We start from the raw sequence: 72089 nt of genomic DNA, 5'->3' as shown, positions 1-72089 counted from the left end.
CCTTCTCTGCACGACAATGGTCGTGTTCGTTTCCCTATCATTGATCCGGAGTCTGATAGTGTTACTAGCCACCTTTCTCGTTATATCACTCCTAGCTACCTTATGATCCATGAGCTGGGTCGAGAGCTGACTCGTGCCCGTACTGCTTTAGCCTCTACTAGATCTGTCACTGTTCCGGCATCTATGGGATTTACTCCATATATTCCTGCCGGCTCTAGTTCCCCTGTTTCATCGGTTACTCCTCCGAGTAGCTCGGGCACTGTGACTGTGAGTCCTCTCAGATCTCCTGTTGAGTGGGTTTCACTTCTCGCTACTCCTGTAGCCCCGATGCTTCACCCTACACCTGCCCTGGAGGGAGAGCCCTTGAGGCAGCATCGTCGTGTTACCTTTAACCATGTCAGTTCAGGATCCGAGTCCGCTTCAGGAGAGGACCCCACAACACCAGCATAGCAGTAGAGCTTCTGAGTATTCACAGTCGTCAGGATGGTGTACGAGTGTAGTCGTACGAGTCATGAGGTTTGGTTTCATGTATGAGAGTAGTTCAACCTGGCATGTTGTTTATCTTTCATGTACGAGTCTATGTATAATTATGTTGGAACTCTATTTTATTCGCCGTATTTCCTTCGTCTTTTCGGCCTTTCTCGGGCATTTGTTGCTGGCTTTCCCCAATATATTTTGAATCTTTCTCATCTCGGTTGCGTTGTATTGGGAAAAATCACAATAGGATGACGCGGGGAGGCAGCAGTAGCAATGTTTGCGAGGGTTCTCCTATTCGTCGTTCCGCATAACAGGCAGGACACTCCCCCGAGCCGTACATTCCACCACCGCCTCCACCGCCAAATCCGCTCACCACCGAGCAAATTCTGCATATGTTTGAGGAAATACGGAATAATGATCTGATTGAAATATTAAGAAGTGTTCAAGCTGTGGTTGGACAGAATGGAAATCAGAACGGTCATCATTCTAAGCTGTCAGATTTTCAAAGGACCAAGCCTCCCAGTTTCAGTCAGGTTGTTGACCCCTTGGATGCAGACGATTGGTTGCGAACTATTGAGAAGAAGCTTGAGATTGCTCGTACTTAAGAAGGAGATAAGGTTCCATTTGCAACTCATTATCTTGAAAGCGCTGCTGCCATATGGTGGGAAAATGAAAAATTCATGTGGCCTGCTAATGAAGAAATCACCTGGTCAACATTCAAGGAACGATTCCGGAAATATCATATCCCTACTAGAATTATGAAGACTAAGCAGCGTGAATTTCTCGCGCTCCTCCAAGGAAATCAGTCTGTGGGTGAATATTTGCAAAAATTCAATCATCTGTCACAATACTCCCTTGATGACGTGGCCACTGAAGAAAGAAAGATTGACAAATTTCTTGGTAGATTAAACCCGCAACTCCGGTGTACTCTCAGTATGTTTGATTTCCCAGATTTCCAAACTCTGGTGAACAAGGCTTTCATTGCTGAAGGGAGCACAAGCATGTATCAGATAATAGGGCTGCTAACAACAATCACAAACGCAAGTTTGAGCCAAGGAAGGAAGCACAACCAATGCAGAAGGCTCATACCTGGCAGTAGACTTAGGTGGAATACAAGCCCAATTGGCAACAGAATGTTAACAAGACCACCACTCAAGTCAAGAATGTCGTGACCAACCCAATGCAAGAGGAGCGTCAGCGCAACAATTCTTGCTTCAGTTGTGGGAAAACCGGACATTATGCCCGACAGTGTCCCAGGAACAGCAAGGCGAATGTTATATTCAGGCCACAAGTCAATTTTATGGAATCATGACCGAACCAGCAAAACATCACTGGGCACGTTCATCACCTCTCCGCCGATGATGCCCAAGAGAATCCCGAAGTCGTCATTGGTATGTTTTGTGTTAATAACATACTTGAAGTGATTTTCTTTGACTCTGGGGCTTCCCACTCTTTTATTTCTTGGAGTTTTGTTGCCCAAAACAAATTTCCTTGTTCGCTTTTGGGCAAGAATATGCTAGTACAAACCCCGGGATCCTTAATCTGGAGCAATCTGGTCTGCCGTTATCTGTAAGTCAATATCAACGGAGTCTGTTTTCGAACTTCTTTGATAATTATTGAGTCTGCTAAGTTGGATGTTATCTCGGGTATGAATTGGCTGACTCAGTATCAAGTATGCATAAATTGTGCGAACCGAGAGTCACTCTGACCAGTCAGGAAGGGCAGACTACAAAATTCTATGCTCGCAGAAGCATACCCAAGCAAGAAATGGTCTTCAGTGCTGTGGCTGAATTGGAATTAATTCCCGTGGTCAGTGAGTTTCTGGATGTATTTCCAGAAGAATTGCCAGGCATGCCACCCAATCGAGAGCTTGAGTTTGCAATAGATCTTGTGCCCGGAACCACACCGTTACACAAGAAGTATTACCGGATGCCCTCATCAAAATTAGTGGAGCTAAAGAAACAGTTGACGAAATGCTCCAGAAAGGATATATCCGTCCCAGCTCTTCACCATGGGGATCACCTGCTATCTCTGAGCGTGGACTCTTTGATGTTGGGGTCGTCACACCCATTGGGTTGGCGCTGCGTCACTCGGTTCCTGATGGCGCCAGTGGCGACCGCGTCGTGCCCTCGTTGCCGTGAGCCAGCCGCTTGGATTGCGTGGCCACGCAGCAGAGGTTCTTGAGGGCGGGTGGCTCCATTGGCATAGTAGCTCAGCTGGCTTGTTGTGGAGGCGGCGCGTGCCTCGCGGTCGTACCCATGGCGGGGACGACCGAAGGGTTGTGATTTGCCTCAGAACGAGTGCCACCACTGTGGTTGTGCCCTTCAGCGAGGAGAGGGGGTGCAGCTAAAGTAATTCCCCCACCCGTACCTTGAGGAGCGTGGCCATTGGGATCTTGTTGATGTTGTCATTAATTTCTTCTATGTGCTTTTATAAAGTTTAAAAACAAATATCATAAAAATAATGTGCCAAGGTTTGCCTTTAGGATGTAGTGCGCGATTTTACATTTTTTACTCGAACATCTAACGGTTCTGAAACTTTTTGCACTATCTTTCTATACAAATTGTCCATTTTTTCTAATTGTTGGAGTACCAGAAATATGGTGAATGTTCATATTACTACAGACTGCCTTGTTTAAGACAGATTTTGTTTTTGATGCATAATTTGCTTGTTTTGATGAAACTATCGATTTCTATCAGTGGATTAAGCCATGGAAAAGTTATATTACAGTAGCTACAATGCAAAAACAAAATATGAATTGGTTTGCAATAGTACTTAAAGTAGTGATTTTCTTTATTATACTAACTGATCTTACCGAGCTTTCTGTTGAGTTTTGTGAGGATGAAGCGTTCGAAGATCGAGGAGGTCTCGATGCAAGAAGAAGAAGAAGAGGCAAGAGCTCAAGCTTGGGGATGCGCAAGGCACTGCAAGTAAATATTCAAGGATACTCAAGCGTCTAAGCTTGGGGATGCCCCAGAAGGCATCCCATTTCTTCAACAAGTATCGATATGTTTTCAGATTCGTTTCATTCATGCGATATGTGCAAATCTTGGAGCGTCTTTTGCATTTAATTTTCACTTTTATTTTATGCACCATGCTAGTATGAGATAGTCCATGGTTGATTTATAAATGCTCATTGCACTTCACTTAAATCTTTTGAGTATGGCTTTATAGAGTGCTTCATGTGCTTCACTTTTATCATTTGAAGTTTGGATTGCCTGTTTCTCTTCACACAGAAAACCGCCATTTGTAGAATGCTCTTTTGCTTCACTTATATTTGTTAGAGCATGTGCATATCTTTTGTAAAAAGAATTATACTCTCTTGCTTCACTTATATCTATTTGGAGAGATGACATGAATTGGTCATTCACGTGGTTAGTCATAAAATCCTACATAAAACTTGTAGATCACTGAATATGATATGTTTGATTCCTTGCAATTGTTTTGCGATATAAAGGTGGTGATATAAGAGTCGTGCTAGTTGAGTATTTGTGAAACTGAGAAATACTTGTGTTGAGGTTTGCAAGTCCCGTAGCATGCACGTATGGTAACCGTTTTGTGACAAATTTGAAGCATGCTGTGTTTCTTTGATTGTCTTCCTTATGAGTGGCAGTCGAGGACGAGCGATGGTATTTTCCTACCAATCTATACCCCTAGGGGCATGCCTAGTAGTACTTTGCTTCGAGGGCTAATAAACTTTTGCAATAAGTACATGAGTTCTTTATGACTAATGTGAGTCCATGGATTATACGCACTCTTACCTTTTCGCAATTCGCTAGCCTCTACGGTACCGTGCATTGCTGTAGGACCTTGAAGTATGTGTAGAGGGGGGGTGATTAGACTACTTGACCAATTAAAAACTTAAGCTTTTCCCAATTTTAGACTTTGGCAGATTTTAGCTATCTTTGCACAAGTCAAGCAATCTTCACACAATTCAAGCAAGCATGCAAAGAGTATATGAGCAGCGGAAATTAAAGCATGCAACTTGCAAGAATGTAAAGGGAAGGGTTTGGAGATTTCAAACGCAATTGGAGACACGGATGTTTTTGTCATGGTTCCGATAGGTGGTGCTATCGTACATCCACATTGATGGAGACTTCAAACCACAAAGGGTAACGGTTGCGCGAGTCCACAGAGGGCTCCACCCAAGAAGGGTCCATGAAGAAGCAACCTTGTCTATCCCAGCATGGCCGTCGCCCACGAAGGACTTGCCTCACTAGCGGTAGATCTTCATGAAGTAGGCGATCTCCTTGCCTTACAAACTCCTTGGATCAACTCCACAATCTTATCGGAGGCTCCCAAGTGACGCCTAGCCAATCTAGGAGACACCACTCTCAAAGAAGTAACAAATGGCGCGTTGATGATGAACTCCTTGCTCTTGTGCTTCAAATGATAGTCTCCCCAACACTCAACTCTCTCTCATAGGATTTGGATCTGGTGGAAAGAAGATTTGAGTGGAAAGCAACTTGGGGAAGGCTAGAGATCAAGATTCATATGGTAGGAATGGAAAATCTTTGCCTCAACACATGAGTAGGTAGTTCTCTCACAGAAATGGTAAGTTGGAAGTGTAGGTTTGTTCTGATGGCTCTCTCCATGAATGAAGAGGAGGTGGAGGGGTATATATAGCCTCCACACAAAATCTAACTGTTACACACAATTTACCAATCTTGGTGGGACCGAATCAACAAACTCGGTCGGACCGATTTAGTAAACCTAGTGACTGTTAGTGATTTCGGTGGGACCGACATGCAACTCGGTGGGACAGATATGATTAGGCTTAAGGCATAACGTAATCTCGGTGAGACCGATTACACAAACTCGGTGAGACCGATTTTGGTAATTAGCTAACCAGAGAGTTGGTCAGGTAAACTCGGTGGGACCTATTCGCTCTTTTCGGTGAGACCAAAATGTTACGAAAGGGAAACAAAGAGTTTACATTGCAATCTCGGTGGGACCGATCGATCACTTCGGTTAGACCGAAATATTACGAAGGGAAACAGAGAGATTACAATCCCATCTCAGTGAGACCAAGATCCCTATCGGTGAGACCGATTTGCCTAGGGTCTGTGGCAGTGGCTATGACATCTGAACTCGGTGGCGCCAGATAGAAAGAATCGGTGGGACCTATTTTGACTTTAGGTTTAGGTCATATGTGGATATGAGAAAGTAGTTGAGGGTTTTTGGAGCATATCACTAAGCACTTGAAGCAAGAAGCTCATTAAGCAATACCTCATCCCTCCTTGATAGTATTGTCTTTTCCTATAGACTCAATATGATCTTGGATCACTAACATATAAAATGTAGAGTCTTGAGCTTTTGAGCTTGAGCCAATCCTTTTGTCCTTAATATTTTGAGGGATCCACTTTCATCACCCATGCCATGCCATTCATTGAGCTTTCCTGAAATATTTGTCTTGGAATAGTATTAGCTCAATGAGCTATATGTTGATATGAATTACCAAAACCACCTAGGGATAGTTGCACTTTCAATCTCCCCCTTTTTGGTAATTGATGACAACATATAGATCAAAGCTTCGACAAATGATAATAGGATTGAAAAACATCGTAGCTTTGAGAAGTATGTGATAAGCAAGAGCTCCCCCTAAATTTGTGCATAGTTTTAGATTTTCTTTGGACTGCAAATGCACAAGGAATTTGGCTCATGGGTTACTCTTCCATGTCACATACATCTCGGTGGAGCGCTCAAAATAATAAAGATTGAATATATGCACTCATCACCAAGCAAAGTGAATGGTCATATAAGGATAAATAAGATAATATCATCTAACAAGCATAAGTGTAGCTTATGATCAAGCACATGATCATCAATGTCTCACAGATAATAGCATAGTATCTCAAGCAAGCAAAAGCAAATAAAGTTCAACCAAGAAGACAAGAGAGAACAAAAGCAAACTCTCTCTCTCTCTCAAAGCCTATGATCTATACATTTTTCTCCCCATTTGGCAACAAGTTACCAAAAAGTTCCTAGAAAATGCATAGTACTATTTCGTCTCTCACGCTTGGTCTTCAGTTGGTGGTGTAGAGATGGCTCCTTGGACGAAGACTTCACTTGATGTGGATGGGGCTGAAGGAGTTGGTGCTGGAGCTGGTTGCACTGGAGCTGTACCTGGTGCAGATGAAGTGGCTCTGGTGTCTATCACTGGCTCTGCAGCTGATCTCTGAGCTCGAGGCACTCTGGCAAATGAAGCAGTAGTTGTCCTACCCTTCCTCTCCTGCATGTCATCCTGTAGCTGCTTCACAACTAACTGAATCTCAGTTACTTTGACATCTAAATCATAGAATTTTTGTTCCATGATTCTTTCTAGGCTCTCCTGGTTTTGAGTTTGGGTGGCCAACCCCTTCTCAATCGTCAGAGTTGATGCTATCAAGTATCCAAGTTGGTCCTGCTTGCTCTTCAAAAAGTATTCAGATGCCTCCTCTAGAGTTGGCATCTTGGCAGCCTTCTCCTTCTTAGCTTTCTCCTTCTTCTCTTGAGCTTGCACTGATGATGGTTCATTCTCATTCATGACAACTTGATTGTCCTCAAAATCTGGATAGAGAACAAAGTGTTCCTTATCCAACAGATATTTGCATGTGCCCATCTTTGAGTTGATCAGCTCCTGGATTTGTGGGGCAGACCCACAACTTCTCTTTTGGTCTGCTGCTGTCCGCTTGATAGTCTCAACTATTAGGCTGAATCTCTGTGGCACATCAAAAATGTGTAGCATATTAATTGCATGCCCTCTGATCATGTTGTGGTCACCTGACTTGGGAAACAAAGTGTGCCTAAGAATCCAGTTGGTTATTGGCAGCGCTGACAGAAGAAAGTGGACAGACCCAAACTTGAAAGTTTCAAGGGCCTTGTCTGGGATCTCCTTATACATATGGGACATGGAATTGTGATCCATCTTCTTCTTGGAGTAGACATCCAAGTCATCTTCCTTCTCCTCTAGGGCATTAATCATATTGGCCCATTCCTCAATAGTTGATTGGTACCTTGTACCTTCAGACATCTAGACAATTCTGCCATCAGGATAAAAATTAGCTGTGGGGTAGAATTGCATAACTAGCTCATCATTCCAGTTTGTGAACTTCTGTCCAACAAACTCATCAACTCCACAAGCCTTAAAGCTGTCATATACTCCTGGGTAGTGATCCTCATTTTCCTTTATGAATTTCCAGTCTACCCACCTCATGTCACAGACTATGGGCTTCTTATCCAACAACGCAGTCTCATAGAAGTCCTGCTGTTCCTTAGTGTGGAACGTGTAATCTACAACAGTTCTTCTCCTGATTGTTTATGGATTAGACAATCTCCACTGCCTGGGCCTTGCATCCTTCCTCAGCTTCATATTCTCAGCCACTGGATGAGCATCGTTGTGGTCTGGAATCTTGGGTTTGAGCTTCCTTAGGACTTGTCCTTCATCATCTTCCTCAGCAGCAACTTCAGGCACTGGGGCCTTGTTCTTCTCAGCAGCTGGTATACTCCTGGTATTCCTCTTAGGTGCAGATTTGGCCTTGGAGGCAGCTTTGGGTGCTTCTTTGGGCTTTAATGATGTAGACCCTGTCTTTATGGCATCACCCATCGGCTTCTGTGCCTTGGGTGCTGGTGCAGCAACCTCTTCTTCCTCCTCATCTTCCATCATGGAAAGGTTGTCCAACAACTCTGGCCATGGTCTTTCTGACCCTTTCCTTTCTCTTCTTTCCTTCTGCAGCTGGCTCCTTGGGATCAGGTTTCTCTGGTTCTTGTGTTGATCCTCTGACCTTCAGCATAGGTGTCCTCTTGGCAGGGACCTTCCTATTCAGTCCAGGCTTTGTGGTCTTAGCTGAGCCATACTCCTTTTTGAGCACTACTTTCTTGGAAGTAGCCTCATCTTCAGCTGCCACATAGTCCTCATCCTCTGAGTCTGAGGTTCTCTTCCTTCTTGCTCTTGTGGCTGCTTTGGGCAAATTGCTAGGAGTACTTCTGCTGCCTTCATCTGAGGAACTGGAGGGACTAGTGCCCTCACTCATGTGAATCTGCTCTTCTTCCCTGTTCTGGCTATCACTTTGGTCTGACATGTTGAGAACTCTGACTGCTGACCCTGTGAATAGTTATGGATGAGATAGAATGGATGAGCATCACAAAATGCAGAGATTTTTGCAAAAGAATGATTCAAAAACTTAGTTTTAGTTTTCCACAGAAAGCATTTCGGATCAACCGATTTTCAAACTCGGTGATACCGAAGCAGTTTTGGAACCTAAACTAGTGATCTCGGTCAGACCGAGTCACAGTTCGGTGGCACCGAGACTGCTAGGGTTTCACTGAGTCCTAAAATCGGTCACACCGATTAGCAATTCTCGGTCAGACCGAGAGTTACTAGTGCAATGGCGTTAGCCGAATCGGTGGGATCGAGTTTTTCAACTCGGTGGGTCCGAGATGGTTTCGGAGGAAACCTAACCCTAAATTTTCAAATCGCATCTATTCTACGGATTGTTTTGACTAGATAGATGTGTTTCAATCGTGGCAAGAATCATAATGTACACAATGTGCTCAGAAACAGACGAGGATAGCACTGTGATCGAGTTCATACCCTAATTCGGCGATGAACTCGCTACGGCGGCAACGGCGGGGATGAATTCCGTTGACGGCGGTGGAGACCAGCGACAGGAGGCGGCTGGCGACGAAGTCGACGATCCGGCGACCTAGAAGGCAGAGCGAGCTATGCGCGGGCGAGAGGTTTGGAGAAAGTTTTCCAAAATTTTGCCTGTGTGTATATATAGCCCGACACTGTCGGTGTGACCGAGTTGAACAACTCGGTGGCACCGAGATGCATAACTGTTGACAGTTACAGCAACTCGGTGAGACCGAAAAGTTTGAATCGGTTGCACCGAGATTGAAAACCTAGATCGACTTAGTGATCTCGGTATGACCGAAATGGAAGAATCGGTCAGACCGAAACACACAAAGAAGTTTTGGAAGTTTAAGTCTATGACGAATCGGGGACTCCGAGTGCTCCTCACACAGAGTGGTTCGAATCTGACTTGATCAAATTTTGTGATGTAGCATGAATAGAGTTTGAGACAAGAAAAGCATAGATAGCTAGAGAAGGTTCTTAGGCATTCTTGTCCATCCACTTGGCAAAAGAAAAAGAAACCAATCAATCAAAGCAACAAGTGGATGTCCTCGAATGAGTTAAATATGCAACCAACATGCTCACACAATAAGATGGCAAATGAAATATGTGGCAAAGCATGCACAACCAATTCTAGCATCTATCAAACAATTGGCGATGACTAGGTCATCTATATATGAGTATATTGACTTAGGAGTCAAATGAGAACATTTGATCATAGGTCATACTCATCGTTTAAGCTCAAGTGGGGTTACCACTTTTACATAATGCATTGATGTGTTCACATCATTAGAGTTGCTTTGACTCAATTCTTAGAGTTAAGCTCCCCCTAGATGTGAGATCCCCCCTTAGAGGGATGAACTAACCTTGGGTTTTGTCGATGATGACTTCATGTAGGTGTTGAAGATGTGGATGCTTAATGTTGATGTAGATCATTTGGAGCAATCCTTTGGAGTGAGTTGCACTTTCAATACCTACATGGGTTAGTCCCACAAGGAACAAACAAGAATATCCATAGACATAGAGTGATGCACACACAAGATGATGTCCATGAAAGCATTAGGTTACCTTGTCCCTTGCCTTACCAACATGAGGGTTTGTGACTCCTTGAACTAGTGCAAGATATGGAAGTTGATTGCACTTGTCCTTGCCATAATGATATGAGTGAAGAATGTTGGCGGAGTCACCCTCAAGAACTCTCTAGTTCTTCTTCTTCGGGATCCACATCATCTTGATGGGAATCCTTGGAGTTGCAGTTGTACTTGATGAAGTAGAACTTGACGTAGTCTTGGGAACCCACTTGACCAAGGCCTTAGGTGCTTCTTCAAATGCATCAATCTCCTCTTGAAGCTTGTCCTTGCCTTTGTTCTTGTGGTCTTGTGGTGGAAGATCATCTTGTGCTTGTGTTCCCTTGAAGGAAGTAGGATCATACTTCTCTTGTTGAGGAACAAACTTCGTCTTGGGGTATTGATCTTCTTCCCACTCAACTCCATTGGCATTGAACTTTCGTTCAAAACCAACACCTTGATTCTTCCGGTGCCTTCCTTGCTTGCGTACAATTTCCTCGAATTGCTTACTCCCGGCAAGGCTTTTGTAAACACCTTTCTCTATAATTCCCTTCAATAAGCTATTTTCTTGCTCAAGTGTAACTTGGCTAAGAGAATCATTAGTGGAATCAAGAGAACTACTAGAAGCAACAATATTGGATTTAGCATTATTATTGTTACTACTACTAGAGGAAGAATCCTTCTTGTTCTTGTTACTAGACTTGACTTGAGGCATGTAAGTAGATAAGAGTAAACGCTTGGCAATGTAAGAAGAACTTTTCTTGCGAAGATCATCATTGATTGCCTTTAAGAACTCATGCTCTTGCTCAAGATTGAGCTTTTCAAAGCGTAACTTCTCATGAGTCCTCAAAAGTTCTCGATGATCCCCTAAGATAGTTTCATGAGCTAACTTAAGAGTGTTTAGTTCTTTAGTTAAAAGCTCAATCTTCTCCTTATCATTGTCATTCGTTTTATCTTGTTTAGCATGATTAATTGACGTTTCATCATAGTATTCATCACTAGAGTTGTCAATAAGTAAATCATCATCACCTAACAAGTCATCTTCATCACTATTGAAATCAACATACTCGGGATGAGTTACCTTGGGGCCTTTAGCCATGAAGCATCTTCCAATTCCTTCATTTGGTGAATCAAATATGTCGTAGGAGTTGGTCGACACAAGTGCTAGACCGGCAACACCTTCATCTTGAGTATGTTCGGAGTCGGAGTGATAGCTTCTCTCGGAGTGATGTTCAGAGTCGGAACCGGATACCCATTCACCAACATGAGCTTGATGTCTTCGTTTTGTGTAGCTCTTTGATGACTTGTCCTTCCTTTCCGAATCCTTGCTTCTCCGGGATGTTCTTCGTTCATAACGATCATCTCTACTCCTTCTCTCTCTTGGTGGTGATTCTTCTCTTCTACTTCTTCTCTTGGGAGAATCTTCTCTTCTCTTGTAGGGTGTCGTACACTCATTGGAATAGTGTCCGGGTCTCCCACAATTGTAGCAATTGCGCTCTCGACTGGAAGATCTTTTGTCATTGTAGGACCTTGACTTAGAGCTTCTTTCTTTGCTTCTACTCTTGTAGAATTTGTTGAAATTCTTCACCATTAAGCTCAATTCTTCATTGAAGGTTTGTTTATCACTTGATGATGTAGGAGCTTCACATGAGGCTTTGTAAGCACCACTTGACTTGTTGTGAAGTTCCTCTTTATCCTTGAGTGACATCTCATGAGCAACGATTCTACCAATGACTTCCGTTGGCTTGAGATTCTTGTAATTGGGCATCATTTGAATCAATGTGCACACGGTATCATACTTTCCATCCAATGCTCTTAGGATTTTCTTGATGATGAATCTGTCGGTCATCTCTTCACTTCCTAAGCCAGCAATCTCATTTGTGATAAGAGCAAGCCTAGAGTACATTTCAGCGACACCTTCACCATCCTTCATTTTGAACTTGTCAAGCTGACTTTGGAGCACATCCAACTTGGATTCCTTGACGGAGTCGGTACCTTCATGCATATCAATCAAAGTATCCCAAATTTCCTTTGCATTCTCAAGACGGCTGATTTTGTTGAATTCTTCAGGGCATAATCCGTTGAAGAGGATATCACAAGCTTGAGCGTTGTATTGCAGCATCTTCAATTCATCCGCGCTAGCTTCACGGTTTGGTTCCCTCCCATCAAAGAATTCACCTTGCAAGCCAATACACACAATAGCCCAAACGGCGGGGTTATGTCCGAGAATATGCATTTTCATCTTATGCTTCCAACTAGCAAAATTAGTACCATCAAAGTAAGGACCTCTACGGTGATAATTTCCCTCGCTAGACGCCATACTCTCCTAGGTTGTGAAACCAAGGCTATGACCACCAAAAGCTATGGAAATCAAAGCAAATGGAGACCAAGGCTCTGATACCACTTGTAGGACCTTGAAGTATGTCTAGAGGGGGGGTGATTAGACTACTTGACCAATTAAAAACTTAACCTTTTCCCAATTTTAGACTTTGGCAGATTTTAGCTATCTTTGCACAAGTCAAGCAATCTTCACACAATTCAAGCAAGCATGCAAAGAGTATATGAGCAGCGGAAATTAAAGCATGCAACTTGCAAGAATGTAAAGGGAAGGGTTTGGAGATTCAAACGCAATTGGAGACACGGATGTTTTTGTCGTGGTTCCGATAGGTGGTGCTATCGTACATCCACGTTGATGGAGACTTCAACCCACGAAGGGTAACGGTTGCGCGAGTCCACGGAGGGCTCCACCCAAGAAGGGTCCACGAAGAAGCAACCTTGTCTATCCCACCATGGCCGTCGCCCACGAAGGACTTGCCTCACTAGCGGTAGATCTTCACGAAGTAGGCGATCTCCTTGCCCTTACAAACTCCTTGGTTCAACTCCACAATCTTGTCGGAGGCTCCCAAGTGACACCTAGCCAATCTAGGAGACACCACTCTCCAAGAAGTAACAAATGGTGCGTTGATGATGAACTCCTTGCTCTTGTGCTTCAAATGATAGTCTCCCCAACACTCAACTCTCTCTCATAGGATTTGGATCTGGTGGAAAGAAGATTTGAGTGGAAAGCAACTTGGGGAAGGCTAGAGATCAAGATTCATATGGTAGGAATGGAATATCTTGGCCTCAACACATGAGTAGGTAGTTCTCTCTCAGAAATGGTAAGTTGGAAGTGTAGGTTTGTTCTGATGGCTCTCTCCACGAATGAAGAGGAGGTGGAGGGGTATATATAGCCTCCACACAAAATCTAACCGTTACACACAATTTACCAATCTCGGTGGGACCGAATCAACAAACTCGGTCGGACCGATTCAGTAAACCTAGTGACCGTTAGTGATTTCGGTGGGACCGACATGCAACTCGGTGGGACCGATATGGTTAGGGTTAAGGCATAACATAATCTCGGTGAGACCGATTACACAAACTCGGTGAGACCGATTTTGGTAATTAGCTAACCAGAGAGTTGGTCAGGTAAACTCGGTGGGACCGATTCGCTCTTTTCGGTGAGACCGAAATGTTACGAAAGGGAAACAGAGAGTTTACATTGCAATCTCGGTGGGACCGATCGCTCACTTCGGTTAGACCAAAACATTACGAAGGGAAAAAGAGAGATTATAATCCCATCTCTGTGAGACCGAGATCCCTATTAGTGAGACCGATTTGCCTAGGGTTTGTGGCAGTGGTTATGACATCTGAACTCGGTGGCGCCGGATAGAAAGAATCGGTGGGACCGATTTTGACTTTAGGTTTAGGTCATATGTGGATATGAGAAAGTAGTTGAGGGTTTTTAGAGCATATCACTAAGCACTTGAAGCAAGAAGCTCATTAAGCAACACCTCATCCGTCCTTGATAGTATTGGCTTTTCCTATAGACTCAATGTGATCTTGGATCACTAAAATATAAAATGTAGAGTCTTGAGCTTTTGAGCTTGAGCCAATCCTTTTTTCCTTAATATTTTGAGGGATCCACTTTTCATCATCCATGCCATGCCATTCATTGAGCTTTCCTAAAATAGTTGTCTTGGAATAGTATTAGCTCAATGAGCTATATGTTGATATGAATTACCAAAACCACCTAGGGATAGTTGCATTTTCAGTTGCCCTTTCTCCCCTCGAGAGTTGGTGCAAACTTCGCCGGTGCATCCAAACCCTATGATACGAACGCTCTATCACACATAAGCCTCCTTATATCTTCCTCAAAACAGCCAACATACCTAACTATCATGGCATTTCCATAGCCATTCAAAGATATATTTCCATGCAACTTCCATCATCATCATATACATGACTTGAGCATTCATTGTCATATTTCTTTGCATGATCGTAAGATAGCGATCATGATGTTTTCCTGGCTTGCCCATTTTTTGATGTCATTGCTATGCTAGATCATTGCACATCCTGCTACACTGCCAGAGGCATTCATATAGAGTCATACTTTGTTCTAGACATCGAGTTGTAATATTGAGTTGTAAGTAAATAAAAGTGTGATGATCATCATTATTAGAACATTGTCCCATGTGAAGTTATCAAAATAAAATAGGCCAAACAAGCCCAAATAAAAAAAAGAGGCCAAAGAAGCCCACCAAAAAACAAAAAAAGGAAAAAAAGAGAAAACAAAAAAAATGAGAGAAATGAGAGAAGGGACAATGTTACTATCCTTTTACCACACTTGTGCTTCAAATTAGCACCATGTTCTTCATATAGAGAGTCTCTTGAGTTATCACTTTCATATACTAGTGGGAATTTTCATTATAGAACTTGGCATGTATATTCTGATGATGGGCTTCCTCAAATGCATGAGGTCTTCATGAGCAAGCAAGTTGGATGAACACCTACTTTCAGTTTGAGCTTTCATACACTTATAGCTCTAGTGCATCCGTTGCACGGAAATCCCTACTCCTCGCATTGACATCAATTGATGGGCATCTCCATAGCCCGTTGATTAGCCGCGTCGATGTGAGACTTTTTCCTTTTTTGTCTTCTCCACATAACCCACATCATCATATGCTATTCAACCTATAGTGCTATATCCATGGATTACGCTCATGTATTGTGTGAGGGTTGAAAAGGCTGAAGCGCGTTAAAAAGTATGAACCAATTGCTTGGCTTGTCATCGGGGTTGTGCATGATGGGAGCATTTTGTGTGACAAAAATGAAGCATGGACAAACTATATGATTTTTTAGGGATAAGCACTCTTTGGCTATGTTATTTTGATAAGACATAATTGCTTGGTTAGTATGCTTGAAGTATTATTGTTTCAATGTCAAATGATAGACTATTGCTTTGAATCACTTATCTCTTAATACTCATGCCATGATTAGATTATGTGATCAAGATTATGCTAGGTAGCATTCCACATCAAAAATTATCTTTTTTATCATTTACCTACTCGAGGACGAGCATGAATATTCTACAAATCTTACATTTTTGATTGTTCCATGCTAATATTCTACCACTCTTACATACTTTTGGCAACTATTTATACTATTTTTGGGACTAACATATTGATCCAGTGCCCAATGACAGTTCCTGTTTGTTGCCTGTTTTTTGTTTCGCAGAAAATCCATATCAAACGGAGTCCAAATGGGATAAAAACGGACGGAGAATTTTTTTTGGAATATATATGGATTTTGAGAAGTGGAATCAATGCGAGACAATGCTCGAGGGGCCGACGAGGCAGGGGGCGCGCCCCTGACCCTCGTGGACTCCCCATAAGGCGGTTGTTACCCTTATTTTGCTGCAATTAAGCTAATATCAGGAGAAAAATCGTGTTCAAAGTTTCAATCCAATCAGAGTTACGGATCTCTGGGAATATAAGAAACAGTGAAAGGGCAGAATCAGGAACACAGAAACAGAGAGAGAAGAGAGACAAATCCAATCTCGGAGGGGCTCTCGCCCCTCCCATGCCATGGAGACCATGGAACAGAGGGGAAACCCTTCTCCCATCTAGGGAGAAGGTCAAGGAAGAAGAAGAAGAAGGGGGCTCTCTCCCCCTCTCTCCCGGTGGCGCCAGAACACCGCCGGGGCCATCATCATCACCGTGATCTACACCAACACCACCATCATCTTCACCAACATCTCCATCACCTTCCCCCATCTATCTACAGCGGTCCACTCTCCCGCCGCAACCCGTTGTACCCTCTACTTGAACATGGTGCTTTATTTTTCATATTATTATCCAATGATGTGTTGCCATCCTATGATGTCTGAGTAGATTTTCGTTGTCCTATTGGTAATTGGTGAATTGCTATGATTGGTTTAATTTTCTTGTGGTTATGTTGTTGTCTTTTAGTGCCCATCATATGAGCGCGCGCGTGGATCACACCATAGGGTTAGTTGTATGTTGATAGGACTATGTATCGGAGGGCAAGACTGACAGAAGCTTCAACCTAGCATAGAAATTGATGCATACGGGATTGAAGGGGGACCAATATCTTAATCCTATGGTTGGGTTTTACCTTAATGAACATTAGTAGTTCTTGCAGTTAGGGATGACATGCTTGCAGTGGCCTCTCCCACATAAAACTTGCTATCGTTCTAGTAAAGTAGTCAATTGCTCAAGGACAATTTCGCAACTTCTACCACCAATTTTCCACACTCGCCATACTAACTTTATTGCTTCTTTATCTAAACAGCCCCTAGTTTTTATTTATGTGCTCTTTATATTCTTAGAAACCTATCCAACAACACTTACAAAGTCCTTCTAGTTTCATACTTGTTTTAGGTAAAGCGAATGTTAAGCATGCGTAGAGTTGTATCGGTGGTCGATAGAACTTGAGGGAATATTTGTTCTACATTTAGCTCCTCGTTGGGTTCGACACTCTTACTTATCGAAAGGGGCTACAATTGACCCCCTATACTTGTCGGTTATCATGGTGCGTTTGTTGGGATCCGATGAACTTTGAGTTTATGATCAGATCTATTTCTCCATGAAAGTTATTTGATTTTCTTTGATCTCTTATATGCATGATTACTTATTTCCTCGTATTTCTTGTTCAAATCTTTGGTTTAGTAAGGACGGCTAGATCGATTTTTCTTGCCATGGGAAGAGGTGTTGTGTGATGGGTTCGACCGTACGGTGTTCTTTCTGAGTGACAGAAGGGGCAGCAAGACACGTATGTATCGTTGCTATTAAGGATAACAAGATGGGGGCTATTGCTACATGAATAGATCTCGTCTACATCATGTCATCGTTCTTATTGTATTACTCTATTTCTCCATGAACTTAATTCACTAGATGCATGCTGGATCACTACTAGGGAAAAGCTTATACACAGAATCTTAGTAGTAGCGCTGGGTAAAATGAGGCGCTGCTGCAACTTAGTAGTAGCGCGTGAGAGTAAGATGCACTACTGCTATCCTTTCATTAGCAGCGCGTTTTAGCAAAACGCGATGCTGCTAAGTTTGAACTAGGGCATAATGGCTAACCCCACTTAGTAGCAGCGCATATACATATAGCGTGCTACTGATATTCTCCGTAGTAGTAGCGCTTTTCTTCGACACACGCTACTACTATCCCTACCTTATCGTGCCCCGCGCGACGGAGACCCCCTCACTCTCCCTGTCACTCAGTACTCTCTCCCCCGCGCCCCCATCGTCCACCGCCGCTGCCGTTCCCCGACAACCGCTGTTGCCCGAAGCCGTTGTTCCTCCTCCACTGAGGTACTCCCTCCTCCCTCCTCCATCGGGCGCCCCTCCTCCCTCCTCCACCGACCTCCTCCTCCGGCCGCCCCCACCTCCCTCCTCCTCCGGCCACCCACTATTCTTAGTAAGAATTAGTTTATTTTTATTTATAGTAATTGCTTAGTTGAACTAGTTAAATTAATAGAACTAGTTGAACTAGTTTATTTTTATTTATAGTAATTGCTTAGTTGAACTAGTCAAATTAATAGAACTACTTTATTTTTAGTAAGAACTAATTTATTTTTAGTAAGAACTAGTTTATTTTTATTTATAGTAAGTGTTAAGTTGAATTAGTTGAATTAATATAACTAGTTTATTTTTAGTAAGAAAATTTAAGTATATGAGATTTGATGATCTAATTAAAATTTTACTATAGAACTAGTTTATTTTTAGTAAGAAAATTAATAAAACTAGTTTGTTTTTATGTCATTATCACTTTATCATCAAAGAATGCTATATGAGATTTGATGATCTAATTAAAATTTTACTCGGTGGAATATGCAGGCTTAGTCGTGTCTCCTTGGAGTGATCGTCATCCGAGCTACCTCTACTTCCTCTACACCCGAGTCGGTGAGGTAAAAGTCCACCCACTACTGGAATCATCAGATTTGTCGTCTGCCCACTCTTTGCCGTCTGCTAGCTGACGACAAAGGTAGGCTTGGCCATAAGCCAGCATAAAGCGGACAACAAAGAGGCAGCGGACGGCAAAGGCTGGCTTTGCCATAAGCCATCTCTTTTCCGTTTGCTAGCGGATGGCCAAGAAAGATTTGTCATCAGCTAGCAGATGGCAAAGAGGGGGTTTGGCCCACTGGCTATCAACTCCTAACGGGGCCCCTCTTTACTGTCTACTAGCAGACGACAAATCTTTCTTTGTCGTCCGCTAGCAGATGGCAAAGGTGGGGCGGACGACAAAGCTTCAAAATTGACTTAACGGCCGTGCCCCCACCGTCGCCCTCTCCTCTCCTCTTTATTCCTCCCTTGTGCCACCCCACGCCATTGCCGCCGCACCCTTCCCATGCCCTCGCCGCCGCACCCTCCCCGTGCCATCGCCGCCCCCTCCCTGCCTCCCTAGCCCCCTCCCGAGCCTCCCCACCGCCGCCTACCCACCACAGCCGCGGGTTGACCGCCCCCTGAGGAGCGCCACCTGTCGCTATTGAGGGAGTCCTGGATAAGGGGGTATCCGGACAACCGGACTATATGCTTTGGCTGAACTGTTGGACTATGAAGATACAAGATTGATGACTTCGTCCCGTGTCCGGATGGGACTCTCCTTGGCGTGGAAGGAAAGCTTGGTGATTCATATGTAGATCTCCTTCTCTATAACCGACACTGTGTAACCCTAGCCCCTCAAGTGTCTGTATAAACCGGAGGGTTTAGTTCGTAGGACTCAACAACAACAATCATACCATAGGCTAGCTTCTAGGGTTTAGCCTCTCTGATCTCGTGGTAGATCAGCTCTTGTAATACTCATATCATCAAGATCAATCAAGCAGGAAGTAGGGTATTACCTCCATCGAGAGGGCCCGAACCTGGGTAAACATCGTGTCCCCAGCCTCCTATTACCATTAGCCTTAGACGCACAGTTCGGTACCCCCTACCCGAGATCCGCCGGTTTTGACACCGACATTGGTGCTTTCATTGAGAGTTCCTCTATGTCGTCGCTGTAAGGCTCGATGGCTTCTCCAACCTTCAACAACGCCGCTTTGGGTGAGATTTTTCTCCCCGGACAGATCTTCGTGTTCGGCGGCTTCACACTATGGGCCAACTGGCTTGGCCATCTAGAGCAGATCGATAGCTATGCCCCGGGCCATCAGGTCAGGTTTGGAAACCTAAACTACACTTCCGACATCCGCGGAGACTTGATCTTCGACGGATTAGGACCCATGTCAGGAGCGCCAAACGATCACGACGTGCATGACCTAGATCTATAGCCGGACAGTATTCGGAGCATCGTACCTGCTACAGCTCCGGACTTCGTTCTAGAGCAGGTCGTGGCTTCCGAGGACGGGTGGATGGACCCCTCCCCGGAGGCCGCACACTCATCGGTGTTGGAGCCGAACACAGACTCCTCTCCTAAGAAAATATGTATCTCCGGACTCGCGGACTTGTCTCCGGCCGTATGTTTCGGACCGCACGCATCCGTGCCCATCGAATCTAACTAGGCTCCGGTTATGGAGTTCACCGTCGCGGATATCTTTCAGCACTCACCCTTCAGAGACGTGCTAGCACTACAAAACAAATACACTTCCGTGATGATACGTGTTTGTCACAGTATGTCGCGTTTTTGTCATGCATGTACATCCATGACGATTTTATGACAAAATCAAGATAGTCATACCTGTGCTGTCGTAGAAGTGTTCCATGACATTACCAAAATTATCATCACGGAAGGTGTCCACTTCCATGACTATAAATCGCGCGTCACAGAAGTGTTTTCGTCAAGGGTGACCGACATGTGGCATCCACCGTAACTGTCAGGACCCCGATCCTGAGTCACACTGATCTAGCATGTAACACATCATATCACTTTGCGGCCTCACGCATGGTATTCCCACGGGTGCCACCTTACGTGGCCCGGGACCGTTTGCGCCTTTTGGCTCATGTATATGATAGTGCCGCTAGCATCCATATGACAAAGAACCCGGGCTGACATGGCTAGTCGTGAACCCAAAGTGGCACTAACTTACAGGGACAGGCATACATGACCCAACAACGAACGTGTCGGTCATCAGCGAGTGAATCTGGGCTGTAGCAACTGGGCTAGCAGGACTCCGGTAAACCGGGCTGTAGCAGGCTAACAGGACTCCGGTATTCATCGCGTGACATTTCCCCAAAGGGACAGACACAGGAACGAAGAAGGACACATGCCGGCCAGCCTAAGTGTTCCGGAGCAGTAGCAAGCTACCATGGCTCAGTGGAAGCACTAGGAGACATTTCCCGATAAGAGAGGCTACTAAGGATAAACAACTAGATAGTCAGATCCCACACATACCAAGCATTTCAATAACATACACACAATATGCTCGATATGTGCAAATACAACATGGCATCACGACATGACTCTACAACTCAAGTATTTATTCAATAGGCTCCGAGGAGCGAGATATTACAAACATGGGTCTCATGACCCAGCATTCAGAGCACACAAGTCAAGCACAAGCGGAAGCTTAACATGTCTGGGTACAGACATCTACAAATGAAAAAGGCTGAGAAGCCTGACTATCTACCAGATCCTGCCGAGGGCACAAGATCATAGCTGAGGTAACAAGCTAAATGTCGAAGTCCATGCGGTACTACTAGCGAGACTGAAGTCTCTCTGCAAAAACATAAATTAAGCAACGTGAGTACAAATGTACCCAACAAGACTTACATCAGAACTAACTACATATGCATCATTATCAACAAAGGCGATGGTGGGGTTTAACTGCAGCAAGCCAGCTTTGACTCGGTGGCTAACCTGAACTACGACTGCAAGTAACTCTTTTGAGGTGGCGCACACCAGTCCACATATTCACCATATCAATACACCACTATGGATCCGCTCCCGTCTCCCTACGAGAATGCCATCCATAGCACTCACGCTTATCTTGCGTATTTTAGAGTATCCACTTTCACTTGTCTATGAACTGTACAGGCAACCCAGAAGTCCTTTACCGCGGAAACGGCTATTCGAATAGATAATGTTAACCCTGCAGGGGTGTACTCCTTCACACACGCTCTCGCCACTTACCGCCATGTACACGTCATGTATCTCTGCAACCTTCAAGCGGAAGCCTGGCGAGGGAGTCGGCCACGACCTAACTAACCACACAAGTCTCTCGTCCAGGTTTATCGCCTATTCGGGTTCCATCCGCAAGGAGATCCGGCCGGGGTGTCGCTCACGGCCCCAAACGATGTGAGCAGGGTTCCCAAGCCCACCATCCAGGTGCCACTTGGTACACCGTGCCACTGTGCCTAGTCTGTCCCAAGCCCACCTGTACCGGGTGCCACTTGGTAGACTACTAACACTACCTACAAACACCAGAAACTAGTTGCAACTCCTGGACAGAGATCATGTTGATTAATAAGTCGAGAGGGTTCGAGTTACCGGAACCCAATGTGTGGTAGTAACTGTTCATGGATCACAAACATAGAACTCAGTTCCTGAGGACGGTTTCAATGAGACAACCCACCATGTACTCCTATATGGCCTCTCACCGCTACCTTTACCAAATCGTGTTCACACACTTAGCTCACACACATTAGGACATGTTTACACACCTCCGATTCATTCCCGATGAATCAGACCTGACTCAACTCTAAGCAGTAGCAGGCATGACAAACAAGCATGAATGAGTAGGCACAACAGGGCTCAAACAACTCCTACTCATGCTAGTGGGTTTCATCTATTTACTATGGCAATGACAGGTCATGCAAAGGATAAAGGGGTTCAGCTACCGCAGCAAGTAACAGATGAATCGGTGTTGTCCTAATGCAGTAAAAGAGAGAAGGAGCGAGAGAGTAGGATTGTATCGGAATGAACAAGGGGGTTTTGCTTGCCTGGCACTTCTGAAGATAGTATATTTCTTCATCGGTGTCATTGATCACATCGTCGAAACGCGTCTATCGAGAGGGGGCAATTACTGGCAACTGAGAAAGAAACACAATCAATGCAATGCGCAATATGATGCATTCTCATGACATGGCAACATGCTGGTGTTTTGAGCTAATTCAGCTAACAACAAAGTTAAATGAAGTTGGTTTGAACCCTAAGTTCAAATCCAAACTCCATACGTGAAATTCAAATGCCATTTATATGATTTGTCCTAAACAGCAGCCATAAGTTGTTCTAACATGCATGCAAATGGTACAGATGGATAGATTGGATTTTTCTGATCATTTTTCATATATAAATTATTTCATTTGGAGTTACGGTTGATTTTCTATGATTTTTAGAAGTTTGTGGTATTTTCTAGAATTTTCAGAGTAAGAATAAATCCAGAAAAGGTTAACTGCATCAGCATGACGTTGCTGTGACGTCAGCAGGTCAACAGACCGGGTCTAGGTCAAACCTTATGAGTGGGGTCCACACGTCAGTGACTAATTAACTAACCTAAATTAATTAATGTTAAATTACTACTAACTAAAATGTCAGTTGGGTTAATTAGACTTAATTAAAAAACTAATCTAGGATTAGCTGGGCAAGGGCCCACTTGTCAGCGACCCAGGGGAGGTCAAATCCCTGGTCAACAGGGCCTAACCACCCGGTGGCTCGTCACCGGTGGCAACAGGCGCGACGGAGGGCTCGGGTTCGCTCCCCCGGCGCCCAAACGAGCGGCGGAGGGCACCAACGGGGAGCGGGAGCTCGCCCGCATCCAGCACAGCAAGCAGCAGCGGCTAAGGAGGCCGGAGCTCGTCGAAAATGAGCTCGGGGCGGCGGCCGGCGTTCGGGCGCAAGTGGCGCGGCGGCTACGGGGTGCGAGAGGAAAAACGGATGGAGGGAGAAGAGTCAGTGGCTCACGGTGGTTGCGACGGCCGTTGAAGTGTGCTCGGGGAGGCGTCGGAGGCGACGTACGGGCGGCGGCGATCTCTGGTGGCCGGCGAGGGAAACGGCGATGTTGGCGGTGTCTAGGGGCTTCCGGCGTCTTGAGGATCGGTGAGGAGGTAGAGGGCATCGGGGCGGAGCTCGTAGACTGCTCGGGGTGTCGTCGGGACGGCGGTGGTCGCGGCAATGGCGAACGGTGGCGATGGGCGGGTTCGATGGCGTCGTAGGGAGAGAGCAGAGGAGGGAGAGAGGTCCAGGGAGAGAGGAGAGGGGCCAGGGGGCTGCGTGGCGTCTCCAGGGGGTCGAGAAGCGGGCAGGAAGGCAGGAGGAGGTGGAAGCAGGAGCTGGCGCAGCTCGGCTGTGTACTCTCCACGCAGCTGCCTCGCCTTCTGGCAGAAGGTTGAAGAAAGGCGTTGTGCTGGCTGGGCTGCACAGCGTTGGGCCGGCTGGAGCGCCGGGTAAGTTGGCCCAGGTAACTCTCTCTCTCTTCGTTTCGTATTTTAATTACTGTTTTCTATTTTTCTGCAACTTTGTGGCTTCATTAAAAATACTAAATCAATCCCAAAAATCATGCAACTACTCATGACCACTGTTGGAAATATATCCTACAGTAAACATTTTAGTTTGGGATTATTTGAGCATTTAAAATATTTTATAGCATTTAAATGCCCAAATGCAAATACTATATGATTTAATTCAATAATCCAGAATGGCCTAGAAAAATATGCACCATTTTTGGGAGAGGTTCTAGACCAATCCAAAAATAATGAACTTTTCTGAAGAGCATTTTGGGTTCATTGAGAATATTTTATTTGAACCTAGTTGATTTGATCTGGTGCTAGGGTTTGAGCAATCCCCATTTCAAGTTTCAAAAGAATTTAAACATGATGCAACAGACAAGTGCTAGCCTAGTGCAAGGTAAGGCTAGGGATGTGACAGTAACGGAACGCCGTTAAGCTATCGGGTCAGTTTTTGGATCCGATAACCCGTTAACAGCCCCGACCAATGGGGATTTTCCACGTGTCAAATCATCATTGGCTGGAGGAAACACGTGTCGGCTTACCGTTGGGACAGATGTCATCCGCTCATTGGACCGAAGGCGCCTATGATACGGCGACACGTGGCACGGCCCAACAGAGGCCCATTCCTGTCAAAAGGCTGGCCCGTTTGACTTGGTCAAAAGGTGGCGGGCCGGCCCACTGTAAGCCTATTAACGGCCTGTTCGCATATAGCCCATTTACAGCCCGATAACCCAGGGTCCATTACGCCCTATCAGAATTAGGCCCAGTAGCGTCATCTGGGCCGTCCAATATGATTCATCCTATTTTAACTTCCGGCCCATGTGTGGCCCATAACTTCTTTTGGCCCATATGAGGACCTTTGTAACTCTTGGCCCATTAACGGTCCGTGGTGAAACTGGACCGTAATGAACAGTGTATCACTTTATACCCATTAACGGACCGTTATTCCATTGGGCCGTTTCCAGCCCAAGTTACCTTTCGGCCTTCTCAGGGCCCATTGACTCTTGGGCTCATTTGCAGCATTCGGTTACATAAGGCCCGTTACTGTCATTTTCTGCTTGTGGGCCAAATTCAGCCTGTCGTTACAGTCGGCCCGTTTGCGGACCGTTAATACATTGGGCCATTTTCATGTCAAAAAAAACCTGTTGGGCTATTTTCATAGAGTTATGAAATACGGCCTATTAACAGCTCGTTATGGTCCACGAATAGTACGGCCCATGATTGGCGAAATGATGATACCCCCCGTAGAAGGCCCATGGATCCTACGGCCCGTATAAGGCCCATGGATAGTACAGCCCGTAGAAGGCCCATGGATCGTACGGCCCGTAGAAGGCCCATGGACCCTAAGACCCATATAGAAGGCCGATGGATCCTACGGCCCGTATAGAAGGCCACTGGATCCTACGGCCGGACGAAGGCCCATGGATCATACGGCCTGCAGGAGGCCCATGGTTACAACAGTCCGTCTGTTGCCATGATTATTTTGGCCTAGTTACCAAAAATAGGCTATTGTGGCCACTAGAAAAAAACAGAAAAAGAACGGCAGTGACTACAAGAAAACAACTAAACAAGACAATAAGGAAATAAATAAGCAAGCAATTAACGCCAGCCTATTACCCCTATTACACATATTACATCCACTGGGCATCAAAGTTCGCCACCAGTGCAAACATAGGGAACAAAGCAGCACATTACATACACTGGCCGTCAAAATTGGCCACCAGTGCAAATAAACGCGGCAGCAAAACAAGAGCATAACTGAAACAACTTCAGAAGAGCTCAAGAAACGTTATCCTGGGTATCCACCATGCTGGCAATAAGCTTAGCAAGCTGATTAGCTTTGTCCTGTTTGGCGCTAAAATCCTCCAACGCTTGGTGTTGCACGAGAAAGTATGCATCTGAATGCTCCAGGGACTTCCTCAGTCCCTCCGCTTCTTGTCGTAGCACAGCTGATCGATGTCTTTCAGCTTGTAGTTGAGATTCAAGAAACCGAACTGATTCAGACAGTGAGTTTGAATAGATTGTGCAAGCGGTAGTGGCCAGTAACTCGAACACTAAACCAAGACAGGACTTTGGGGTTGTCTCGCTGTCTTCAAGATAGTCTTCCTTAGCTGTTTTATCAGCTTTGTTGGAGACCAACAAGGATGTGTCACTATCCTGAACCTTATCTGCATTACTTCCTTTACCATTGCTTAATAAGGCACTCTTCCCAAATATTCTATCAGCATTCTAAAAGAAGAAACAAGCCGACACATAACAAGTTTAGCATGTACTAGTATACGAAACTCATTTCGATGAACTAGTTCATTAGTAAGGTGGACAGGATTAAACTACCAAGTCTTCTATTGCCAAGTACTAGTACATAATAAAAGCATCAAACAAACATATATCTATGTCCTATGGTCACTTCATTGTCTTGCCAAATCAAAATAGAGACACGGTTCAAATCATATCAGTTCAAGAAAAAGTAGCAGTGAAAGAATACAAAGCGTGGGAAACTACACGGCACAACAAGATTTCAGATGGGTACCACGGGTCTACATGTACAAGAACACTATTGGCTCTTTTGTGATGCTAGTAATGTGCATGATATGAAAGTCAACTGTATACACAATTAAAATTGAAATCAAAAGAGCTATTGATAAGAGCAAACCTGTTAAAGAAACATGCGTGAACATACCTGCTGTGCCATTGGAGTTTCGATTGGATCCTTCAATTTTAAAATAAGTTTGTATGAGTAAATACAGTGATACAAGAGCAAAGCAATCATAGTTAAAAAAAGGCGCGCCTAAGCGAGCGCTTAAGCGCGCCTAGGCTCTAGGCGTTGGCAAAAGGCATTGCGCAAAACTATGGTTAATCTGTGCATAAGTGTGCATAAGCATGCGCTTTGGTCAGTAAAGCGCAAGGCGGTGGCAAAACGCACAATTAACTCCTAGTGCTTTTTTGAACTATGATAGCAATGGAATCTTAAATTAGAACAGTTGTTCTTCAGGTTTAGGCACTTGTTCTACATGAACAGAGTACAGTAAGACGCAAGAATATAATACTTAAAAATAGAAAATGAGCTCATAGACCTTACCACATTCTTGGTTCGGGACCAGTACAGAACAAGGCGTTCCCAGTCATCGTCCAATAAATGTGTCTCAGGAGAACGTAAGGGAATTTGATGAGTTTCTTTGCCAGTGAAGTACGTTTTCTGCAGGTAATTCTGATACTACCACCAAGCATTCTTGAAGATAGCAGAGGTATTAGCAGAGGTTACCTCATCCTGAATTTCCAAATCGGTCCTTCTCTATTGAGAAAAATGGGAAAATTTGATGTATTATAACCATCATGGAGGTAGGATGTATGTGACGAAGCAAAGTAATTGCCATGAATAACATTACTTACACATAGCTCCTGGACAAACACCTGCAACTAGCATTTTCCTTCATCTTCAGTATAATATTTCCAAGATGGGAAGATACACACATACGATTTAACAACATCAAATGTAATAGATGCTAAACTACGACTAGCTGGTTGTGCTTCCTCCACAGGAATAGGCCTACTAACTGGTGGAGTTGGGGTTTGCCGTGATAGTACTGGCCCTTTGGGCACTGGAGCTTCCTTACAAACTGCTCTTGTTTGGGAGCTCTGTGGTGGAGATGGTGCTGTGTCAACAGGAACTGGGTTACTATCGGCTGGGGTTGGGGTTAGATTGGGTGAAGCTGGTTCTCTGTCCATCGCAGTAGGGGTACAATCTGCGAGAGTTTGGGTTATGTGTGGTAGGGCTGGTTCTTGTGCACGTACAACCGGGGTGCTATCTCCACCAAGAGGTAGCACTGTTTTTATTTGAAGATCGTGTTTTTAGTCAGCTAGATACTGGCATCACCCGCTCCAATTCAAATGGCTGATAAACAGGAAACATAGTTGAATGTACAGACATTGTATGAGAGACAGATGCAATAGATAGTGTGGAAAAAAGAGGGCATGAAATAGTTGACATGTATATTGTTTAATTAAAATGGATAGCATGACATAATTTTACATATATGATGTCTATCTAAACTGGATAGCATAGCATAACATAATTCAAAAATATGATGAATAACTAAACATGATCGCATGACATAATTCACCTACATGTTATCTAAGTAATCAGGATCGCATCATTTAATTCACATATGTGATTTATATGCTAAACAGAGGGCATTCGATATGATGTCTGAACTAAGAACATGGTGTTGAATATTGTGCATATGATGTCTAAACTATGCAATACAAGACACCGTATGCATGATATGAGCAGTATAACCATGCCAAGTTAGAGCATACACCTTAGTGGGGGCAATAGGACTGGTCATTTGTCTCTAAATCCATCTCTGAGGAGCTATGGGGACCCGACAAGAGATCTGCTTCGACAGGTAGCACTATCTGCTCTGAAGGCCTTGTTTTCAGTCCAGATTTTTCCATCTCCCACCCAAATGGCTGATTCACAGGAAGAGTAGTTTAATGTACAAACATTGTCGAAAATGGAAATGTAATGAAGAAAAGGATGGGCAAGATATCATTCAAATATATGATGCCTGGTTAAACAGGATGGCATTGCACATTTCACATATATTATGGCTGGCTAAAAGACATGAGACTGCATAATTTCCATATATGATATAGAAACTAAACTGGTGGCATTACAGAACATGTTTAAACTAAGCAGATGACATATATGATGTCAAAAGTAGGCACTACAAGGCAACATATGCATGATATGACTAACATCATCATGCCAAGGTAGAGCAAACACCTTGGGGGGTAAATAGGAGTGGTCAGCGGCGTCTGAATCCGCCTCAGAACAGATATCTTCCTCTGGATTACAATCTGGAGAGGGGTGGGGAGGGTTTGCCATTGAACCCACCATGGAGCGATGTCTGCATGACATTGTATTGCCGCGCAAAACTCTTCTCTTTTTCTCTACATGTTCAGCATGACTGTGTACAATATCTGACATGCATATGAAAAAAATATGGTGAGATTATGTAAGGAGAGCATGTAGAAATTTAGAGTGATGGTAACAACCAGTGGATGGATCCAAAAATAATGATAGCAGGCTGATGATTGCTTTAAATTAATAAAAAGTCAGATGATGATTGCTTTACTATTTGTTTCCCACCCAAGATTAACAACATAGGCATACCCTAGGTGAACCAGATATTAGACAGATGTACTATTCATTGCTGCCTCGATATGTGACCCACAACTAATATAGAACTCAAGTTTGAACATTAATTTGGACCTGACTTGGGAGTCCAAGAGCTAAACAGGACGATAAAGTAGCAGGTAAGTTTAAGCAATGCATAACATAAGCAGAAACAAAAGAGTGCGACCTCTCTTGTGGACCCATGTACTCCTCGGGTTCATCTGCTGAGTCGATGATGGTGATGCCGTTGCGGTGGGTGCCGGCGGCAGGGAAGGAGATCTGAGGCGGGGAAAGACGGTCAGGAGTCGTGATGTCTGGTTTGGTGGATGCTTCTATCGATGGAGCAGCTTAGGTGAGGTGGGCGACGTCGTGGCAGGAGCAGGACAAACCACACAAAGTTCCCTTCGACACGTACCTGTAACTGAAGTAATTCTGTAAGGGCTCATTTGGCTTGCATGATTCTTAAAACGCGGGGATAGGAAAAACACCGGAATAGGCTAGGAAAATGCACATGGTAAACAGAGCATTTGTAAACACATGATTTCTATCAAGTTGGGTGTTTGGTTTACAGGAATTGGAAGAGCAGAGGAATGCAAAGAAACATGGCCAAAATAAAGTGAAACCATATGAAAGCGTGTACAGTTAGAATGTTATTCTGGCACTAATGCACTTGGTCTTGTTTTCATGCATAGGATTTTGAAAAGTAGGTCCAGGTGGATGTTTTGCTTCATTCATTTCAACAAAATGCATGAATAATTGAATAGTAGAGTGCCATTGGAAAATTCCCTATTGCTATGTTTTTCCGTTGAACCAAAATAGCCCTAATGGATCGACGTGAATGTATAGTAATAAGTGATGCAACAAGTGTACAACCTCTTTGTCGTAGCCGTGTCGAGCTCAGCATCATTGGGTTGGTCGCTGAAGGAGTTGAGGCAGAGGTGGCTGTTGGAGGTGTGGAGGAAGATCTGAGGAATGTGTAGACGGCGTCGAGGGCACTGCTCTGTTGTGATGGATCATTCTGTCGTTGGAGCAACTCCGGTGAGCCGTAAGATGTCAAGGATGAAGCAGCACAAGAAAGATATCGTCAATCTCAAGTGGGATTCTAATAGCATCTCCAGTAGATGATGTAAAATGGATGTAAAATTAACATCACCAAAAACCACATAACTACAACAGATGAGGGAAAAACTGTTGACTCTGAACTTAACTGTCGAAACTGAAATTTACTGTGGAATCTGAATGCTACTGCCGAAACTGAACGCAATGGTAGCAAAGAGGCACTTGACATGTAGTTTAGGGAGGGCCTGCAGTTCATCTTCAAACTGCACCCCCCTGAGCCGCCAGCCACCACCGGCCGAACCGTCGGCCCTAGCGCCGCCTCGTCGCCTCGAAACAACTCGCCACCGCCGCCCCGGCCAGCCCTTTAGGCCCCCTGCCCCCACCCTGAACCCTAAGATAGATAGTGGGGTACCTCTCTGGATAGCCCTCGTCCCCGCTGCAGGTGGTTCTTCATTAACCCCGGCGAGCCCCCCCAACCCCTGAAAATCGACTGACCCAAAAGTCGATTCAGTCGACTGAAGTGTGGCTTAATCGGAGCAGAGCAGCAGCACGAGCGAGGGGGAGAGCAGCAGTAGCAGCTGGGCGAGTGAGCGATCGAGCGAGAGCCGGAGCAGCAGCAGCAGATCCTGCTGGTATGGACGCCACCGCCGAAGGGGCCTCGCACTTGGGGAGAGCCTCCGTGGAGATGTCGCCCGCGGCGCCGTCTTCAATGTAGCTGCTCCATGGGGGTGCGGGATGGAGCACCGTTGGCGCCGGGAGGTGGAGTTAAGGAGAAGGTGCGATGCGATGAGTGTACAACCTCTTTGGTGGCGCCGAGTAGGCCTCGACATCGTCCGAGGAGTCGGTGAGGATGTTGCGGTTCTGGTGGAGCAGGTTAAGGCGGCGCTGTGGGGATGGAGCAGCCACAATAGACGAGGCGATCGTTGGAGTAGCTCCTTGGAGGTGGAGGATGGGGCGGCTGAACCGGCAGGACGGCGAGATGGACGACAGATCCTCATCCGGGGAGGTGGACGAGTGACGTCGAGCTGTTGCGGTGGACGACATCATCGGGGAAGAGGCTCCGGCTGGGCAGCGGTGACGTGGCGGATGAAGGAGGGTGGGGTTTCGTGGCTGAAGCAGAGAGGTTATGGCGGCTTAGGATTTCGAATGGCGAAAAGGGGGCGATGGGAGGGGGTGAAGCATGACTTAGGGACACGCTTGTCCAAAATGTAGGGTGTGTTACAAAAGTACCCACCACCGATTTGAACTAGCGGCCCTTCCGCACGGGGTTAGAAGGGGGATTTCCGTGTTGGGATTTGGCAACTGGAGGGAGTTTTCGCACGCGTTGTAATTTCGGGATAGCAAGGCGTGGGTTGTGAAGGCGCCAGTTTTGAGAGCACGATATCTGAATTTTTGGGATATAACAAGACGCGGGTTGAATTTTAGGGACAAGCCTAACGTGTAGTAATATTGTACTAGTACGTAGCAAATCAATTCGCACTTCCCTCAACCAAAAAGAAAATGAAAAAAATAGAACTATTCAAACCACACAAAGAGAGAGTCTTGCCCCATTTTATTATACAAATGCTATTCAAAGCTAGTCCCTCCTTCCATCTATACAGGGCCTAATGCGTTTTTCGATGCTAACTTTGACCAAATATTAGAGCAATGATATATGACATGCAACTTACACAAAGCACACCATTAAATTCGTCTGTGAAAGGTTCTTTCAATGATATAATTTTCACATTGTGCATGTCATTTACTATTAATCTTGTCAATAGTCAAAGGCGGTCCTAAAAATCTCATTACGCCCTATATAGATGGAAGGAGGGAGTATGAATCCATGTTATGTCCGATTAAATTTTTTTGCTTGATGTATAATGCATGTAACCTACTCATACCAACATTTTAGTGCATTCCAAATGTCTACACTACCGCTGCAATTCGAACTAAATTAGAATTCGTTTCTCTATTTCAATAAGAATCTACAATCATGATTGTTGCCAACTTCAACCATCATTCGTGTATTACCTTAATAACACACCACATGATTACTATAGAGATAGATATGAACTATGTGTACTACATGAACTCGAATTCTATTTTTTGAATACACTTGATGTTGATTCCAAATAATAGTACATTTGATGTACTAACTATATATTCATAATCTAAACCGTGTTCCATACGTACACCATGTTTATCACACAAAGTATAGTGCCCCGCCCCCTACATTATGACAAGTATTTAGACCTGAGTTGCAAAAGCCACACATTAGCCCAAATTATAATCAATGTTCTACATTATGATATCTTCTTCAAGTATCCATATCCACTTTTTTATAATGAATTATGATCTTTATTCGTCTTTTACACCTTCATGATCCTCTTCTAATTGTAGCTAGCTAGCGCTAACTTTCTATCGTGCATGCACACGCCTGCCCCCCTCACACAACCTTAGCGTCCCCTCCATCACGCACGTTCATTATTTCTCTTTAGGTCGTCCAGCAACGGTGTGTGTAGGCCCCTGGCTCCTTCTTTCTGGCACACACCGGCCGATATACCTCTCTAGCCAAGTGTGCCTACAACAAACACATATATACTTCCCCTCTTCTCTTCTCACCGTCCATGCCCCCATATGTACAATACGATTCCACGCAGGTGCACACTCCCACTCCTCCCCCCTCGACATGGTACGTCTCTCGCACCACCTCATAGCCACACCCTCTCCCCCTGTCTGCCTCTCTGGACATTATTTGCTTCTAACACGTGCAGGCGTGTATATGAATTGATCTCCCTACATATAGCCAGGTCGACTATAATTCATTTTCACCAAGCACCGATACACTTACCTCGCTAGTTATGTCTCTCCTTTTCTCGGACACACGATGGTTGATCTTCCTATGTGGTTACGCATGCTTACCACAACCATATCTTCTCCCCTCATCATCCTTGAATACCTCCCAACCCGTCTCTCACACGCACGTGCATAGACAGAAAGTCATCCCCCGCCCTCTCTTATTGATATTGCACTCATACCCTCCATTTGTCTAGCAGGCCTCTCCCACCATTTGTGAGACGCCACTCCACCACCAACCCTCCGACGCTCTACCATTGTCTTTTTCCCAACCTTAATCCTCTGCTACACATATCCATGGATGTCGATCGATCTCCCTCAATACATAGCTAGGTCTCTCTCCTTCCCCACACATGAACTAGTCAACTGGTCTCTACCCCTCCCCCCCACACACACACCAATAGTCGAACATTGTAGGTAGGTATCCATGCAACGGAGAAGAATTGCACCTCTACCCTCTCAAATTCCAGTAGGCCAGCCGCACTGTATCCATGATGTGGGCAAACACAAATTCGATGGCACTCTTTATCGATCGCGCAGCCACACACATCATCCCTGTTTTCAATTCTATTGATATCTCACGTCCATGACTCTGTTTCACACACATTACATATCTTACGGTTTTCTGATTGAGATGTCATCAACACATTGCCTCTGTTTCGCACAAACCATCTCTCTCACACCCACCCACGTACGCACATGCACCTTAAGAAGAAGTGCACGCAGGATGCACGTACTCACGTCTCGTTCCCGGCCACACCCGCGCGAGTACACGGTGGAGTTTGTTTATGTACGAAAAGGCAGCCCACGTGATAATTTGACGCATGTAGCGGTTGTTTACTCGAAGGAGGGTCGGGTGCCACGCCTAGAATATAAAGCGATTGCCGTGGGGAAAATGGAAAAATGGGTTTGTCTCTTGTCACACCATCTCACACAAGGCCGTCGTGGCCTCTCTCTCTCAGCGTTGGGCAGTGATCCGGCCGCATCCCGTCCGTCGGTGGAAAGGGAGGATGTGCATCGTCTCTCCGTTCGACGGCGCTGAGGCAGCTCGTCCCGATCTGCGGTACCCGCCGTTCTCTCTGACCAAGCTCCGGCGCGGTAGGGCCTTTGCCACTTGCTCGCTGCCGTAGTATGGGCAGCTCCCGGCCGCCGACGCCCTCCTAGTAACATCCCGACGAACCTCAGGTACAGCTTCCTCCGGCCTTGCTCCACTGCCCATCTTCCCACGTTGCTGCATGTGGATCTTGTTTAGTTGTTTGCTTAAATCGTATCTCGGCCGCGTACTTTCCATCTTGCAATCTCGTCCTCAAACCATTTTTGATAAACCACCATGTGCTATCTTTCCCTTTTTACATGGAACATGCTTCTTTTTTGTCGGCGTATGTGTCTTCAACTCGTGTTATTGGGCAGTAATTGTTTCCTTTCGACCACCTTTTGCAAACAGGGCTATCCATTTTCACCTCGTTGCTATTGCGACCTTTTGGTGAACTGCACAAATCACTTTTCTGAAGAGTGTTTTGTGTAGTTCCGCCAAAATGTCACACGGGCAACGTTTTTACATTTCTGTGGGACTGCGGTAAGGGAGATTGGTTTTGCTATCCTCCTCATCCAACTCCGTGCCTAATCTTCTCCAACAAGAAGTTAGTCCTAAAGAGAGATCGTAGAGGTAATCGGCTTCTAGTTATGTGTGTTATGTTTCATCATCTAGTTCCACTATTATTGTACTCACACTGACTTGATATCTTTGCAAATAGGGATGGTCCGCTCGATTTTAGTGGAGCTGCACAAAATGATCGGATTGTGGTGTCCTTCATACACCTCTTTTTGGCTACAGAGCTGGGTGACACTAGCTGCCAAGCAATGAACACTGTGCCAAGGAAATTGAGCCATGCCTACGAACAACATCGATCAATTATATTTTTTTTCTTTATTTGCACACCTTCTCACAACTTTGTCTTTAGTTGTGATGTGAACATTGGCGCTGATCTGCGAACCATTGAGATGCATTAGTCATGGTAGTTGCATTTGTATTTGATGGAATGTTGTAACGAGATAATCTCGAGGCAAGACACATGAATCCCAAGTTGAAACCTTTTTTTCCTGCGGGAACCAAAGTTGAAACCTTCATAGCATCACAGTACAATTTCATCAAAATTATGCGTACATATAAACAAATCTTGAAGGATTGATAGCAATGCCAGAAACAATTCCACTTCGTTTCGCTGACATGTTGGACATCCTTCATACGGCTCCACCTGCCATGCAGCAATATTGACTGCACAACACAACTTCAGGGAAAGATTCACCCCGGTCATTGCGCCGCAGTAGTAATGACTAGTGAGCAGTCAAATCACAGAGCCCCATCTTCGCTAGAGTAAGTTGCTCGGACGAAGCAACCATCATTTCTATGTTCCTTGAATCCGCTGGTACTCCCATATTCCCACAGTAATAAGTTGCTCGGGCAAATCAACCATCACTATATCCGCTCACATGTGATGACCACAAGAGCTATCCATTCAGATTGCATGTTAAAAAAATAAAGGTCGATAACTAATGCGGCAAACTTTAAAGAAAACTAATGCGGCACCTCGGGCCAACGCGGCCAGATCGCATTTTGCACGAGAAATTACATACCATGTTTCGTTGACATGTGGTCCCGTTCCAACATATCAGTGAGACGACGGCGAGTAGTAGGAGTATTTCCGAACGGACGTGTAGGCCGGGGCGCCTCTTCGTGAACCGTGGAAAACTGGCAACTGTCCACCGACTCTTTGCCTTTCCCTCTCAATTTGGAACTGCTGTCGCACGCTCTTCCTCTCCCTCCTCCATTTTCCTTTAGCCCTTCACCCTTTCTTCTGCCATTGTTCGATCGTCTTCTCCATGGAGGGAACAGGCCAGAAACGACCCCGTTATTCTTGCCCCAATCTAAAAGATGACGTGGTGGAGGAACTCATTGATCGGTGCGACGTCATCACCTCGGCTAGCATGGCAGGTTCGTTCAAGCCCATTCTCGACTCAACTAATAACATCATTAAAAGGAACCCAAGAGTCAAGGAGCGGTTTGATCTCCCCTATCTTCTTCGTCGTGACCCTGATGACTGGCGCCGGCACGACGGAGGCCTCACCTTGTGCAAGTTGATGCCGCTTGATAATGATACGTATGATGTTAAGATATCATTGCTTGAGGACAAGGCTTGGGCGGGCGCAAATGGAGATTGGGTTGTTTACATTGGGTCCAACTGTGAGTGGGAACTTGTGAATGTGTACACTCGTGACCGGGTTCCACTTACAAAAATCTCAGCAGACTGCCAAGAGGTTGAGCACACCGATATTGTACGCACGTTCAAATATGATCATGGTGACTGTCTTCTACGGAAGATAGCAATTTGTCGAGTTCCCAACCGCTCTTGGAATTACAACAACTATGAAGTTGTTGCTATCTTCGACAAGCTTGTTGCCGTCCTTGGTGGTTTGACTCGATGGATATTGCTCAAAAATTAGTTTCTGTACACGGATGAGTACTGTGATGCAATTCAATACGAGGGCCTTGTGTTTGCTGCCACCACTCATGGCACTATTTTTGCACGTAATCCTTATGCTTTCGGTACGTTTGTCTTCCACCGTAATTATAATTGTTTCATCCACATGCATGCGGGTTAGAAAGTTTCCCTTTACTAATTAACCTTCTTCTTGTGTTTCCAAGGTCCTGTGAACATTCCAGCACCCATACTTGAAAAAATTTATAACCAAGGGGGAGATGACGATGGTGATGATCACGAGCATGAGGACAGGCAGCGCCCATATACTTTGTGGCGCCTGGCAACTAATTCCAATGGATCACATCTTCTTGTGTGTATACAGCCCACTGATGATGTTACTACTGAGGGAGCACGTGTTGTCTCCCATGGTTGCACTCTCCGGACCTATTCCAATACCCGTTGCATGGTATTCGGGATGGATACTAGTGTGCTAGCGCCAACACCTTCCCCCTGGTACAGAATTGATAGTCTTGGAGAAAACTCGCTCTTCCTTGGACAAAACTATCCGATGATGGTGAAAGGCGATCCAACTGCTGTTGACACAATGTTACTTGTACCATTTATGAGAAGCAACTGTGTCTATACCTCGGACATTAGGGTGGTTCCCTACCCTGGTACTGATATAGTAGGCCGCTTCAGCCTGGATGATCAGTCCTGCGGTGGTCTCGAGATCAACAATAGATGGCCCGTCCCAGAGAATCACTTGTGATTCAAAGCAAGCATTTCCAACGCCGAGGAATGGTTGAGTTGAAGTTCATTTCATTGCTTGTTATTTGTTGTGTGGTGAAAACTTTAGTATTTATAATGTATCCTCGTTGTCGATGTGGGTTGATGACCTGTTGTATGTAATAAAGTGATATGCCTGTGATAAACTTACTAAATTTATGAATGCCTTTCGAGTTGCTTCTGTGAGTGAGTGGTGCGACGAGGCAAAAAAATATTTTCCGAATACATAATTGTACGTGCATTGCAACAGGTTATCAGATGAGGCCAATCAACAATAGTAGTACACTATTTGTACTAGCTTCACATGCTTCGCGCGTCGTGCGGGTGTTTTTACTATAGCCATATTGTACGTAACCAGCACCTCGAGTCCTCGATACTAGTACTATATAGTAAGTAGTAGGAGTAGTAGGGTGGCATGGGCCAGAACAAGCATTCACGTCCAGGAGTATGGCACACGCCACCAGCACGACTTCCATCTGACACCATTTTTCTTGGAGTCCATGCTAGAGCAATCTCTTCAACCTCATCGTTTCTCTAACTCAGCCATCGCGCGGCGGGCGAGGTGGGGGTTTTCCGATAGTCGGTTTCCTCAACTGCGGTCCCACTTGTAAGGCCAACTCCAACACTCTATCAATATATGGATGTACTCTTCTTCCTAATACAAAAACTTGCATCCATTCTACTCCCTCCTTTGCACAATACATGCCTTCTATTTGTCAAAATATATATATCTAGACATGTTTTAGTATATAGGTACATCCATTTTTGGACAAATGGAAGTCAAGTATTTTGGAACGGAGGAAGTACACAATAAATTTTCTAAGTTAGCACAACTAGTCTAATCCGAGAGCACAACCGAAGATTTGGTCGGGTTCTTCCTCCTTTTGCCGACACGTAGGACATCCAGCATCCAGGTCGTGTCATGAAAGAAAATAGAGTGGTAGTTGAAGCCACGAGATTGCATCTTGGGTTAAACTGTAAATAGAATCTTACTACTCTTGAGTCTTGAGTAACTACAAAAGCGGCCACCGAAGATCTTTATTGGATTTGTTTTTCATCACCAGCACGTCGAGGTGAAAGATGTGCAGGTTCAGTGGGTCCTCTTGCGTTTTCACTGACATGTGGGGCCGCATGTGAGCAAACAGATGATGGGCTCCACGCGTCCGATGGCTGGCTGAGAAGAGAGATAGAGGAGGGCTGAGCACGGACTGCAGGAAATTTATTCTACGTAACCAGCACCTTGATAGTCGCGTGTGGTTGTTTCTAGAATAAAAAAAGGAGGTACCCCTACTTATGTTACTCCCACTACGCCTAGCCTAAGGTTAGTAGGTGACCTTGTGCTTGGCTCTTCGCCTCTTCTGGAAGTCGATGGTTCTACAGTAGTGCTTCTGGCAATCTGACACCAAATGAACTGCTGCACGTCCACCACTTGTAAGCAAAAGTTTCTCCTCGTGCTGCGAGCCACTGTGCACGCGTTGGCAAGGGAGAAGGCGTAATCAAGCTTCTCGTCGTTCTGCGAGTTGACGGGACACATCAAAGTTATTTACTAGTAGTACGTACTGTCTCCAAAAAAGGGCTGACCATGTCATTGCTACCATCCCGTGCTCCGTCGTTGAGTACGTGCACTATTCACATGCCATCGAGGAGAAAAAAATATTGCATAGGTGCCATCGAAGTGCATGACTCACTTACGGAAAAGGGTTTCCCCCCGCTTCCCCCCTCCCCCCCCCCCCCGCACGACTCACTTACGCACTGCTTATCTGATTATCTCCTTTTTCTTGCATGACACGTGCACCTTGATGCTAGATGTCTAGCATGTTGGGAAAAGGATGAACAAAGCTCACGTAAAAGAAAAGAGTTGAAGAGCATAGATTCCCGACGATAGAGGAGGAGCAAGGAACCTCGCGGTGGAGCGTCTATAAGGAACAGTGCACATTTTCCCCTGTTTTTTGCCGCCTGCCCACCTATAAACAAATAAAAGAACATGAACTTTTCGCTAACCACTAGAAACGGTACATCAGGATTCTAAGTTGAAGATGTTTTATACTCCCTCTGTTCCCAAATATAAGTCTTTTTAGAGATGACAATAAGGGACTACATACGAAACAAAATGAGTCAATGTACACTCTAAAATATGTCTACATACATCCGTATGTTGTAGTCTATTTGAAATGGCTAGAAAGACTTATATTTAGGAATGGAGGGAGTACTTTATATTGAATTATTGACAACCACACAACAAGCCACGCATGTACAGGACGCATGCAGCCACGCATGTACACAAGCCAACGCACTAACTCCATCCGATCCAACTCATGCACATATGCGCACATCATGGAGCACACAACGCACGTACACAATCTCGGCCGTAGAATGCACGTGAATAGCACATGCATGCGCACACACTCGGCTGCATGGAGGTGTGCGCCATCCGCGGCGACGTCCAGTTCGTCGTGCTACGGCGAAGCTCGCACGCAACGGCGCATATGCATCTCTTGCAGCACCTCTTTGCCGTCGTTGCTCAACTACTAGTCGGAGATGAAGACGACCGCAGCCTCGGCCTTAGAGCTAGCACCGATGGAAAAACACGCACGTTGCATGCACACAAGCACATACAGAGTGCCCACAACGTGGTGGTGGTGTGTCCCCAGTCGCCTCTACTCCTTCTGTGCACGTTGTCTATCAAGGCGGCTGCATGCTAATGATGATGTGGGTGAGATCTTCTAGGACTCACATGATGACGAGGAAAATTATGAGAGGGTGCTTGGATCTAAGGGACTTATTTTAGTCTGACTAAAAATAGTCTCTTTAAGAGGCTAAAGTTCCAAGCACCCCTGACTAAAGAGGGGCTAAAACTAGTCTTGAGACTAAAGTTTTTTAGTCAGGGATACCCCTACTAAAATGTGGATTAGTCCTCTCTCTCCTCATTTAACTTCTCTTCTTTAACACATCAAGTTCTAGATTGGAGGGTTTGGAGGATAATAAATGCTCATTAACTTGATTTTAGTCTCTTTAGTATTTGGATTCAAGCATGGGTGAGGCTAGCAAGTTTTAGTCCCACTACATTTAGTCATGGGACTAAAACGTATCCAAGCACCCTGTGAGACACAAGGTGACGTACACCGTCAAGGTCCATGGTCAAGGAGGTGCTAGTAAGTGCTTAGATGTGCTTAGAGAAAGTAGAATACAGCTGAGTCAGCGGGATATAAGGAATAAACTAGTATATTTCTGCTAGTTGGAGTAATGAGAAGAGGAGAGAGAAGGTAAGCGGGCTCTTCGTGAAGAGCCAGCTCTAGCACGTGCTCCTAGGCACTTTGTGAGAATGAAAGGTGGGCCACAGTAAAAAAGTAGTAGTACACTCTTTTGATCTACTATTGTACATGTTGACTATAAGATGGATTGTAGATGACATGGCACTGGCTATATACTATTAATGCTCTTTAGATGAGGTGCTAAGTGCATTAAATGGCTTAGTAACTCAAGTCTTCAATGCATAGGTGCTTAGTTTATTGGTGCCACATCATATTTTATGCCTACGTGGCATGCTTAACAGCTATAGATGGTGGAGCACTGGGAGAGGCCAAGGCTGGTTATAGTGGGGAGTAACTTGTACTGTAACATATTACTATGTTACTCTAAACATCTCTATAAACCGGAAAGGAGGGAGTAGTAACATAGACTAGTGTCATATGCAGAGTATGGGAGCACATGATATTTCCCCGTCCGGACCGATCCCAAGTTGGCTTCTCACCTTCTTGGCCCAAGAAAAACCCCTCCCCCCTCCCATGCGCGCTTCTCGCCCGGCGCTAGCTGAGCCCGCCGCTCCAAATTGATGGCAAGTCAGGGCGACGCGACCTCCCGCTGCTTCCGCCATTGAAGCGGCGCGCCGACCAAGGGCACCGCCCGCTGCACGCCCGGCATTTCAGACTACACAGTGGATAGTAACTTTAGAGCAAGTACTACAATTAGATGACATAAGCAGGCTATAAGGATTTAAATATAGTATTTGTGCTTAGTTGAAGGAGAGAGAAGAGGAGAGAGAAGAGAAGCGGATTGTAAACGTGTAGCCGGTTGTACTCCAACATACTTTGTGAGACAAAAGGTGGGGCCATTATTAATGATATTGTATTTATACTAAAGGGACTAACGGACGCCTTAATTACTCCGTTTTTTTGAGACAAACCTTGGTGGGGCTATTATTGACTTTTTTAGCTATTATTGACTTGGACGTGGGGTTTGTGGGCCAAAGGCCTAGTACTATTATACTCGCACGACCGACCTGACATGCTCTACCCTAAGCCGCCGTTGTATCATATGATTTCACACCATTCCAGATCTTAGCGCCGCCACACAATTCTTCTCCAGCCCTTCTTCCGGCGTGCATCGCGAGAAGGGACAGCAGTCCTCCGAACCCTGCCATTCGTGATCCTATACGGGAGAGGGGCGATTAGGTTTTTGGGGAGCACACTCCTATGACTGCTGCCAGCGACGACTTCCTCAATGACAGCCTTCTTCCCCGACCTCGGTAACCTCTTCATCAACGACATGAGTGACAACATCAACCACATCAGTTATGCTCCCGCTGTACAGTATGTGATTCTGTCCTCCTGGTTTAGTCCGCATCATTACTTTGATGTTTGCAATTGTCGTCATGATCTATTTACTGCTGATTCATATTAAATCTCATGCTAAATTGCTCATATAGTCAACAATCCAATCCAAAAACCTGATTACAGGCAATTTACTTTGAGTGGTTTTGCTGCGCTTTTGAAGCCGCCTAGTGTTAAGGGGGTGCAATATAAAAGGTGGCGCACAAGAGCAGTATATTGGTTTCAGATCATGTACTGCTATGATGCCACTAAGGGTAAGCCTGAGGGCGATCTTAATCCTACACAGGAGGAAGCATTTCAGAACATGGATACCCTCTTCAAAGCCGCCCTGCTGAGTGTTCTTGACGATTCCATTGTGGATTGATATATGTCATTCGACAGCGGCAAAGACATGTGGAATGCGCTTGAGGCCACGTTTGGGCCCTTGGGCACTGGCAACGAGTTGCACGTCATGGAGCAATTCTGTGACTACAAGATGACTGATCAGCGCTCTGTTGTTCAGCAGACTCATGAGGTACAGTCACTCTCTAAGGAACTTGAGTACTTTAAGTGTGTGTTGCCGGACAAATTTGTTGCTGGGACCATCATTGCCAAGCTTCCACCTTTGTGGAACGATTTTGCTACTTCTCTAAAAAACAAGAGACATGAGTTTTTTGTTTTGGATCTCATTAGCACTCTTGATTTTGAGGAGAAGGTGAGAGCAAAAGACACACGTGCTCGGGTCACTGAGGGAGCTTCTAGTGCCCACATGGTACACAAGAAGAACTTCCAACCCAACCAGCCCCAAAACAACAAGAGCAAATCTCAGGGGAAAGGCAAGTTTGATGCAAAGAACAAGCCGTCACATTGTACCAACTTCAAGAAGAATTCTCGTAACGGGAAGGGATACAAACCTCAATTTTGGTAGCACCGCACAAAATTTATATATGGCTACTTCTACCTGCTGTCAGCTAACCTCATGGTGCTCCAGGTATTCCTACATTCGTAACTAGGTACAATGACCACCGCAAGATGATATTAGCTTATTCGTACGTTGAGTTGCTGAATGTAGTGCGGAACGATCCTGTCATGTGTGGAGGAGCAAACAAGCAGTGCAGTCGAAGGTGGAAATCAACCATGGACTTATGAAATTATATGTAATCTTCCTCAGCCAGGTCAGTATCCCCTTTGTCCAGATGATCATGTTTTGTCATGCCGAGCTATTGATATGTGCTACTGTTTTTTAACACCATTTAAGTATAGCTACTGTTTTCCTATCTTTTCAGATTTAGGGCAATGAATATGATATCAGGGGAACTGCACAATATGGACCCATGTTGAGACATCTCTATTGCCTCATGTGTTTGTTGCAAATGTGTCAACATCAATTGCAAGATGAGGCAGCTAGCTAGCTGTGGAGTTGCCAACATGCTCAAAGTGCTCGCAACATTGAGAAGAAACAAGCATGCCCAGGAAATTAATGCGTGCGCAGGGAGGCCCTTTGCTCAGAGAAGCATCGACCGATTTTCTTTTTTTCCACACCTTCTCACAGCTTTGTATATTGGTTATGGTATGGTGAATCATTAAGATGCATAGACATGCTGAACTTTTTTTCTTCTGAATGTTAGTTTAATGTGAGGGTCTGCATCCAGTACCACATCCTATAATTTGGTGGATGCACACAGAGAAAATAAATCTCTTTAATTTACTCCATAACCACCCTATTAAATAGGCCTAGTAACAAACCAGGTGCATGCAGTGGTTGGCGGGCACATGCATCCTGCATGCATGGCCAGTCAGCCAAGCCCATGCGCCAGCTCTAATGCAGCAACACAGAAGAAGAGAGCGGTTCTTGGGGAAAAGCGAGTAGTTAGTGCAGCGGGCCTTATAAACATGAACAACTACTCTCCCACTTCCGTATCCCCACCCAATTCCTCCCGCTCCCCAATCTTCCTCACTCGTCCAGAAAACCCCGCTCACCTTCTTCCTCACTCGTACAGAAAACGCCTGCTCCTCTTCTTCCACTCCTACAGAAATCCCCAGCCCTCCTTCTTCCCCACTCGCACTGCCACTAGGCTCGTCTCTGGCTACTCTGCTCAAACCCGTGAGCTCGGCGTGATGCCCACAAGGAAAATGGAGTCGGCTGGCCCCAGCGCCAAGAAGATGAGGCTCCCGCCAGCGGCTACGCCAGTTGTAGATCCCGCACCCGGTAGCGCAGGGAGAAGAGGCGAGCCCCCCCCCCCCACCCGGATCTAAGGAACCGGTAGAATCTCCAGTGGACCGCATCAGCGATCTCCCGGGCGTCATCCTTGAGGAGATCATCTTGCTTCTCCCCACCAAGGATTGCTGCCGCACACAAGTCCTCTTAACTCGGTGGCGCCCTCTATGGCGCACCGCGCCCCTCAATCTCGACTGTCGTCAGATATCCGTCCTTCCTGTATTTGATCTCCTCATAGCCATCGTCTCTTCTCACCAGCAGGGCCCCGTTCAATGCCTCTGCATCCCAACAAGCTACCTGCTGTCCATACCCGGCAAGGTGGACGGTTGGCTGACATCCCCTGAATTCAGAAAACTCCAGCAGTTTGAGTTCTACCATTACCATGAAAGTTTCATACCACGAACATACCAAGAATTCATGCCCATACCACCGTTGTCCATCTCGCGGTTTTCCTCCTCTCTCCACAGCGCCACCATCGCCGGTGCCATCTACCAGACGATCTGGTTCAAATGCTTCGACTCCCACTGCTAAAAAAACTTTCGCTTGTGGTGGTTTATCTGTCGGAGGCCTCACCAGCATCATCCACTCCAGTTGCCCTGCCCTGGAGCACTTACTGATTGTTTTGGGAATAGAAATTGGTATCAGTTGTCTCCAAATAAAGTTGCCTCACCTTAAAAGCATTGGAATTTGTTTTAAAGGACAACAGCTCATCATCGAAGATGCTCCTTCACTTGAAAGGTTGCTCCTTCATAATTGTTATACACCTTCAGAAATAACTGTCGTCTCTGCGCCCAAACTGGAGACCTTGGGTGTAATTCATGACCCGTTTAATAATCACAAGGAGTTGGTGTTTGGCTCCTCTCTTTTTCAGGTATCGTATATTATCATCTACCCATTTGTAATCATATGCTGCATTTTTCATTTGTGCGCATAAGTTTTATATCATCTTGGAGTACACTTGGGGTACTAATATTATGTTATATGCTCAATGAAGAGTTCGTCCATTGATAGCCTATCAATGTTGCTGGATTCTGTCAAGATCATATATATCAAAATGTATAGTTTTGATCTGGACATAATTATTGGCTTGCTGAGATGCTTTCGATCTCTGGAGAATTTATACATAGAGGTGATGATTTCATGCACATTGAAAGCCCGCATATATTGTACTAGAATTAACTGTTCAGATGTCGTTCTTTCGACATACTCTTTTTTCAGACCTTAACTGTTTTCAATCTTCATGTCTACTTAGGCAGAACCATATGGAGAAAAACATATAACCAATCATTGGCGTAATAAGCACAAGGATTTTCTCAGTTCTCATGACATTCATTTGAGGACAATAACGATGGGACGATATGCATCCAACCAGGCAAACAGAAGCTTTGTCACATTCTTCCTATTGAATGCGAGGTTACTATTGTCTATGAGGCTTAATTTTTACAGCAAGAGATTTCTCACGGACGAACATGTTGAACAGCACGAAAAAAGTTTCAGGTGGACAAATGGGCTTCTAAACGTGCTCGTCTTCTATTTACAATAAATTGTAGACATCCTGAAATAATTTTTTTGCACAGGATGTTGATTTTATGCATCAGACCGATCCATTTGTTTGTGACTACAAAAAAGAGTGGTTGGGTTAGATGTTACTGTCATGTTCAATCTGGGTTTTGTCTAAAAATTTGATGAGCAATTAATCCTTGGGCTTTTTGTACCATTTGTATGCTTGACTTCCATGTTGTTGCCCTCGTACTCCCCTCCACCTGCCACTACACTGCCGCATCTTCCATGGCTGTTGTTCGTTCCCGTCCGAGGCCTTGCCGTCGTTCTACGCCTTGGTTAGCTCACTGTGCCCGCCACTGTCTGGCATTGTCAACATGGTCAACAACAAAGAGGAATTAGGGGATGACTGTACGTGGAGAGGCTGACAGTAGGGACCCACCAGGGTCATTGTATTTCGCAAGCAGGTGCCTCGTTATTACAAGCCAAACAAAATACTTCCTCCTAATTGTTTGACAACTAGGTTCCACGCCATTGTCAATGTAGTCAATAAACGAGAAAATTACATAACGAGTGGATATCACCAGGGACCCAGCAGCTCGCCCAGTTGTTTTTCAGTTTCAGAGACGGAGCTCAATTGCACGCTGTACGGGGGATGTGGCCCTTCTAGCCCACGCTTACGCTTTTATTAAGCACATGACGAGCCCAGTCGATATATTTTTTCTTTCTGAAATTGGCTAGCCCAGTTCTTTTTTTGGAGAATACCAAAACCTAGGCCTACTTTCTTTTCTCAGCCCTACTGGGCTGCAAATCTTTCAAGACGAGGAGGGATGTAAGTAATAAGAAATGGGCTTCCCCAGAGAACGGGCTATAAGTTGTAAGAAATGGGCTGTAAATTTTTAAACCAAAGCCAACCGGCAATTGCATTAAAATATCATTTTTCAGGATTTCTCTACTCTATACTCTTATAAAAACCAAATCCAACTGGCAATTACATTAAAATATCATCTTTTTTCCCACAAGAATAAACACTACTCATACAATGCATCTTCCATGTTCCGTGCAACGAACGGCAATCTTGCTAGTTAAGATTCTAAATTTCATTCTATTTTTTTGTGGAGAATGTGTTTTTGAATTTTATTTTGATATAATTTTTTGAAAAATTACTTTTCACGTGACTCGAAATTTCGTGATTAAAAGAGTTCGGACCCCCACCGAAATATGCAAAATTTCGTTGAATTTTTTAGTAGTGCCCAGAATATATGGTCTGTAATGCTAATAAAAAGAATATGGGCTTCAAATAACCTTAAGGATTAGCAAATGGGCTGTAAATTATTGAAAATAATGGCTAATGGGTTGTATGCTGTTTTCCACATATTTGGAGGCTGACTTCTGGGCCTACTAGGATGACGATGACGCTATGCTAATTTTTTAGACGCGTACGCAAGGCTTTGTCAACTTAGTCAACACACAACAGTGACTAGTGGATGTCCATCCAACGGCCGCCGTGCTTCTTCAATCTCTAATCTTCCTGCTCCAACTACCCAAACTAGCGCCGGCGGGACTGCCTGCTCCCTCCTCCCGTGGCTGGCTGTGTTGCTGCCAGGCCATCCCTCTAACCACCCAGACATCCTATTATTTTCCGGTGACGTAGGCGCTCGTTCTCCCCTCAGCGTGGGAATCCGCTGCGCTGGCTTCGCCGGCTCCAGGTGGTTCTCTTCCTAGGCCTCGCCCTCGTCCATCGCGTTTGTGCTCTCGACGCGGCGAGGTCAACATGGTCAACAAACAACAACCATCAGAAGAGGCTGACAGTAGGGGCCCATACAGGAAAATGCCTCCTTATTACGCGCAAAATAATGATTCCTCCACTTGATAGCTGGGACCCACCAGAAGGGTCTCTGTATTTCGCGAAAAAAATGTTCCCCCCGCTGTCAGCTCGGACCCACCGGAAATGCCTCCTTATTACGCACACAAAAAATGAATACTCCCCCTGCTAGCTGGGACTCACCTTGGTGGGAGGCTGACTCCTGGGCCTACTAAGTTTACAGGACAGAGGGCTTTGTCAACTTAGTCAATATGAACGATTCTAGCTCTAGTGACCGTACGATGTCCATCCAACGGCTGTAGTGCTTCTTCAACCTCTGGTCTTCGTGCTCCAGCCGCCCAAAGCAACGTCGGTCGTGCCACATGCTCCTGCCTCTCGTGGCTGGCTGTGATGCCGCGGAGGCCTCACCTCCCCCTACTACTCCTATCGCTAGCCAGGCCATCCCTCTACTCACCCACACCCCCTATTTTTTCTGCGGCAACGGCAGCCTCACACCGCAGCCGAACCAGTGAACCCTCGTACTCCTCTTCGCGTGGGCATCCTCTGCTGCGTCTTCCCCGGCTCCGCGTCATCCCCTTCCTAGGCCTCGCCGTCGTCCACCGCTGTGGTGCTCTCGGTGCGGTGTGGTCAATGTGGTCAACGATTGACTTCCATCGGAAGAGTACTGTGCGTGGAGAGGCTGACAGCTGGGTCCACGGCAGCCGCAAGGAAGTGCCTCCTTATTACGCGCAAAATAATTATTCCTCCACCTGACAGCAGGGACCCACCAGACGGGCCACCATATTTCGCGAAAAAACATTTCCCCTGACTGCTGGGACCCACCAGCTACACCTTTGCACGCAAGGAAGTGCCTCCAGGCAAAGAAAAAAACGATTCGCCCCCCTGACTGTTGGGACCCACCAGCTACATCTTCGCAGGCAAGGAAGTGCCTGACAGTCGGGACCCACCTGGTGGAAGCGTACGTAGCATTGTCATTTTGGTCGTGAACGTGTACGTACATATATACTGGTCGATGTAGAGGCGCGCACGTGTCATAGTAGAGGCGCGTACGTGTCATAGTAGAGGCACGCACGCAGCATGTACACGTACGTACAGCAGCCAGGGTGCAAGAAAGAAAATACGGCCACGTATGTACATATGGGCAGGGTCTCGAACGCCTACTCGCGCATACGTACGGCCAGGGCTCGTGTACATGGCTAGGTGGGAACGGAGAAACAACGTCGTCGTCATGTTCATGGGGAGCCAACCGGCTGGGTCGGAACGGAATGCGTGGTCGTGTTCATCGGGAGGGCTTGGACGGAACAGGCGATGGAAACGAGGCCTGGCATACCACAGAACGGAGGAAACGGGCCTCCTACATTTGGAACGGGGTCCTGTTGATCAGGAGGGGTCTGGCGTACCGCAAAACGGAGGAAGCTGACCTCCTACGGTCGAAACGGTGGTCTTGTTGATCGGGAGGGGTGTGGCGTACCACAAAACGGAGGAAATGGAGGTGTGTCGTACCGCAAAACGGACGAAACGGACTTGTGTTGGAGCACTACAGTCGAAACAGGGGTCTTGTTCGTCGGGAGGGGTGTGGCGTACCGCAAAACGGGACTCCACGAGATACTGTTCATCTCCACCGTCGACCTCCTCCATCCTCCACGGGCTCCTATTTATCCAGCCTCCACCGTGCGCTACACCGGCTACTGTTCAACCACCCCTCCACCGTCTATTGTTCATCCATCCCTCCACACCATGGGGTCCTGTTCAACCACCCCTCCACGGGAACCCCTCCACCGTCTACTGTTCGTCCAGCCCTCCACACCACAAGGTCCTGTTCAACCACCCCTCCACCGTCTACTGATCATCCAGCCCTCCATAGCACGGGGTCCTGTTCAACCTCCCCTCCATGGGCACCCCTTCACCGTCTACTGTTCATCCAGCCCTCCACACCACGGGGTCCTATTCATCCAGAGGCAACGCCACCACCCACTGTTTGTCCAAACCCCCCCACAACGCTCATTGTTCATCCAATCGATCAGCTTTAGTTAGTAGCAGTAGCGAAGGAATCGCTCGATCGGGTTCAGTTAACAGCCATCGATCGATCGCTCGGGTTCCATAACGAGTAGCCTGTAGTGCAATCGCTCGGGTTCAGTTAGAGCCGAACGCCTCGCTCGGGTTCAGTTAGAGCCAACACCTCGCACACACGCGCGTACGTGTATGAGAGAAATGCGCATCGCTTGGCCCCCAACCTTCCACCGTAACCGGGAATTTTCCGAAATTTTCCTCGCCCTCGTTTCTACCACGGTTTTTACCGTCATGGACGGCCCAAAGAATGTCATGCAGGTGCGTCTCCCGCCCGCCCAGTACGAAAAGCCCATTTTCTGTCATGATTTTTTGTCATAGAAGTAGGACCCCACCACATCTATGATGATACCGGGTTTTGTCACAATTATCATCATAGAAGTGTCATATGTATGAGAGAAATTTTTTTCGTTCAGCCCAAAATGTCACGGATGTGTCTTTTTTTTGTAGTGTAGATCCATTAAGGTCTCTCTCTCTGCCAGGAGACTCCTGGCTGAACTATGTCCGGCTCGAGTGGGAAGCTGGCGATGAAGAAATTCGTTACCCACCCTCCACCCACTTAATTGCCACGGTCGATGATTTGACCGACGTGCTTAACTTCGACTACGAAGACATCGACGGTGTAGACAACGATGCGGGAGGAGAATGCTACGTCTTGAGCTAGCGTTGGTTTTCCCCGAAGAGGAGAGGGTGATGCAGCAAGTGTAGCGTAAGTATTTCCCTCAGTTTTGAGAACCAAGGTATCAATCCAGTAGGAGGCTCCTCAAAAGTCCCACACACCTACACAAACAAACTAAGAACTCACAACCAACGCAATAAAGGGGTTGTCAATCCCTTCACGGCCACTTGCGAAAGTGAGATCTAATAGAGATAGTATAATAAGATAAATATATTTTTGGTATTTTATAATATAGATGCAAAAAGTAAAGATGCAAATAAAAGTAGATTAAAAGCAAATATGATAAGAGATAGACCAGGGGCCATAGGTTTCACTAGAGGCTTCTCTCGAGATAGCATAAGTATATGGTGGGTGAACAAATTACTGTCGAGCAATTGATAGAGAAGTGCATAGTTATGAGATTATCTAGGCATGATCATGTATATAGGCATCACGTCCATAACAAGTAGACCGACTCCTGCCTTGTAACGCCCCAAGACCGACGCTCCAGACGTCTTCCATGTTTTTCGTTATCGTCGTGTGTTTTTATTTGTTTGTTGCATTTCATCATGACATCATTCGCATTGCATCGGCACTTGTTGCCGTCTTTGTTTTTAAAACTTGCACCCATTCGTAGTTGCCGCGTTCCCCTTACCTCCTTTGACCATTCTGAGACCAACCACCCCCTTGCACGCGATCACCTTGTTTCTCTGCACAGCGCATAGACCCCTCGCGCGCGTCCGAAACTTCTCCGAACCCGACCCGGGCAGTCTTGACCGATGGGTCCGGATCATCCCCCAACATCTATAAAACATCTTCGTTTTCTCATTTGAACTCCCTAGACTATTTATTCTCGATCGTCTGTTTACGATCGAAGGGTCCAACCTTAGTCTGTTTTCGCTATTTATAGACCACTTCATACCAAATCAGTCCAACCCTAACCTAACTCTATTCCCCCTTGCGCCGCCACCCACACTCCCCTGTTCCTCCGGATCCATCCCCGACCAGCCTCCACCTCCCTTGGGATCCCTCCCAATCCACCCATCTGCCTGACCAGCCGCAACCTTCCCCTTCCCCGATCTAGACAGCCAGTCCCCTCCTTCCTAATTCTCAGCGCCGCCCCATCGTCGCAGCCTCCTTCTCCTCCTGCCGAGCCACCACATCCACCTCCCTCAGCGCGCCCGAGATCCATCCTCCCGGTGCAACCAGCCACCTCGTCCTCCTCCTTCGTGCGCCTCTGTGCCCGCGAGCGCCGGGACGCCAGCCTCCTCTCGCGCCCGAGGGGCTACCCGAGCACCTCGTCCCCGCCACCAAGTCGTCGGCCAAGGCCCCGTCCTTGCCACCCTCCGGCGACCTCATCCTTCACGCGTTGCTGGAACACCTCGACGCTCTCTCGCACCTGCAAGGCGTCTTCTCCTGAACCTGACAGTTTTCCTCCTCTGCAACGAGCCGGAGCGCTCGTCTCGCTCATCCGCATCGACCCTCCGGCCCTGACCTCAACTCGCCGGTGGATCCGTTTCCTCTCGGCGTCCACGACGAGCTCCGCCGATCTCCTCGCCGCTCTTGCTCAAGGTCACGCTGCCGCGCATCCCTCGCGCCCTCTCTTCCTTTCCCTCTCCCTGTCTCACCTCTCTCTGTCTCTCTTCGCCAGGGACAGGAACCAGACGAGCCCCATGCACCTGTGCCTCGAGGACCTCCTCGTCCCCAACCAGCCTCACCGTCCGGGCCTCCTCGCCGGACCCTGCTGATGCCTTACCATCCAGCGCCGCCGCTGTTCTTCTTTCTGACGAGCTCGCTCGCCTCGCGTTGACCACGGCTGGGCCACATCTCGCGCAGCCGCGCAAGGCCCAGCGCCCCTGCAGGCCTCCCTCTCCACCAAGCCCAGCCGACCTCTTCTGCTTCCAGCCGGGCCTCGGCCCATGGTGAGTCTCCAGCCTATCCCTCGCCCCAGCGCACCACATGTTAGCTTGCACCCACCAGATTCGGCCCGACATGTTTTTTTTCCAGTCCGTCGATTTTGTCTAATTCCAGTGTATTACAGTTTTACAGAAAACCCCATGTTGTTCATGCATTTAATAACTCACAAAATATGCATCATATGTAAATAATTTATATATGTAAAATGGTTAGAATTTTGTGTAGATTAGTAATATGCCATTTTCATCCCAAGTTAAAATGCTTAAAATGTTGTTTGTTTAATTTTGCTTACATAATGTGCTAAAATGCTTTATTTCATAACTAAATAACTGTAACTCTGTTTTAATTAAACTTTATATGTAAATGGGGTGGAAAAATGCCTAGTTTAACATGGTGCACTTCATTTTGCTGTTTGACATCATTAAAATTGTGTTTAGGGAAGAACAGTACCAAATCTAAAATATGCACATGAGGATTTTCCGGAGTTGTTGTTTGTTGTTCCGGCCTCATTTAAACTTGCCTAGAGAGGTAGTATTTATTATGCTTCACCTCTTGCCATGTTTAACAACATTTAATATTGTTGGGTACATAACCGAGAGCGAACTAAATAACTCAGATGTGGTGTTTCGTCAATAAGCAACTCGTTGCATATTGAGCTCCACTTAATTTGTAGTATTGTTTGTGCACTTTGCCATGCCATGCCTCATTAAACCGGTCATGCATCATACTTGTTTGTGCATCATGCCATGTTTATGCTTGTGTATTTACCATGTTGTTTGTTTCTTTCTGGTGTTGCTTCTTAGTTCCGGTAATGTTGCGATTGTGAGGATTCGTTCGACTGCTCCCATTCGTCTTCTTCATGGACTCGTTCTTCTTCCTTGCGGTATTTCAGGCAAGATGACCACTACCCTGGATCTCACTACTATCATTGCTATGCTAGTTGCTTCGTTCTATCGCTATGCTGCCTTACCTATCTTTTGCTCCTCAAGCCTCCCAAATTGCCATGAACCTCTAACCTTTTACACCCTTCCTAGCAAACCGTGGCTTGGCTATGTTACCGCTTTGCTCAGCCCCTCTTATAGCGTTGCTAGTTGCAGGTGAAGTTGAAGATCGCCCCATGGTGAACAGGATTATGTTGGGATATCACAATATCTCTTATATTATTAATGCATCTATATACTTGGTAAAGGGTGGAAGGCTCGGCCTTATGCCTGGTGTTTTGTTCCACTCTTGCCACCCTAGTTTCCATCATACCTGTGTTATGTTCCCGGATTTTGCGTTCCTTACGCGGTTGGGTGATTTATGGGACCCCCTTGACAGTTCGCTTTGAATAAAACTCCTCCATCAAGGCCCAACATTGGTTTTACCATTTGCCTCACCACCACCTACATTTCCCTTGGGAGTAATTAACCCAAGGGTCATCTTTATTATAGCCCCACCAGGCCAGTGCTTGTCTAAGTGTTGGTCTGAACCAGAGCCACTTGCAGCGCCACCTCGGGGAAACTCAAGGTCTGGTTTTAGTTGTACGTAGTGTTCATCCAGTGTTGCCCTGAGAACGAGATATGTGCAGCTCCTATCGGGATTGTCGGCGCATCGGTCGGTCTTGCTAGTCTTGTTTTACCATTGTCGAAATGTCTTGTAAACTGGGATTCCGAGTCTGATCGGGTCTTCCTAGGATAAGGTATATCCTTCGTTGACCGCGAGAGCTTATCATGGGCTAAGTTGGGACACCCCTGCAGGGTATAATCTTTTGAAAGCCGTGCCTGCGATTATAGGCAGATGGGAATTTGTTATTGTCCGGTTGTAGATAACTTGACACCAGATCCGAATTAAAACACATCAACCGTGTGTGTAGCTGTGATGGTCTCTTTTCGGCGGAGTCCAGGAAGTGAACACGGTTTTGGGTTATGTTTGACGTAAGTAGGAGCTCAGGATCACTTCTTGATCATTGCTAGCTTCACGACCGTTCCATTTGCTCTCTTCTCGCTCTTATTTCCGTATGTTAGCCACCATATCATGCTTAGTCGCTGCTGCAACCTCACCACTTTATCCCTTCCTTTCCCTTTAAGCTTTGCTAGTCTTGATACCCATGGTAATGGGATTGCTGAGTCCTCGTGGCTCACAGATTACTACAACAACAGTTGCAGGTACAGGTTTATGCGATGATCATGACGCGAGAGTGATGCTTGCTTGTTTGGAGTTCTTCTTCTGCTTCTTCTTCGATCAAGGGATAGGTTCCAGGCCGGCAGCCTGGGCTAGCAGGGTGGATGTCATTTGAGTTTCTGTTTGTGATTCATCCGTAGTCGGATGATGCTCTTATGTATTGTGATGATGTATTCGTGTGGCATTGTATGCCTTTTGTATGTATCCCCATCTATTATGTAATGTTGATGTAATGATATCCACCTTGCAAAAGCGTTTCAATATGCGGGTCTATCCTTGGTGGGACCTTCGAGTTCCTTTTGGATAGGGTCGCATATTGGGCGTGACAAGTTGGTATCAGAGCCTCGACCGACCATAGGAGCCCCCTTGATTGTTGGCCGTTGTTGAGTCTAGAAGAAAACTATTTTGAGTCTTAGGATTATATATATCAGAGAGTAGGATTTTTTTACTCCTTAGCCCCCTTCGTCGCTCTGGTGAGATCTCGTGACGTAGATGTTTTGTCTTTCCTCTCCTCAAATTTCACTAAAAAATTTAGGATCACGCGGGTATCTTGGAATCGTTCCGATGGTTTTGTGACGAGAACATTGTTCTTGGTGCCTCCTGTCTTTTATGTGGCAGTGACCCGGGGAGTTGAGCTCCGAGGTGTTGCAGTCACAATTTTATCGTTGCAGTTCTGGAATACCTGAGTTTTGCCGACATCGAAAATCTCTTTTTTGTAGTTGTTGGTGAGATAACCTCGACGCAACCCAGTACTGGGGCGGGAGTTCGGGGGTATTGCCATAACTCGTATAACGGATGCTTTTCGAAGGTTGAGGTACACGATTTCCGGAGTTTTCTTGGTTATGTGTTGACGGATGGATACAACTGGATGTAGGGATTGTTAGTTTGGGTGAGATATATTGCTTCCCCTGTATCCCCAACACCAGATTGCATAACTAGAAAGTTTCGGGAGTTTATAGGTGGGAATTCAAGTAGCTCCTAGAATATCTTTCCGACAGATGCATGATATGGGATTGGGTAAATCTCTATCATATGTATTTGTTTCGGCTTATTCTGCAAGCCAAATCCTTTGTTTTGTTTTACTTGTGGTATTCGAGTTGCTTCAAAGTCAAATGTTGAATCCATACCTTTCCTAAACGGTGTTCTCATATTCTATGTGAATACTAATCCTTTTGATCATTGAGGTTGTCATGTTAATTCTTTTCCAACCGGTGTGCTTCTCTTCAAGATGATCCCATCATTCTCCCCATCCGCAAGATCAACTCTAAGTTTTCTCACCGGTGTTTGTTTCATCCATCCCAAGTTGTCTTTGTTTTCCCCTCCCTCCCACCCTTTTTCTTCAAGGACTCAGATTTCTTAATCATGTAACATTTTATTAATGGGAAGTCTCTTCATTCTTTTCCATTAATGTTCTTATCCGGTGATTCTCAAGAAGATACTAACGGAGCTTTGAGTTCATCATTCTTCGTTATTTTTCTTCTCCGGTGGATCCAATTCAAGCTTTCGATATTCATCATATTCCTTTCCTCGTTTCTAATGCTTTCTCATGCCGGTGTACCTCTTAATTGTTCACCTCTCTCTATTCTTATCCCGAGTGCTCAAGATATCTCAGAAGAATCATGTTTCCATTCTTAATCTGTTCGAGTTACATCAAGGTTTTTCTCTCATTCAAGATATTCAATTCAACTGGTGCAATTTCCCTTTCAAGTAATTTTTGGAAGGTGTTTTCTTTTGAGTGGGCCCTAACCCATAGGTCTTTTCCCAGGATCTTACCTGACTCTTCGAATTATCAGGAGCGATTCTCAAATTCATTTCCAAGTTTGACGTAAGAATGAATTTTCATCAGTCACATGCCTTCTCCAAGGTCGTTTTCAAATTCTTTTCATATTTGGCTCAACCTTTCCTCTTTTAATTCTCCCGGAGTATCTCAACAATTCATGGTGGTTCTCATCATCATTCTCAACATTTGAAGACCAAAGAAGAGTTTTCCTCCAAATCTTACCCGTTCTTCCAGAGATTCATGGTTCAAGCTTGATGCCATCCTCTCATAATTGTTTTAGGTTGTGAGAATTCTTTTCACCCATCGGACGCATTTCAAGGGTTGCTTTCTTTTCTCAATCATCCGAAGGCCATTATTTCAGAAGATCTCTCAATTCTGAATTGATGCCTCTTCGTTCGTCTTCATATTCTTCCGGTGCTTCGTTCAAGTATTCTTCAATCAGTTTGTGATCTCTTTGTTCTCTTGTATCGAAATCCCCTCAAGTATATTCATTCGTTTTCCAATTCTTCCCGGTGAATTGGGCCTTTGCTAATTTCATTTTCAATTCTTATGGTGGTTCGTTCAATATTTCACTTCCTTCGTTATCATATCAAGTATTTGTTGTTTCAAATCCCACCGGTGGTTCCATCAATACCTTCTCAAGTTTGCTCTATATCTCTCTTAATCCTTTCAAGAGGAATAAGTAGTATGCAAATCCATTGCTTCTCATCAATTTAAATTGGGGAAGGATACGCATAACGTAATTCTTATTATTGTTTCATCCAAGTAATCTAGTTTCTTCTTTACGGAGTTGTTCATCATGTCACATTTCCCGGTTCGAGATGTTTCATTTTTTCATTTACGGAGTTCCATGTTTTCTCGGTTATATCGTTGCAAAGATCCATCTAAATCATCGCAAGGCTTCACCTTGTGTTTTCAACTTCTCTTTCTTTCTATCATCCTTTCATTACCGGAGTTCTTCATGGAGGCTCTACATGGCGGTTCGTCAAGGATTCTTTTCATTCTTCAATTGTTCTTCATGATTTATCTCGAAGCTATGATCCGCCAAGCTATACTCTAAAATAAACACGGTGTTCAACACACGTTTTGTTTGAGGAGTTCAAGCATTCTTCATCTTGCATTCCGAAGTGCAATTCTTTCTATCTTATCTTTTGAGGTGGTGTTATGTCACTCTTGACAATTTCCCTTCGCGATTCACATGTTGTCAAGAATGAGGGATTTTAAATCCATCAATCTCTTCTTTGGAGTTATCTTGGTATAGATTTCACCTAAAGCCTTCCCTAAGGAATGTTGCTATTTGTGGTGCTTATCAATGATCCAAGCTTTCTCCATATCCTTCTCGGTGAAAGAGGTTTTTCATCTCTTCGTTGATCTCAAGCATGCAATTGTTTTTCGTTAGTGGCAAAATTTCACCTCAAGTGTTGAGATGTTTCCTTAAGCCCACTACAAGCTTATTCTTTTCATTGTTGGTTTTCCAACAACTTTGTTATAACTTTTTTTGGAAGGATGTTTTTTCCAAGCTCATTTATGGCAAAAGTTGACATTTCCTTCTCCATCTGTTATTCCAATGATCTATCTTCTATTCTTTCTTCTGGAGGCATGGTGATGTTGCTCTCTTTACTCATCATCTCGAATTGTGAGGATCGTGTTCTTTTCGTGCAAATCCATTTAACGGGAGTGTTGTGTCATCTCTTCAAGTGTTTTTCATCTTATCAAGTTTCCCTTCTTCTTTCAGTCGGAGTGCTGTCAAAATTATATCATTCTTATTCATTCTTATGTCATTTCAACCAGAGTGGTTCCAATTCCTTCTTGTCCATTGTACTCGTCATTCACAGCTTTGCAAACTCCAACGTTAACATGGTGTTCCTTGTTTCTATTTTCTACCGCAGTGCTCTTAATTGTGTTCACCTCCGTTGTGTTCTTTCTTTCAACTTTTCAACCTCTCAAGGTTCTTTGGTTTCACTCTTTTGTCGAAGAAGCAACTTAGTTTTACCTCTTATCTTCCTCTTTCTTTTCCCTCCGGTGCCATTTTAGATCTCGGGACGAGATCCTCTTATAGTGGTGGAGTGTTGTAACGCCCCGAGACCGACGCTCCAGACGCCTTCCATGTTTTTCGTTATCGTCGTGTGTTTTTATTTGTTTGTTGCATTTCATCATGACATCATTCGCATTGCATCAACACTCGTTGCCGTCTTTGTTTTTAAAACTTGCACCCGTTCGTAGTTGCCGCGTTCCCCTTACCTGCTTTGACCATTCTGAGACCAACCACCCCCTTGCACGCGATCACCTTGTTTCTCTGCACAGCGCACAGACCCCTCGCGCGCGTCCGAAACTTCTCCGAACCCGACCCGGGCAGTCTTGACCGATGGGTCCGGATCATCCCCCAACATCTATAAAACATCTTCGTTTTCTCATTTGAACTCCCTAGACTATTTATTCTTGATCGTCTGTTTATGATCGAAGGGTCCATCCTTAGTCTATTTTCTCTATTTATAGACCACTTCATACCAAATCAGTCCAACCCTAACCTAACTCTATTCCCCCTTGCGCCGCCACCCACACTCCCCTGTTCCTCGGGATCCATCCCCGACCAGCCTCCACCTCCCTTGGGATCCCTCCCAATCCACCCATCTGCCTGACCAGCTGCAACCTTCCCCTTCCCTGATCCAGACAGCCAGTCCCCTCCTTCCTAATTCTCAGCGCCGCCCCATCGCTGCAGCCTCCTTCTCCTCCTGCCGAGCCACCACGTCCATCTCCCTCAGCGCGTCGGAGATCCATCCTCCCGGTGCAACCAGCCACCTCGTCCTCCTCCTTCGTGCGCCCCTGTGCCCGCGAGCGCTGGGACGCCAGCCTCCTCTTGTGCCCGAGGGGCTCCCCGAGCACCTCGTCCCCGCCGCCAAGTCGTCGCCCAAGGCCCCGTCCTTGCCACCCTCCGGCGACCTCGTCCTTCACGCGTTGCTAGAACCCCTCGACGCTCTCTCGCACCTGCAAGGTGTCTTCTCCTGAACCTGTCAGTTTTCCTCCTCTGCAACGAGCCGGAGCGCTCGTCTCGCTCATCCGCATCGACCCTCCGGCCCTGACCTCAACTCGCCGCCGGATCCGTTTCCTCTCGGCGTCCACGACGAGCTCCGCCGATCTCCTTGCCGCTCTTGCTCAAGGTCACGCTGCCGCGCATCCCTCGCGCCCTCTCTTCCTTTCCCTCTCCCTGTCTCACCTCTCTCTGTCTCTCTTCGCCAGGGACAGGAACCAGACGAGCCCCGTGCACCTGTGCCTCGAGAACCTCCTCGTCCCCAACCAGCCTCACCGTTCGGGCCTCCTCGCCGGACCCTGCTGCTGCCTTACCGTCCAGCGCGGCCGCAGTTCTTCTTTCTGACGAGCTCGCTCGCCTCGCATTGACCACGGCTGGGCCACATCTCGCGCAGCCGCGCAAGGCCCAGCGCCCCTGCAGGCCTCCCTCTCCACCAAGCCCAGCCGGCCTCTTCTGCTTCCAGCCGAGCCTCGGCCCATGGTGAGTCTCCAGCCTATCCCTCGCCCAAGCGCACCACATGTTAGCTTGCACCCACCAGATTCGGCCCGACATGTTTTTTTTCCAGTCCGGCGATTTTGTCTAATTCTAGTGTATTACAGTTTTACAGAAAACCCCCTGTTGTTCATGCATTTAATAACTCACAAAATATGCATCATATGTAAATAATTTATATATGTAAAATGCTTAGAATTTTGTGTAGATTAATAATATGCCATTTTCATCCCATGTTAAAATGCTTAAAATGTTGTTTGTTCAATTTTGCTTAGATAATATGCTAAAATGCTTTATTTCATAACTAAATAACCGTAACTCTGTTTTAATTAAACTTTATATGTAAATGGGGTGGAAAAATGCCTAGTTTAACATGGTGCACTTCATTTTGCTGTTTTACATCATTAAAATTGTGTTTAGGGCAGAAAAGTACCAAATCTAAAATATGCACATGAGGATTTTCCGGAATTGTTGTTTGTTGTTCCGGCCTCATTTAAACTTGCCTAGAGAGGTAGTATTTATTTTGCTTCACCTCTTGCCATGTTTAACAACATTTAATATTGTTGGGTACATAACTGAGAGCGAACTAAATAACTCAAATGTGGTGTTCCGTCAATAAGCAACTCGTTGCATATTGAGCTCCACTTATTTGTAGTATTGTTTGTGCACTTTGCCATGCCATGCCTCATTAAACCGGTCATGCATCATACTTGTTTGTGCATCATGCAATGTTTATGCTTGTGTATTTACCATGTTGTTTGTTTCTTTCCGGTGTTGCTTCTTAGTTCCGGTAATGTTGCGATTGTGAGGATCCGTTCGACTGCTCCCGTTCGTCTTCTTCATGGACTCGTTCTTCTTCCTTGCGGGATTTCAGGCAAGATGACCGCTACCCTGGATCTCACTACTATCATTGCTATGCTAGTTGCTTCGTTCTATTGCTATGCTGCGTTACCTATCTTTTGCTCCTCAAGCCTCCCAAATTGCCATGAACCTCTAACCTTTGGCACCCTTCCTAGCAAACCGTTGCTTGGCTATGTTACCGCTTTGCTCAGCCCCTCTTATAGCGTTGCTAGTTGCAGGTGAAATTGAAGATCGCTCCATGGTGAACAGGATTATGTTGGGATATCACAATATCTCTTATATTATTAATGCATCTATATACTTGGTAAAGGGTGGAAGGCTCGGCCTTATGCCTGGTGTTTTGTTCCACTCTTGCTGCCCTAGTTTCCGTCATACCGATGTTATGTTCCCGGATTTTGCGTTCCTTACGTGGTTGGGTGATTTATGGGACCCCCTTGACAGTTCGCTTTGAATAAAACTCCTCCAGCAAGGCCCAACATTGGTTTTACCATTTGCCGCACCACCACCTACATTTCCCTTGGGAGTAATTAACCCAAGGGTCATCTTTATTATAGCCCCCCCCGGGCCAGTGCTTGTCTTAGTGTTGGTCCGAACCAAAGCCACTTGCAGCGCCACCTCGGCGAATCTCGAGGTCTGGTTTTAGTTGTAAGTAGTGTTCATCCGGTGTTGCCCTGAGAACGAGATATGTGCAGCTCCTATCGGGATTGTCGGCGCATCGGGCAGTCTTGCTGGTCTTGTTTTACCATTGTCGAAATGTCTTGTCAACCGAGATTCCGAGTCTGATCGAGTCTTCCTGGGAGAAGGTATATCCTTCATTGATCGCGAGAGCTTATCATGGGCTAAGTTGGGACACCCCTGCAGGGTATAATCTTTCGAAAGCCGTGCCTGCGGTTATAGGCAGATGGGAATTTGTTAATGTCCGCTTGTAGATAACTTGACACCAGATCCGAATTAAAACACATCAACCGTGTGTGTAGCCGTGATGGTCTCTTTTCGGTGGAGTCCGGGGAGTGAACATGGTTTTGGGTTATGTTTGTCGTAAGTAGGAGTTCAGGATCACTTCTTGATCATTGCTAGCTTCACGACCATTCCATTTGCTCTCTTCTCGCTCTTATTTGCGTATGTTAGCAACCATATCATGCTTAGTCGCTGCTACAACCTCACCACTTTACCCCTTCGTTTCCCTTTAAGCTTTGCTAATCTTGATACCCATGGTAATGGGATTGTTGAGTCCTCGTGGCTCACAGATTACTACAACAACAGTTGCAGGTACAGGTTTATGCGATGGTCATGACGCCAGAGCGATGCTTGCTTGTTTGGAGTTCTTCTTCTGCTTCTTCTTCGATCAGGGGATAGGTTCTAGGTCGGCAGCCTGGGCTAGCAGGGTGGATGTCGTTTGAGTTTTTGTTTGTGATTCATCCGTAGTCGGATGATGCTCTTATGTATTGTGATGATGTATTCGTGTGGCATTGTATGCCTTTTGTATGTATCCCCATCTATTATGTAATGTTGATGTAATGATATCCACCTTGCAAAAGCGTTTCAATATGCGGGTCTATCCTTGGTGGGACCTTCGAGTTCCTTTTGGATAGGGCCGCATATTGGGCGTGACATGCCTGCATCTACTACTATTACTCCACACATCGACCGACTCCTGCCTACATCTAGAGTATTAAGGTCATAAGAAGAGAGTAACGCATTAAGCAAGATGACATGATGTAGAGGGATAAACTCATGCAATATATGTAAACCCCATCTTGTTATCCTCGATGGCAACAATACAATACGTGTCTTGCAACCCTTTCTGTCATTGGGTATGAACACCGCAAGATTGAACCCAAAGCTAAGCACTTCTCCCATGGCAAGAAAGACCAATCTAGTAGGCCAAACCAAACTGATAATTCAAAGAGACTTGCAAACATAACTCAATCATACATAAAAGAATTCAGAGAAGATTCAATTATTATCCATAGATAAATCTGATCATAAACCCACAATTCATCGGATCTCGACAAACACACCGCAAAAAGAGATTACATCGAATAGATCTCCACAAGAGAGGGGGAGAACATAGTATTGAGATCCAAAAAGAGAGAAGAAGCCATCTAGCTAATAACTATGGACCCGTAGGTCTGTGGTAAACTACTCACAACTCATCGGAGGGGCAAGGATGTTGATGTAGAGGCCCTCCATGGTCGATTCCCCCTCCGGCAGAGTGCCTGCGAAGGCTCGAAGATGGGATCTCGCGGATACAGAAGGTTACGACAGTGGAAATTGTGTTTTGTGGTGCCCCTGGATGTTTTCGGGGTCCGTAGATATATATAGGAGGAAGAAGTACGTCGGTGGACGCCCGAGGGTCCCACGAGACAGGGGCACGCGCCCTACAGAGGGGGACGCGCCCCCTATCTCGTGGGGTCCTCGTGAGTTTCTTGACTTGCACTCCAAGCTCTCCAGATCTTGTTCGTTCCAAAAATCACGCCCCCGAAGGTTTCATTCCGTTTGGACTCCGTTTGATATTCGTTTTCTTCGAAATACTGAAATAGGCAAAAAAAACAGCAATACGGGTTGGGCCTCCGGTTAGTAGGTTAGTCCCAAAAATGATATAAATGTGTAGAATAAAGCCCATAAACATCCAAAAGGGGTAATATAATAGCATGGAACAATCAAAAATTATAGATACGTTGGAGACGTATCAAGCATCCCGAATCTTAATTCCTGCTCGTCCTCAAGTAGGTAAATGATAAAAAAGAAATTTTTGATGTGGAATGCTACCTAGCATAATTCATAATGTAATTTTCTTTCATGTGGCATGAATGTTCAGATCCAAATGATTCAAGATAAAATCTTATAAAACATAAAAATAATAATGCTTCAAAGCATACTAACAAATAATCATGTCCTATCGAAATAACATAGCCAAAGAAAGCTTATCCCTACAAAATCATATAGTTAGGCCATGCTTCATTTTCGTTACACAAAATACTCCCATCATGTACAAGCCCGATGACGAACCGAGCAATTGGTTCATACTTTTTAACGCGCTTCAGCTTTTGCAACTCTTATGCAATACATGAGCGCAAGCCATGGACATAGCACTATGGTGGTATATGGTGGTTGTGGGGACAAAAAGGGAGAAGATTGTCTCACATCAACTAGGCGTATTAACAGGCTATAAGGAGATGCCCATCAATAGATATCAATGTCAGTGAGTAGGGATTGCCATGCAACGGATGCACTTAGAGCTATAAATATATGAAATCTCAACGAAAGAAACTAAGTGGGTGTGCATCCAACTTGCTTGCTCACGAAGACCTAGGGCATTTTGAGGAAGCCCATCATTGGAATATACAAGCCAAGTTCTATAATGAAAAATTCCCACTAGTATACGAAAGTGACAACATATGAGACTCTCTATCATGAAGATCATGGTGCTATTTGAAGCACAAGTGTGGAAAAAGAGATAGTAGCGATTGTCCCTTCTCTCTTTTTCTCTCTTTTTTTTCTCTTCTTTTTTTTCTTTCTTTTTCCTTTTTTCTTCTTTGGCCTTTTTTTCTTTTTGGCCTTTCTCAATTTTCTTTTTTCTTCTTTTGTCATTTTTTTTCTTTTTGTAAAGTCCGAAGTCTCATCCCGACTTGTGGGGGAATCATAGCCTTCTTCATCATTTCCTCACTAGGACAATGCTCTAATAATGAAGATCATCACAGTTTTATGGATTTACAACCAAAAAATTACAACTCAAAGCTAGAACAAAATATGACTATGTGAATGCCTCCGGCGGTGTACCGGGATATGCAATGAATCAAGAGCGACATGTATGAAGATTATGAAGGTGGCTTTGCCACAAATACGATGTCAACTACATGATCATGCAAAGAGCAATATGACAATGATAAAACGTGTCATAATAAACGGAATAGTGGAAAGTTGCATGGCAATATATCTTGGAATGGCTATGGAAATGCCGTAATAGGTAGGTATGGTGGCTGTTTTGAGGAAGGTAAATAAAGGGTTGAATACCGACGAGAGTTGCGCGGTAATAATAAAGGCTAGCAAAGTAAAAGGATAAGTGTGCATATGTTCATGGACTCACATTAGTCAAAAAAGAACTCATATAGTTATTGCAAAAGTCTACTTCGCCCTCGAAGCAAAGTGCTACTACGCATGCCCCAAGAGGGATAGATTGGAAGGAAAAAATTCCATCGCTCGTCCCCGACTGCCACTCATAAGGAAGACACTCAAAAGAGCACCACATGCAACAAATTTGTCAAACAACTTTTACCATATGTGCATGCTACTGGACTTGCTAACTTAAACAAAAGTATTTCTCAATTTCATAATTACCCACTAGCATGACCCTAACATTACTACCTTTATATCTCAAAACAATTATGAAGCATCAAGTTGATCATAGCATCCAATTCTTTTTCTATGATAGTTTTTATTATACCCAACTTGGATGCTCATCATTCTAAGACCAACTTTGTAACCATAGCAAATACTATGCTGTTCTAAAAGACTCTCAAAATAATATAAGTGAAGCATGAGAGACTAGCAATTTCTTCAAAATTATTCCACCGCCTGGCTCTAAAAGATATAAGTGAAGCACTAGAGCATAAACTATCGAGCTCAAAAGATATAAGTGAACCACATAGAGTATTCTATCAAATTCTAATCAAATAGGATTCTCCCAAAAGGTGTGTACAGCAAGGATGATTGTGGTAAACTAAAAATCAAAGACTAATATAATACATGACGCTCCAAGCAAAACACATATCATGTAGCGAATAAAAATATAGCTCCAAGTAAAGTTACCAATGAACGAAGACGAAAGAGGGGATGCCTTCCCGGGGCATCCCCAAGCTTAGGCTTTTGGCTATTCTTGAATATCTTGGGGTGCCTTGGGCATCCCCAAGATTAGGCTCTTGCAACTCCTTATTCCATAGTCCATAAAAGCTTTACCCAAAACCTGAAAACTTCACAACACAAAACTCAACAGGAAATCTTATAAGCTCCGTTAGTGAAAGAAAACAAAACCACCACCTAAGGTACTGCCATTAACTCATTTTTTATTTATTTTTGTGTTTAACCTACTGTATTCCAACTTCCTTATGGTTTATAAACTAATTTACTAGCCATAGATGCACTGAAATAAGCAAACAACACAAGAAAAAGACAATCTATCAAAAACAGAACAGTCTGTAGAAATCTGTAACTAACGCAAACTTTTGGAACTCTAAAAATCCTACCAAAATAGTAAGTACTATACAATTTGCTTATTGATCAGCAGCAAAAAAAATCTATGCAAAAGCACGTTTCTGTGATTTATTGAATTTTTTCTGGTGAGTGCAAAGTTTCTGTTTTTCAGCAGAATCAAATCAACTATCATCATAGGTTATCCTATAGGTTCTACTTGGCACAAACACTAATTAAAATATAAAAAAACATCTAAACAGAGAGTAGATGCAAGATTTATTACTAAACAGGAGGAAAAACAAAAACATAAAGAAAAATTGGGTTGCCTCCCAACTAGCGCTATCAACGCCCCTAGCTAGGCATAAAAGCGAAGATAGATCTAACGAGTGCCATCTTTGGCACTTGATTCATAAGTAGCACGCATGATAGATTCATAAGGTAATTTGAATTTCTTTCTTGTAAAGTGCTCCATGCCTTTTGTTAAGGGAAATTGGAATCTAATGTTCCCTTCCTTCGTATCAATAATCGCACCAATCGTTCTGAGGAAAGGTCTACCAAGAATAATAGGGCAAGAAAGATTGCAATCTATATCAATAACGATAAAATCTACGGGCACCAAATTTCTATTTGCAACAATAAGAACATCATTTATCCTTCCCATAGGCTTTTTAATGATGGAATCCGCAAGGTGCAAATTCAAAGAGCAATCTTCAAGATCATGGAAACCTAGAATATCACATAAAGTTTTCGGAATCGTGGAAACACTAGCACCCAAATCACACAAAGCAAAACACTCATAATCTTTAATTCTAATCTTTATAGTAGGTTCCCACTCATCATTAAGTTTTCTAGGTATAGAAACTACCAAATTATGTTTTTCATCATAAGATTGCATCAAGGCATCAACAATATGTTTGGTAAAAGCTTTGTTTTGACTATAAGCATGAGGAGAATTAACAACGGATTGCAACAAGGAAATACAACCTTTTAAAGAGCAATTATCATAGTCAAATTCCTTGAAATCCGAGATAGTGGGTTCAACATTATTAGAAGTTGAGGATTCTTCAATCTCACTCTTACCAAATTTAGCATTAAGATCTAAAGACTCCGAATTCTTGGGACGCCTTTTAGGCAAAGTTGATTCATCATCAGTCCCATAATCATCAAAATTCGTATTGCAAAACATAGATCTAATCGGAGACGTATTAATAACTCTAAGATCCTCATCATTATTTTCACGGAAACTAGAAGAACACGCTTTTATAAAGCTTTCTTTTTTAGCACGCAATCTAGCGGTTCTTTCCTTGCACTCGTCCATGGAAATTCTCATTACTTTGAAAGACTCATTGATATAATGCTTAGTAGGGGAAGATCTAATTTTAAGAGAATCAACTTCAAGCGAAAGTCTATCAATGTTCCTAGCCAAATCATCAACTTTGAGCAATTTTTCTTCAAGCAAAGCATTAAAATTCTTTTGAGAAATCATGAATTCTTTCACACTATTCTCAAAATCAGAGGGCATCTTATTAAAATTACCATAAGAACTATTGTAGGAATTTCCATAATTATTATAGGAACTACTAGGGAACGGTCTAGCATTAAAATTTCCTCTATAAGCATTGTTTCCAAAATTATTCCAACCAACAAAATTCACATCCATAGATTCATTATTATTCTCAATCAAGGAAGACAAAGGCATGTCATTAGGATCAATAGGAGTATTTTTAGTAGCAAACATCTTCATAAGTTCATCCATCTTTCCACTCAAAACATTGATTTCCTCTATAGCATGCACTTTTTTACTAGAAGATCTTTCGGTGTGCCATTGAGAATAATTAACCATAATATTATCAAGAAGTTTTGTAGCATATCCTAACGTGATTTCCATAAATGTGCCTCCCGCGGCCGAATCTAAAAGATTTCTAGAAGCAAAGTTCAAACCGGCATAAAATTTTTGTATGATCATCCATAAATTCAAACCATGAGTAGGGCAATTGTGAAGCATCAAGTTCATTCTTTCCCAAGATTGGGCAACATGCTCATGATCAAGTTGTTTAAAATTCATGATATCGTTCCTAAGAGTGATAATCCTAGCGGGAGGGAAATACTTAGAGATAAAAGCATCTTTGCACTTGTTCCAAGAATCAATACTATTTTTAGGCAAAGACAAAAACCAAATTTTAGCATGATCTCTAAGTGAAAACGGAAATAACTTCAATTTGACAATATTGTCATCCATATCTTTCTTCTTTTGCATATCACACAAATCAACAAAATTGTTTAGATGAGTAGCGGCATCTTCACTAGGAAGGTCGGCGAATTGATCTTTCATAACAAGATTCAGCAAAGCAGCATTGATTTCACAAGACTCAACATCATTAAGAGGAGCAATCGGAGTACTAAGGAAATCATTATTATTGGTATTCGAGAAATCACACAATTTGGTATTATCTTGCGCCATGGCAACAAGTAATCCAACACACAAGCAAATAGAAAAACGGCAAGGGTGAAGTGGGGGAGAGTAAAACGAGAGGCAAATAATGTAAATGTGAGGAAGATGGGTTTGTGATGGGTACTTGGTATGTCTTTACTTGAGCGAAGACCTCCCCGGCAACGGCGCCAGAAATCCTTCTTGCTATGTCTTGAGCTAGATTTGATTTTCCCTAAAGAAGAGAGGGTGATGCAGCAAGTGTAGCGTAAGTATTTCCCTCAGTTTTGAGAACCAAGGTGTCAATCCCGTAGGAGGCTCCTCAAAAGTCCCACACACCTACACAAAACAAACTGAGAACTCGCAACCAACGCAATAAAGGGTTGTCAATCCCTTCACGGCCACTCGCGAAAGTGAGATCTGATAGAGATAGTATAATAAGATAAATATATTTTTGGTATTTTATAATATAGATGCAAAAAGTAAAGATGCAAATAAAAGTAGATTGAAAGCAAATATGATAAAAGATAGACCCGGGGGCCATAGGTTTCACTAGAGGCTTCTCTCGAGATAGCATAAGTATTACAGTGGGTGAACAAATTACTGTCGAGCAATTGATAGAAAAGCGCATAGTTATGAGATTATCTAGGCATGATCATGCATATAGGCATCATGTCCATAACAAGTAGACCGACTCCTGCCTACATCTACTACTATTACTCCACACATTGACCGACTCCTGCCTGCATCTAGAGTATTAAGTTCATAAGAACAGAGTGATGGGGAACGTAGCAGAAATTCAAAATTTTCCTACGTGTCACCAAGATCTATCTATGGAGAGACCAGCAACGAGTAGAAAGAGAGTGCATCTACATACCCTTGTAGATCGCTAAGAGGAAGCGTTCAAGTGAACGGGGTTGATGGAGTCGTACTTGTCGTGATTCAAATCACCGATGATCCTAGTGCCGAACGGACGGCACCTCCGCGTTCAACACACGTACAGCCTGGTGACGTCTCCCACGCCTTGATCCAGCAAGGAGAGAGGGAGAGGTTGAGGAAGACTCCATCCAACAGCAGCACAACGGCGTGGTGGTGGTGGAGGAGCGTGGCAATCCAGCATGGCTTCGCCAAGCACCATGGGAGAGGAGGAGTAGGAAGAGAGGTAGGGCTGTGCCAGAACTTCGTGTATAGCTCCCATGCGCCTCCCCACTATATATAGGGGTGGAGGGGCTGGTTTCTTGCCCTCCAAGTCCATTGGGGCGTTGGCCAAGGTGGAAGGAAAGAAATCTCATTATTTCCTTCCCCACCGATTGTTATCCCCCCTTTTTAGGGATTTTGATCTTATCCCTTCGGGATATGATCTTATTCCTTGTAAGGGGGGATCTTGGTGCGCCTTGACCAGGGGTGTGGGGCCTTGCCCCCACTACCCACGTCCATGTGGGCCCCCCATGCAGGTGGGCCCCACTCCGGAACCTTCTAGAACCTTCCCGGTATAATACCGAAAAATCCTGAACATTTTCCGGTGGCCAAAATAGGACTTCCCATATATAAATCTTTACCTCCGGACCATTCCGGAACTCCTCGTGACGTCCGGGATCTCATCCGGGACTCCGAACAACATTCGGTAACCACATACAAACTTCCTTTATAACCCTAGCGTCATCGAACCTTAAGTGTGTAGACCCTACGGGTTCGGGAGACATGTAGACATGACCGAGACGTTCTCCGGTCAATAACGAACAGCGGGATCTGGATACCCATCATGGCTCCCACATGTTCCATGATGATCTCATCGGATGAACCACGATGTCAAGGACTTAATCAATCCCGTATTCAATTCCCTTTGTCTATCGGTATGTTACTTGCCCGAGATTCGATCATCGGTATCCAATACCTTGTTCAATCTCGTTACCGGCAAGTCACTTTACTCGTTCCGTAACACATCATCCCGTGATCAACTCCTTGGTCACATTGCGCATATGATGATGTCCTACCGAGTGGGCCCAGAGATACCTCTCCGTTTACACGGAGTGACAAATCCCAGTCTCGATCCGCATAAAACAATAGATACTTTCGGAGATACCTGTAGTGCACCTTTATAGTCACCCAGTTACGTTGTGACGTTTGATACACCCAAAGCACTCCTACGGTATCCAGGAGTTACACGCTCTCATGGTCGAAGGAAGAGATACTTGACATTGGCAAAGCTCTAGCAAATGAACTACACGATCTTTTGTGCTAGTCTTAGGATTGGGTCTTGTCCATCACATCATTCTCCTAATGATGTGATCCCGTTATCAACGACATCCAATGTCCATAGCCAGGAAACCATGACTATCTGTTGATCACAACGAGCTAGTCAACTAGAGGCTCACTAGGGACATATTGTGGTCTATGTATTCACACGTGTATTACGATTTCCGGATAATACAGTTATAGCATGAATAAAAGACAATTATCATGAACAAGGAAATATAATAATAATACTTTTATTATTGCCTCTAGGGCATATTTCCGACAGTCTCCCACTTGCACTAGAGTCAATAATCTAGTTCACATCGCCATGTGATTAACACTCACAGGTCACATCGCCATGTGACTAATACCCAAGAGTTACTAGAGTCAGTAGTCTAGTTCACATCACTATGTGATTAACACACAATGAGTTTTATGTTTGATCATGTTGCTTGTGAGAGAGGTTTTAGTCAACGGGTCTAAACCTTTCAGATCCGTGTGTGCTTTACAAATCTCTATGTCATCTCCTAGATGCAGCTACCACGCTCTATTTGGAGCTATTCCAAACAACTGTTCTACTTGGAGCTATTCTAAATTATTGCTCCATTATACGTATCCGGTCTCTCTACTCAGAGCTATCCGGATAGGTGTCAAGCTTGCATCGTCGTAACCTTTACGACGAACTCTTTTACCACCTCCATAATCGAGAAAATTCCTTAGTCCACTAGTTACTAAGGATAATTTTGACCGCTGTCCTGTGAGCCATTCTTGGATCACTCTTGTACCCCTTGACTGACTCATGGCAAGGCACACTTGAGGTGCGGTACACAGCATAGCATACTGAAGAGCCTACGTCTTAAGCATAGGGGACGACCTTCGTCCTTTCTCTCTATTCTGCCGTGGTCGAGCTTTAAGTCTTAACTTCGTACCTTACAACTCAGGCAAGAACTCCTTCTTTGACTGGTCCATCTTGAACACCTTCAAGATCATGTCAAGGTATGTGCTCATTTGAAAGTATTATTAAGCATTTTGATCTATCCTTATAGATCTTGATGCTCAATGTTCAAGTATCTTAATCCAGGCTTTCCATTGAAAAACACTTTCAAAATAACCCTATATGCTTTCCAGAAATTCTACGTCATTTCTGATCAACAATATGTCAACAACATATACTCATCGGAAATTCTATAGTGCTCCCACTCACTTCTTTGGAAATACAAGTTTCTCATAAACTTTGTACAAACCCAAAATTTTTGATCATCATCAAAGCATACATTCCAACTCCGAGATGCTCCCTCCAGTCCTTAGAAGGATTGCTGGAGCTTTGCATACTTACTAGCATCTTTCGGGATTGACAAAACCTTCCGGTTGTATCACATACAACCTTTCCTCATTAAAATCGTCGAGGAAACAATGTTTTGACATCCTATCTGCAAGATTTCATAAATAATGCAGTAATCGCTAATATAATTCCAACAGACTCTTAGCATCGCTACGAGTGAGAAAATCTCATCGTAGTCAACTCCTTGAACTTGTCGGAAAACATCTTAACGACAAGTCGAGCTTTCTTAATGGTGACATTTACCATCATTGTCCGTCTTCCTTTTGAAATCCATCTGTACTCATTAGCCTTACGACCATCGAGCCGTTCTGCCAAAGTCTACACTTTGTTTTCATACATGGATCCTCTCTCGGATTTTATGGCCTCAAGCCATTTATCGGAATCCGGGCCCACCATCGCTTCTCCATAGCTCGTAGGTTCACTGTTGTCTAGCAACATGACCTTCAAGACAGGATTACGTACCACTCTGAAGTAGTACGCATCCTTGTCATCCTACGAGGTTTGGGAGTGACTTGATCCGAAGTTTCATGATCAATATCATAAGCTTCCACTTCAATTGGTGTAGGTG

Source organism: Triticum aestivum, chromosome 1B (assembly GCF_018294505.1).
Source record: "Triticum aestivum cultivar Chinese Spring chromosome 1B, IWGSC CS RefSeq v2.1, whole genome shotgun sequence".
Lineage (NCBI taxonomy): Eukaryota > Viridiplantae > Streptophyta > Magnoliopsida > Poales > Poaceae > Triticum > Triticum aestivum.
The sequence above is the reverse complement of the archived record's forward strand: the minus strand, read 5'-3'. Positions refer to the sequence as shown.